The 67,317-nt window shown below is 43.8% G+C and overlaps 3 protein-coding genes across 4 annotated transcripts in view; 1 reads left to right on the plus strand and 2 right to left on the minus strand.

Moving 5' to 3' along the window:
* Positions 1-2,056: 2,056 nt before the first annotated feature.
* atxn1l (ataxin 1-like) lies at positions 2,057-6,832 on the minus strand (the record flags this gene model as incomplete). Its single annotated transcript, XM_083650961.1, has 2 exons — positions 2,057-3,644; positions 5,765-6,832. The coding sequence occupies 2 exons, from the start codon at positions 6,830-6,832 to the stop codon at positions 2,172-2,174; spliced, it is 2,541 nt and encodes an 846-aa protein (XP_083507087.1). The 3' UTR covers positions 2,057-2,171.
* Positions 6,833-9,606: 2,774 nt separating this feature from the next.
* On the minus strand, positions 9,607-37,156 carry mtmr10 (myotubularin related protein 10). Its single transcript, XM_083650964.1, has 16 exons — positions 36,660-37,156; positions 35,050-35,110; positions 29,908-30,044; positions 28,199-28,271; positions 25,459-25,601; positions 21,605-21,698; positions 21,296-21,440; positions 19,736-19,823; positions 19,454-19,542; positions 18,490-18,620; positions 18,297-18,366; positions 17,252-17,322; positions 16,589-16,761; positions 16,307-16,477; positions 15,135-15,317; positions 9,607-13,765 (listed from the first exon to the last, which is right to left on the minus strand). The coding sequence occupies exons 1-16, from the start codon at positions 36,714-36,716 to the stop codon at positions 13,145-13,147; spliced, it is 2,307 nt and encodes a 768-aa protein (XP_083507090.1). The 5' UTR covers positions 36,717-37,156; the 3' UTR covers positions 9,607-13,144.
* A 4,740-nt stretch (positions 37,157-41,896) lies between these two features.
* myo1ea (myosin IEa) overlaps positions 41,897-67,317 on the plus strand; it is a 78,092-nt gene continuing 52,671 nt past the window's right edge. For both annotated transcript variants that reach the window (XM_083650953.1, XM_083650954.1), the window contains exons 1-2: positions 41,897-42,086; positions 64,979-65,122. In XM_083650953.1, the coding sequence (XP_083507079.1) occupies positions 42,084-42,086; positions 64,979-65,122 (147 nt within the window). In that variant the 5' untranslated portion in view covers positions 41,897-42,083. The remainder of the gene's footprint in view (positions 42,087-64,978; positions 65,123-67,317) is intronic.

A 67,317-nucleotide genomic window follows, 5' to 3' on the forward strand; every position in this document is an offset into this window, starting at 1 on the left:
GTGGAATGCCATCTCATTATAAACATCTGAATGATTTAGCGTCCGGTCTAATTGCACTTATAAAATCTTTAAATTCACCCTTTTTTGGATTTTCTCAGTGACGATGCTAAAAATCTGTCAGGAGGAAACTGCAGCATTCATCTTGGCTAATTTGTAAACAGAGTTAAATATGCAAGTCAGTTTTTTCTCTCTCACCAAAAAACACCAAGAATACTTCAAACATATTCCCTTCATTTAAAAAAAAAAATCTACCATCTGTGATTCCCATTACAAGGTCAGTGTGAAATCGATGAGTGAAGTTTTCTATGTGCAACACAAGACAATCTTAAGATCCACTGGATACAGTTTATCCTAGTAACAAAATAAAGGGACCCTACAGTATACTTTACAACAAAAGACAAAACAGAAGTTAGAATCGATAATGTCCACAACTTAGAGTCAAGCCTCTCTTGGAGATGCACTTGAATAAATCCATATTAGGAAAATAAAATACCATCAGTGAAATGGAGAAGCAAACACAACAAAGGCAGTTCAATCTATAATGAAATACATGGTTTCTTGAGAGATTTGCCCTAAAGGCATGCTTTGAATGTGTTGAACTGTTGAAAGTAACGTCAAAAATTAATACCAAAATAGTGCGTCAACTTTTAAAAAGCTGAAGAGGTTTCAGGTCGGGGTTAAAAGAACGACAGATCTTATACCTCAGACGTATAGATAGAAAACAGCTCACAGAGAGATGCAGTCCAGCCTTGTGCTCTGAAAAGAACTATTGCTTAAACTTGGCAACTGAGCAGAGATTGACTCAAGTTGAGGTTGAGGAGAAACACCGTGTCGCTGAAAAGACACGGGTTCTGACCCAAAGATCTTTTCCAAGGCAACCGACCAGAAGGACTTTCCATTCTGGTGTCCGTGGGTTTTTAGGCTAATGTGGTCCGCAGCCAGCGAGGTGGGAGGGTTCGTCTCTCAGCTTCATTCCCACAGGTGACTTTGGTGATGACCAGCCAGTGCCCCCCTCCATTTAACTTAACTGAATTAAAAGTCACCAGTCTGGTCGGGAAAGCTTTGAGGTATAGTGAGGAGGAAGGCTGTTGCTCAGTAAGTTCAATGATTCTCTAAGGAAAAACTTTTACGTTAAACTCGAAGTGGTGGATATTCTCACTGATGATACTGGAATGCAAGATATCTCTCTTTAGAAAACAAAGTAAGTAGACATGAACCCAACCTGTGGCATTTACACACACACACAGACACACATGCACATGTTAGTGCCCTCAGGGGGGAGCCAGAGGGCACGATGCAGAACTTTTTTTGGAGTGGCAATTGATTGCTGAAGAAACAGGCAAATTGATTGATCATTATGTTGATTGTAAGACGAGTGGGATATCCCACACTTGGCCTGAGAGAGGATCCCGTTCTCTGCAGACTGGCCTCCCGGGAAGGAAGGAGGGAAGGAGGGAGGGAAGAGAGTAGCTCTGCTGACAGTAAAGGTTTTCGACTCCTGCCGGAGACGTATAACATAACATACATTGACAGTTAGCGTCCACGGCGTCACCATCGATACAGGAGCTACTGAGGTCAGCAACTCCACTCTTTTTTGGGTGAATTCTTTAGAAGGGAACAGGATGGTAGGAATGAGGGGAGGATCAGAGATCATTGGTTGTGTGATCTTGTCAACACAGCAGAACGTGCAGAAAGAGGAGCTTCACTGTGCTACAAACACATTCTTCTTAGTCCGTGATCTTCCAATGAGACGGTTTGGTCCAAAAGGAGGCGTGATGCGATGACCTCCGAGCGTGAGTATGACCTCTGATGACCTCTGAGCGTGAGTATGCAATGTGGCAGCGAAGGAGGGAGGGAGGCAGGCAGGAAGAGAAATGCACTGGACTTAATGGTAGGCCATTCATCAGCTACGCTCCCTCTCCCTGTCAGATCTCAGCTGGCCGGGAGAGCACAGGCGTCAGTGCCTTGGCTGAGTGACATCCAAACCAAACTAGAAGCACCCACCAGACAGCTCTTGACAAAAACAAAGATCTTGTATTCTCATAAGGTGTGCAAAATCTCAAACATTCTGAGGCTACATTCTCACTCTTTTTTTTTTCCTCTTTCTCTCCTTCTCACACTCATTCTGACTTTTGGCAGTCTCTCTTCTATAGTTGCTACCAAAGTTGATGCTACTTCCCTGCGTTAGAGCGCCCCTCGATGGACAGTTTGACCTCCTGGGGGATGAACGAGGGCCTCGAGGGGCCGGAGGTGCTTATTTGAGGACGTGGCCCTTCGTGTCCCTTCATGGCATATCTTTGGAGGCCGGGTGATGACCAGCGCCGCTGAGAGGCGCCCAGCACAGGCTGCACCACTCCCATGGCCGCCCCCGGACAAGCAGAGCCCTCTGTGTGCAAATGGTAACTGCTCTGGCTCCTCGCATGCTCTGCTGAGGTCCTATTTGGTCTGGTGGGCAACTCGGTGTGGCCGACAAACCCCGACTGTATCGCCTCCTCCTTGTCACCTGCCTCCTTCTCTCTTTCCCTCGGTCTTTCTCTGTGAACGCGTTCTATCCTGAAATGAGACTGAGGCCTCGGCTGCTGAGGCGCAGGCGGCCCCATAGGCTGGTGAGCCGGCCCGGATGTAGAGTTGCCTTTACCGGAAGTCCTGGACAGGTTCAGCTGCTGCTGCTGCTGCTGTTGCAGATGATGGTGCTGTGGTTGTTTCTGCGGTTGTGGCTGGAGCTGCTGCTGTAAGGTGATGGACACGCACACGTCGCCCACCTGCAGGTGATGGCAGCCCAGGCCGTAGAGCTGGGCCGTGCGCTCGGGGCTGCAGGACGACCAGCCCTGGCCGAACACAAAAAACGGATGCTCCGGGGGCACGTCGATGGTCACCTTGCTCTGCTGCTCGCCCACAGTGAACTGAAGTGCTACGAGGCCCGGTCGCTGCTGGCTGGCGCGGATGTCGACCACCATGCTGGAGTCGATCTTGAGGCCTCCGCTCACCTCGGCGCTCCGCACAAAGTCCTGAGTCTGCAGGTCCTCGACGCGCTTCAGCTCCCCTGTAGCCAGCTGGATGATGGCCCCCTTCATGAAGTGCGACGGGTTGCAGGAGGAGGGGGCAGGAGCCAGGCTGGGAGCCGAGGCCTGGGTCACATCTGCTGCAGCTGGGACAACAAGGTGCTGAGGCAGCTGCTGCTGCTGCTGCTGCTGGTGCTGGTGCTGCTGCGCTGTGCTCAGCTCCACCACAGCTCGATCAAGCAGGCACACTCTGGCTGGGGGGTCGCAGATTTTATAGTTGGAGATCGGGGAGGTCATGGTGGTGGAGGACGAGGCATCGTTGGCCTGGCACAGGTAGTGTTGCGGCGGGGGCTGGGGATGATGCTGCGGGTGATACTCCAGAGGAATAAGGACGGGTTGCCCATTGGCTAGCATGACGGCATGAGCGGGCTGCCCCATTTGCTGCTGGAGAGCGGCCACTCGGTGGTCACTGTAACCCACAGGCTGGGCCGCGTACGCAGTCCGGCCAGAAATGACCCCCGTTGTCTCCCCATGGACTTCTCTGGCTCTCAGGGAACCTTGAGAGAGGTTCAAGGGAGCAAAGGACACCTCTTTACGACCACCGTGGACAGAGGGGACCAACCGACCAACTACCTGCTGGACCTAGAGAAAGAAAGGGGGGGGGGGGGGGGTTGTTAATGGGAATTGTTTTTTATGGGCGCAGTGCAGGTTGAGGCAGAAAGTAACCCCAGAACACGTTAGCGAACACTTGCTTTGTAACAATGGCTGAAGAAAATCAGAGTTTCTCTGAATATGCAACGTTACGGTCACTCACTCTCCAGGAGCGCGACTGTTACTTCAAAGGGTTAACTAGATTGGCCGACTCCTACACACTTACCCGATGGATGGATGATATAACAGGATGACCTTATGTGGATGAGAGAATCCAAGCGTATAGTCAAGAGAAACTGAGGGCGTATATATAGATCTTAGATGCTTATTGCTTAACTATGTCCTGAAAGGTCATGTAGGCCACAAGACTTGAAAATACAAAGATTTAACAGATGAGTTTTGTGTCATGCAGTCCAAAGTTCTGCCTAGCCATCAGCAGACCACCACGGCATGCATCAGTGGATTCAGACTGGAAGACAATCAAGTGCGCACAGCGTGTGAGATTTCTAGTTTTAAATAAATAAATAAATCCGGGCTATGTGAGTGTTCTGGTCGCATTCACCACAGCCTTCACAGCCTGAAACATGTCTGCTGTGATATCCATCTTATCATGTTTTAATCATAGTTGATTTTGATTTTTTTTACCGGCAGTGGCAACTGGTATGCGATACAATTTCAAGTTGGAACTTGGAACCATTACTCCTTCCATTCTGACACCTAGTACCAACACAGCAAGATGACATTTTGGCTAACATATTAGCTCTGTGGCGTTTGGCCTCCAGCGAGCACCGTGATGTCATCATGATGTCGGCCATCAAGGGCTCTATAGCGTGGACCACAAAGTTCCATCAAGGGCTCTATAGCGTGGACCACAAAGTTCCATCAAGGGCTCTATAGCGTGGACCACAAAGTTCCATCAAGGGCTCTATAGCGTGGACCACAAAGTTCCATCAAGGGCTCTATAGCGTGGACCACAAAGTTCCATCAAGGGCTCTATAGCGTGGACCACAAAGTTCCATCAAGGGCTCTATAGCGTGGACCACAAAGTTCCAACAAGGGCAAGGCATCCCAATGCACTTCCACAGCAGCCTGCACCACTGTATGCAAGTGTGCTATGAAGTATGTGTCTGGCTCAGTGACTGCCTAGTGCCTACATTTCCACAGTCTGAGCTATCAGTAAGGCCCCCAAACTGATGTTTTAACATTAAGCATTACAATTCCTTCTGTCCCATTTTCCCCTGCAGATTTCTGAGGGGAGATTGCAGGATGATCAGAACAAAAAGCACACCGACCATAACGAGGAAAAGAGGCGGGATACAAACTGTTTTGGACTTGCTTGATAACTTGAGTTGTGGAAATTTTGAAAGCCATCCCATAAGCCAAATATAAACCAGACAGATATGCTCTGTCTGGTTTACATTTGGCTTATGTGATGGCAGTCACTGGTTTTGTAGTGGACAAGGTAATAATGCCCTTTTCCCCAAGTTTCCTTAATTCAAAACTCTTTCTTGTGTGCATCATTTTGCCATCAATTTACCTCTAACTCTGTCTTTACTAAACTGAACTGCCTCCAAATGTCAAGGTCATTCCAAATGAAAATTGTCCTAACAAGTGCACTGAAAACCAGCAGTAAAAGCAGGTGGTTTGAAATGACTTCAGCTGAACTGAAACTAACATCACATTGGAATCATCTACTTACCTCCCTGCCCACCACCGTCCCAAAACAAAACAGTGGGTTTTACTCAGCATATCTGCGCAACCACAAATCAAGCCGTTTCCAACACAAAGTATGGTTGTGACTGATTGCCCTATGATCTACATACCCACAGCACAACAATAAAGGAAGCAGACTGAAACATTTGAAATTTGCCAGTGAGTCATGGAAATAACTGCTGCGAAAGAAAATTAGTCAAATTAAGACCCACACAGAGATAAATGACATGTCTAGGCCAGGCCTAGGCTACTAAAAGGTCTACTAAAATGACTGAATATAAAAATACCACAGCAAAAGGTAAGGTCAAATCATTGTGAATACTATGATATAAGAACTGAAGGACTGGAAAAAGTCATAAGCAGGCCATGTCTCGAGCCAGCAGGGGAGGGGGTCTTACCTCCAGGTCACTGTCTGGGGTGCTGCGCTGGCCAGGTGAGCTCCTCTCCTCCAGCCTGCGGCTCTGCAGGCTTCTCTCCTGGCTGAGCTCCAGTGCTACACAACTGGATGCTGCCTGTAGCAGCCGTGCATTTCTGGCAACATAGAGCGAGTCTGATAGCATCTCCCTGGCCGCCTGCTCCTTATCCCCTCCGTTCATCTCCGCCTCGTTCTCCTGCAGGACACTGTGGTGGAGGTCCCGGTGGGGGGCCCTGGCGCCCTGGGCGTGGTAGAAGACTGGCATCCCTCGGGGGCTGAGCTCTGAGGCAGGCAGGACCCCCACGGTGCCGAGGTGCTGCTGGGCAGCCTGCTCGGAAGGCAGCATCAGCGGGACACCGCTGGATGCTGCGACTTTGGCAAAGGCATGAGCAGCCACCTGAGCCTGGGGAGGAGGGGAGACGACACCCTCCTGGATGACAGATGGGTAGGGAACAAGGTGGGAGACAGTGTGGGGCTGAGGGATGGTGCCTGAGGGAGAGATTAACGAGCTGGGGATGAAGCCAGGGGGTACAGCATAAGGTACTGCAGCATAAGAGAGCGGCATAAGAGAGGAATGAGGGATCTGGGCATACCCTAGAGGAGGATATGCAATGCCTGGATGCTGCAGGAGAGGGGAGTGTACAGTGTAGGCTTGAGAGATGTGGCTCAACACTGGGTGGAGACTGGTAGGTGAGTAGGACACAGACGGGAGAGCCACTTTATACAGCATGCTGTATTGGTCGACAGGCACAGCTGGTATGCCATCTGAACCCTCCACTCCATAATGAAGGCCGGGCTGAGCACGCAGCCACTCTGCAGATGGGGCCCCTCCCTGAGTGTCACTGTTGGCCCCGGAGCTCTGGGTGGAAGCCACTTCATCTCCTCCAATACCGCCACCGCCGCCGCCCCCACCCACGCCTCCACTGCCGCCACCTCCCCCTCCACCAAGCACGCCCACCACTGGCCCTCCAGCTCCACTACTGTTACTAACTGGTAGGTCCCTCTTCTTGGGAGGCAGACACTCCTGATTGCGCTCCTGGGCTTGCTTCATTGCAATCGTCTGCGAGCGACCGAGTAGCTTTACTGTACTACACAGGAAGTGAAACTTGCGAGCCAGTCAGCCGGCACAGGAACCAGTTCTGAAATCGCCTGGCTGACCTCATCCACCAATTCACCTGGAAAAACAAAGCGAGGATTTATGAGTGAAATTCAAAACCTTGGCACCGATGATCATCTCATCAGTGCCAAGATGACAGTGACATGGTCTAACTGGATGAAAAAATAAGCAAATAATACAGATCATCAGATTTAAATTAGATCTACACATGGGAGGCACACTAAAGCATCATTAGACTTGACCTGGTCTTACAGACTGAGACATTGTAGGTGATTTGCTCACCATGGATATACATTCTGCTGCCGATCCTCAGTAGCAGATTACACAGAACCAAAGGGAGAGGAAGTGACAGAAGAGGAGGGGGAAGGGGGGTACTAATTCAGTTGAAACTTTTAGCTGCCTGTTAGCCTAAAATGCTTTCAGATTATTGAGAACTGGCGATTCATTCTCCTTTCATTTCTCTTTTACAATAAAGGTGACATGGTGTTAGTCATTTTTTTGAGCATGCCTTAAATTTGTTCCCTTGAAATTCAGGAGGACTTTACGCTATTCCCTCTAATTTGACAGTAACTCGACCTTCATCTTCACACAGATCCAGAGAAACTTTGTATTACTACGATCATCATCACAGAGTCAAACGAGATCTGAACGTGAAACAAATCCTGCCCCTTCATAAAAAATAAAACAAATCGAAACAATGATGTGCAGTAACGTTAAAATAGAAAACTGTTCCCTAGAAAATTAAGTTGCAAGTTGGAATGCTTGCGATCGCCATTCAAACTGTTAACGTTACAATTCAAATCAGAAATCAAATAACGATGTGGTTACCATTAGCTAGGTAACTTGGCTAAAGTTAACGTTAGCTACTTGGTGTTGTTGACGTTACCCAAAACAGAGAAGTGACAGCATCCCATTAGAGTGCGCTAACACTACACGTAGCTAGTGGGTTCACAATGTTAATGTTATGTGAGCCCAGTTAGCGTTAGCTCTGTAATTTATCACTGGACACCATCCCAGCGGAGTCATGCTAGCTAGGCTACATTAGCTAACACAGCAACTACTAGCTAACGTTAGGTGAACTCTCCACTCCTACTCGACTAATATCAGCCATCTAAAATGGCAATGCATGGGAAGCTTAGACGTCTCCGCTTTTTCTCATTTTATAAACGTACCTCCAAATGTCATCTCGAATATGCTTTTCTTTATAAAAAAGTTGATATGCTGAGGAAAACTGGAGAAATCAAGGCTCAGGAGTCGAGCCCATTTCGGAGGCCAGCAGACGAATACGTATAGGCGCTCACGAATGACGTCACTTAGTTTTATCAATTTCCTGATCGTATTCTCTATTTTTTTTAATCCACGAACGTCTTGTACAACAGATGAATCGATATCCAGAATCCATTTGGTCTATTTGTTTTGGTTTACTTAGAAAATAATAATCGTACAAATACTAGGCTAGCATAGAGAAGACAATCACTCTTTTTGCCTGAAAGTTCAAAATGGACCTGTCAGGTTCTCTTGAGCAGGCAAGTAATACACGTAGAGTCGGGTCTACTTGTAGACAATTTATGTAGATTACGTAAAATGCGATGCCAAAAGGCGCAGCTTTTAAATGCTCCAAATGCAGATCGTGAAATTGTATAACACTAGGGGGAGCTGGTCCTATGATGAGTGGTTTCAAGAGCACCAGCATGAACGTTAAATCGCCCCTGCGTGGGCCACACCTGCTAGCCTGCACACCTGCAGCCTCCAATATACTACTATCAAGAGATGATTACTTTTAAAAGCTAAGAAAAACCTATGTTATTATGCGTTTTACTACTTAAATAATTAATGTATTATGCATAAAGTGATATCCACTTACCGTAAATCATGTGTATTGTGCATAAATTTATATGCATTATCTATATCTATCTATAAAAGGGAGCTGGTGCTCTGCCTCTACACACACTTCAGTTAGAGCAGCTACAGTAGACTCCTCTCACCATATTACCTCTTTACACACTTCAGTTAGAGCAGCTACAGTAGACTCCTCTCACCATATTACTTCTTTACACACTTCAGTTAGAGCAGTTACAGTAGACTCCTCTCACCATATTACCTCTACACACTTCAGTTAGAGCAGCTACAGTAGACTCCTCTCACCATATTACTTCTTTACACACTTGAGTTAGAGAGCAGTTACAGTAGACTCCTCTCACCATATTACCTCTTTACACACTTCAGTTAGAGCAGCTATGGTAGTCTACTGTAGCTGCTCTCTAACTGACCTGGCTGTGTATAGAGGTAATATGGTGATAGGAGTCTACTGTAGCTGCTCTGACGTGTGTAAAGAGGTAATATGGTGAGAGGAGTCTACTGTAACTGCTCTAAACTGACCTGTGTATAGAGGTAATATGGTGAGAGGAGTCTACTGTTGCTGCTCTGAAGTGTGTATAGAGGTAATATGAGGAGTCTACTGTAGCTGCTCTAACTGAAGTGTGTCTTGTGTTAAGACTCCTCTGTGCATCTTCATGGCAAATTAGTCTAATAACAGACCTGTTCTGCTTAACCTGGCACAATAGTACTACTATGATGACTTGCACACACATAGGATATAAAACAGATGCACGATTTCTAAATTGAGGGGGCATCTGCCAGAAAAGACCAGGAGCCAATGGACTTAAAGGAGACAGGGAAATGCAAACATCTTTTTAATTTTAGGCCAATGACTGAATACATTTGAAAGTGCATTAATCAGTATCAGTCTACATATGATAGTTGCATATCAATATTCAATTAGAATCAGCTCAGAATAATTATATTGCTGATAAGACATTGGCATGTCGAGCAGGAAAACAAGGGAACCCTCGTCTGTCCTGAGGGTGCCCAATGGCCCCCTCACCACACAGGACCACCAGGCCAATCAGCACCATCACCCCCTTCTTCTTTTTAACCTGTAAACATGGTCATTTGGCACCTCAATCAGTGATGTCAAAGCCAGCATTTCCCCTTTGGGAGCTTGAATTGCTTTGCAATCAGAACATTTGAACCGCCCCCCCGAGTAGAGATGGGTGCTATAACCCACTTTCTACTCATATTTCAAAATTGTGTACTAGGCAGACTGGCTGAAAACAGTGTTTACCGTACATCATCTTTGATGGCATCTATTGGGTGATAAAACAGGTCTATGACAATCCCAATCTCCCACACATGGTCCAAGCTCAGGATTGTAGCATAGGGACACTTTTGAAAGATTGTGAAGGTTTTGGTTGTTTTAGATCGTATACAAGGAGTGACAGGACAGGAGGGGGAGGATGATGTGAAATAAAGCTGTGCATTGTATTCTTGTCCAAGGCATTGCAAGGACATACCTCAAGCCCACTGAGCCTTCAGGCGCTTTTGTGCACACAAATGTTGACTAGAAGGCCTCCTCTAGCGAGATCATTGTCCCATTAATATTTCCAGACTTCTCTGAAAACACTATGCATGATGACAATTGACAAATTACCATATACAAATGTACCATTTTCCCCACCAGTTGTAATCCCAGTCAAAAATGAAGATCGGGTGTTCAGCAGGGGAAGTGGGGTGTGGACCAACAGCTGTGTCGTTTTCATCTGTCAGAGTAAGTTGATACTCATAACTTTTCATTGTATACAATTGTATACATTGTAACAATTTGCAAGAGAGGCTTCGTGGGAATTTTTCAAATCCTTTGTAAGGTCAGGAGATGGGCTTTTACTGTCCAAAATTATAGGAACACATATTAAAGTGGCAATGAAACCACATTTTGAGAGCAAAAAAAAGGAGGCAAAACAGTCATTTTTCATTTTTCAGTATGACTTTAAGGGTGGATTTGTTTTCAACAGCTGGTTTCCCAGTCAAAGCAAACCCAAACACAACTTCATTTGAAAGGAGAAATGTCATGAATGGTTATTTATATAGATTTGAGCCTTACTTCTGTTAGGACAAACTGCTTCAGTGCTGTAACTCTGAATAGAACTAGGATTACAGAATTTACCCCAGGGAGGCAGTTTATCACTCAGTTGATGCACTTTATCACTGTTAGAAACCATTTGCATACTTGAATAAATACATCCGCTGTTGATAATATCAAACTGTGCCATAGTGGAAGCACAGTCATCATACATTACAGCAGAATGCAACATTGTGAATTAGTGGTAAACACGGCATATAAATATATCTCCATAAAATAAAATAAAATAAAAAATAAAAGATACACGTTATTCAGTACCGTTATTAAAAAATAAGTATGTAAATTGAAGGAATTCAAGCATACATTTATATTTGCCAAAACTATGTTAGAGAACCACCTTGAGACAGATTAACCAATATTTTCTCAATTATGTTGAGTAAAATGTACAAAAATAACAGGTGGAGGAGCAGGGTCTGCACTCACATCACACACCTCTACTTGACACTGTGTAAAGAAAAACAAAGTTGTAGCCAACTAATCACCAGGTTTTCTGAATATTGGAAATTACTCAATCCATCAACCAAGGATCAATGGGTCTATGCATTTGATGTATTGATAAGACAGTTATCCAGCCTGTCCATTGATAATAAACGCTGAATGACTAAAACCTTCTTCAAGAAGTTGACACGAGTCAGTGCCAGTTCCCTGTCAAGTTAAAAGCAGTACTGGATGAGTAATGATCATTTCCTTCTCTCTATCCATTTTCTTTCAATTATTCACTCATTTATTATTCACTCATTTGGCTTCTGTTCATCTGAATAGATTCTCTCTGCAGTACCTTCCCAGAAGGCCTCTATAAAAGTTTAATGAAACTACTAAAAAAAGAGACAAGGAAATACCAACCACAGATTGAAGTCCTCACAGCTCCATTTCCACCTCAATTCTTCCAAAGTATCACCTGCATTACAATACTAAAAATATACTGTAGGTCCTTTCCCTCTACTTCAAAAATAGATTAAATCTATGAATAGAATCTAAGACCCTGAAATCAGACTATTTGCTAGCTACAGAGCGAAACCCTGGCACAACCCTGAACAGACGGGTAAATTGAGCAAATAGCATTAAGTTTGTGCAAAAAACCAAACACCACCATTACATTCAATCAAGCCAGGTTCAAACATTTTACATGGGATGTCTTTACCATGTACTAGAATACTTATCAGTGCCATTTTTGATTCCTCTTTCTGAAGTCAAACAGTGAAACAAGACATCATCTTCAATTTTCCTCATCAAAAAACAAAACGGACAAATGTAAGAGCATCATTGTTGTTGCAAAGAAAACTTGAATTCAAATGTCAATCATCATGAGTCAGATGAAATTTGAAATCCCATTACAATAGGGAAGTCCTGACCAATGGATATTCAAAGAAAGCAGAACAGACTGCCGGTCGACCATCCGTAGAGGCCCTGCTTTCGCGGGGCTAAAAAGAGCCACAATAGTAATTTTTATAGATCAAAAACCTCTTCGCTGCAATATATGAAGCGGTGCTTGTGGAATGAAGCAATTCTGAAAAGAGTTTGCAATAGTTGCATTAGCTATTCTTGTATTTTGGTGTGCATAGCACCTGCCGTGTTTGCTATGTTAATATATCTCTATGTTGTCTCATTGGATTCCCATATGATGACCAATCTCCTGACACTGTGGTGTTTCTGCTTATGGTACGATCAAAATGGGCTTTCTTGTAGGTCAGTGAAGATTTACTGGTCTCTGATCCATGTTGTCAGACAGACAATGAGGCACAGTATAACAAGCTCAGCCAAAAAACACCAACAAAATAACAATGAATTTAGCTAAATCTTGAGAAAGACTTTATGTGAAGTAGAAAAGAGAAACAGCTATTATGATGTAAGATGATATTGCACAGTAGGAGGCAGCTACTACTTCTCTAAATCCATTTTGAATTACAATCACTCATACTGTATCTCCCAACATGGATGGGAGACCAGCAGTGACGCAGGACGACAAACACACTGCCCAATAAGGAAGATGGCTGTGCTTCAATAAATCAGAACTTATCAACTGTAATGGACTATTATGATTCAACCTGACAACTGACACTTGAATTTTAGTTTGCCACGCAACATTAATGCCAATTCTAGCTTATAAATAATTAAAATGAGAAGAGCCAAAAAGAGAGAGATCAATTGGAACGTGACATTCAAATTCCAACATGCTATTTTAGAAAGAGGTGATAGAAAATAGGACTGTTAAGTGTTAGACAGACCTGTAGGGGGCTCAGAAAAGTCAGCCCTGTAACCACACATCCTCAGAGAGTGTCATTATCTAGAGTCTCGGTTGAGAGCCAGATCCTCGCTCCATTCAGAAATTTGCTAATGGGAGTGCCATGGACACTGCGGCGGCACAGGTTTCCCATGGGGGAGAAGGGAAAGGAGGAGCTAAGGCTCTCTGGAGTTGTGGGAGGTTCATGTGGGGAAGGGGCCTTAAAATACATTCTGGTCTGGTCTGAGGGGGGGCCCCGGGGGCTGGAGAGAGGGGTGCTGGCTGGAGTGGGCCCCTTATACTGCCGGAGCTGGCTCTGCAGCATCTCGATTTCATCCACCAGCTGGGAGAGCTTTTGGTAGGCTGTGACGGGGCCTCCTTTCGTGATGCAGGCTTCAGGGACCCAGCGCAAAAAGTAGAGCCTCCAGAGGGCCAGGTGTGAGGGCATGAGCAGGGGAATGAGGAGACCCTGCTGGTCTGCGGGTCGAGAGAACCAGTCCCTGAAGAAGCGCTCCGACGGGCTCTCCACCACCTCTTTGAACGGGCCGAAATCAGGCCTCAGCTGCGCCACCAGGGAGCTGCGGCGGGTCAAGGTATTATTATCATCCTTCAGTCCATTCCGCAGAGCCGAGGGCATTCCCCGCAGTGTCGAACTGTAGGTTTTATGCTGGAGGGAAGACGCGGAGAGTTAGGTGATTTGCAATTATACAACAGTTAGTTCCGGCTGAGCAATTTGATTGGACAAGAGGCATTCCTGCCATGCTGATATTTAGTGCAGTATAGATACAGTCGGTCTGTGTGGGAACGCCCACAAAATGTTACTACGGATGGCGCACGGGTGGGGTAAAACCCCCCATATATCTCAATGGGCTGACTCACCAAAGGACGGTGCTGCGGCTCTAGACTACAGGATTGGGGATTCTAGAGCAGCTACATAGATGTCTGTTCAGATGTGCGTTTACTGCGGGGGTTAAATCCCCGACAGTGTCTGCCTGGGCTGGGCTAGCAGCTAAATGCTAACTATGCTGAATTGGGAGAACGGGACGATTTACCCCACCCTGACCACGCCCCCAGCCAGCTACCCCAGCGTTTATGACGAGACATCGACTCAAACTATAACATCACAGCGCATCACTGTATACAGTACATATCACTCTGCTTCGCAGCTGTTCTAATGTAACCTTGATTAGGTTGTGTTCATACTAGCATTTTTCTGTGCGCAGTCGTGGCAGTGATATGGAGACATTGGACCCCTTGGCGGGCCGGTTCTGGCCACCGGGCCGCAGGTTTGACCCCCCTTCTCTTGAGCCATTCATTCAGCATGATGGAAAATACCTTGAAATTAAAGCCGATAGTCTACACTCTAATTTCAAAGTGATTGTGACATTTCCAAAGTAATAATGTCTTAGACTGTTTTCAATAATGAAGACTACTTCACTAGTCAATGATTGTTTATCCATCCCATTCACTAATCCATGGTTCCTTTCCATTCATCTCTCTCTCCCCTGCAGCAACGCCCTCAGGTTACATCAGCCATTCATAAATATGCACGCCCTCTTTATCCCTGTCCAATCAATGTCTCCCACGCTTTCCCTCTCTTCGGCTGTTGCCAATCACCTAAATGAAGTTCTATTTAAGACTCTTGCAAGTTGTAACTCACCCTGTTTGTTCACCCATATAGCTGCTGTTCCTGCGTAGCTGCTGCTTCGCCCCTCCTCCTCCCCTGAACACCACCAATGTCATGACTCCAGTAGAACTCCCTATGGGGGTTCTCTATCCTATAAATCACTGACGTCCTCCTCTTGTCTCAGAGGAGCGTCATCATTCCATGGAGTCATTCGCCAAATCAAAGTGTTGTTTTATCATTAAAGTTTATCGTACTTTCCTTCTAGTCTCTCATTATTGAAATAACAGTAGGGAGCAAAACATTTACATACTTGTGGAGATCAGTGCCTGGTAAATGCTGGCTACAATTAAAAAGCATTCTTTTTCATAGCGCAGTTATGTATCATATTATGTTATATATATATATTTACCTTTGTGCGTCTGAATGTTTTTACTGCTCCGTTCTGAACGCAGGTGGCTCCCTTGCCAATATACATGGGGTTGTTAAAGAGGGTTTGGTCTTTGATGGAGAACTGTTGTGACCAGTCCCAAACGGGGGGGAAACGCAAGGCCTTCACCTCTCCTACACGGATGCTCTTACTCTTGGCAAAGTCCTGTGAAGTTAAGACAAAGTTATTGATACTCCGTGAGCCTGTACACAGTACCAATATACACAACATATCCTACGCCCTTGACTTTTTCACTATTTTGTGAAGTTGCTGAAAAGAGTTTGAATAATTCCTGACTCAAAACTTTTCAGCTTTTCTTTATTTGTAAAACTCTGCAATTCAAAACATCTACTTTGGCATTTGGTGTGTAGATCAAGCCCAATCACCAGTTCTGAAAAATGAAGCCAACGCAGAAGTACCAAAAAACTGCAGTTCCTCGAATGGCCACTTGAGGCTGGCTCCAAAAGAGTGTCATTCAATGGGGTGGGGGGTTATATCACTCACCTGTTTTTAAAGTCTATGGCTGCAAAGAGAACTCAGATTGTATAGAGGTCAATGGGAAAATGACCCTACTTCTCACTTGATTACCTCAGTAAAAGTTTTCCTGATTATTAAATTATGGTCTCAATCGCTAGTTTCAAGTCTTCAGTCTTCTTCTATACAGCATGATGTTCATTTTGTAAATTATGGTCCAATTTAGAGTCAAATAAGATGGTAAAACAGACTTATGTTTTGGGGCCTGATTGACAGTTCACCTCTTCATTGATCACACTGCTCGCCGATCACTAATAACAGCAATAGCAGGCGGCATTCTGTCTGGCTCAAAAAGAAGAAGAAGAAAAAGACGGCGCCAAAGATGCCAAACTCAAGGCTTCAAAACACGAGTCCAGAAGACAATGGGTGAAGGTGGCTACGTCCATATTTTCTACTATGGTATAGATCAAAACTTGCAATTTTGTTTGTTTTTGCTCCATTTTATTCTCGTCTAATCTCTTTAGTTCTGTTTTAACTGTGATTAAATGTGTTTTGGTATGTATCATTTTGGTGCACAGGACTATAAAAAAAACTGAGCACTGTTCTTAACTGGATTCCCCCATATCAATTGTTGAATTGAACTGAATAAATATGCTCTAACAAGTATGTGTGACCCTCACCGTTAAGTGCTGAGCATGTTGTCGGGGACAATTGAAGAGGAAGGTACTAAAGACCGGGATCCACATGCTATCACTCAGCACGGTCAGATAGGTCTCCGTGAACTCAAAAGCTGCTGGGTACTGATTCAGCATCTGCCACACGCAGTCCAGGAACAGCATGAACAGTGGAGACTGAGAGACAAAGGACACAAACAATCATGAGTTGAGTGTCTTAGCAATCTCAAGAAAATAGAGCCATTCCTCAAGCACAGGGTTGTATTCAATCATGCTGCGCAGTCATACCTCCTCTTTGTCGTTCTTCTTTAAGTGGTTGCATCTGTCCAAGAAGCGATGGCCAGCCATCACCCACTCCTTCTGCACCAAGCTCTGAAAGCCAATGAGGCTGCGATAGTGAGGGTCCAACATTAGCTGCACCAGCGAGGACACCACACAGTTCAGGTCTCGGTCTTCCTCCTCTTTATAGGCGCAGAGTGAAAGACACCAGAAGGAGAGACACCAGACGTGGATTCAGCAAGTTGTTTACAAGTGAAGCAGTCAGTTCAGTGGTCAGTTTGATTGCAACTACACTTTTTTTCTTTTTTAAATATACAAGTTAGGTTCACCATGTGCCACATCCTCCCAGCATCCCTAGTTTTTTAAGATATTCAGCTTTAAAAAATGGTTTAGTGGTTTATATTCATGATGATCTCCGGACACACATGGTCACAATGAATTCCCAACCACTAGGATGAAAACATGCATATATTCTTCCATCATCATTTAACTTGCCAAATTCTGGATGTTTCCATTTTATCCATATTTTGAAATACAAACTAGAAGAAAACAATATGACTTAAGCTCACTGTCCCAATATTTACTGAGAACTCTTGACTGAGTGCTACAATGGTGCGTTTGCATGTTTATGTTGCTTTACATTGTAGAGTCGTAGATGACATGCGGGTTTACCTTGGAGTATAACTGAAGCATTCTTTCCATCGAGTAGATACACTATCTCAGCAGATTGCTTCAGGAAGGACCTGGAGTCAGAAACAGGACACGCATACTTGTCAAACCAACCTCGAATAACATCACTCATACTTTGTGTGAGGTGTACTGGTTCAGTCTTGTAAGACAGAATCATTGGTACATACTGTAAGTACTTATTTTACTCCTGGTGTCAAAGGTGGGCATATTTGATTCATGTTATAGTCGGTGTATACTATTGCATAGTATATTTTTTAGGGAACATTTTAAATCAAGGTTTCTGAGACATGGATGGCTGGGAAAGATTCTGTAGAACAACTGAGGGGAAATAATTGCACAATTCTATAATATGTACAATTCTAACCCAAAAAATAATACATAGTATGTGCTGAATACATAGTAAATACATAGCATGGACTATCACCCATCATATCCAGAGGTGCATGTGGAGGACAGATTACTTTACCCCGACCAAAGTCTAACTACTTAAAGAATGCCCTAATATATAGGGCTATAGGATCATGGAACTGTCTTCCAGGTGATGTTCGTTCCATCACTGGTAAAGCATGTTTTAAAAGTAAACTCAGATTTGATTTATGTTCACACTAACCACCCTGATTTGATCTTATCTCTTGTTGTATTTTGCGATGTCTGTTTTCCTGAGTGATAGTATCTTATGTTTGTATATTGATATTCTGCCCACTCGCTTACAGAGTGCTTGAGGACAATGCTACATTACTCTTTCCCATTCTAGATTTATTGTTAAATATTTTCTTCTTTCTTCTCTCTTCTTCCATCACTCCTATGTGACATGTTTTTCTTATTATTATTAGATTTCATTGTTTGTATGACATGTAATAAACTTGTTGTCCTGGACCCCAGGAAGACTAGCGGATGCCTACAGTAGGTATCAGCTAATGGGGATCCTTTTTGAATAAACAAATAAACAAATATTCACCATAGTCACTTAAACTTCATGCAAGGCAGAAGCACTGGCAGTTCAAACTTTACCAGAACATTTACATACCTGACATACTCCAGCCATTGCGAGTGCTCAATGGATGACAGCCACTTCTCCTCAGACTCCTCAAAAGGATCTGCACACAAAGTCAAAAGAGATAAAACGTGAAAAAAGTCTTGTGTAAAACTCACCAAGGCTTGTCCAGATATCCATTCAGTAGTAAGTCAGTGCCATCGATAACAAGTCAAATGAGGCTCACCTATGACACAGATCTGCCTGATTTTGACAAAGGCCGTTTGAATTTCCTGCATGTTGGGTAGGTTCTTGTCCAGATCTGACCTGAGGACTTCACTGCGCTGTGGGTGGCTTTTCGTGATGGCAGTGCAGATTCTACCACAACACAAAGGGGAAAGGTCATGGTGGGATTAGAGATCTACTCAAACACTCTCATCAGTACGGCATGTGTGTATTGAGAACATCACCATCAACAGTTCTTCTAACTAAGTACTAAAAAAAATACGGCTTTAACAAGAATTAGCCACTCCCAGTAATATGAGGTGCAAGGAAGGGTTGGGCATAGTACTTGGGTCTGACATGTGTTTCTACATATAATCAGTGGTTTACTGTGATAACCACCATTTTCTAATGCTCCTTTTAAAAGCTAGCAGAGTTACAGGCTTGCCAATTCACAGTTTTAGAGTATTCCCTGTCCAAGTAAAACTGGACAACTAAATGTCACTTGAAAGTGCACCCTATGTTTCCCATATAGTCATGGGATCTAAATAAGAAGTCTAATGCAAAATGTTCAATCAATATTTGCCAATGAATCAATTTAAGAGAACAGTAAAGCAAATGTTGTATACATTTGTCATGATGGATTTTTATTTTATTTTCATTTTACACCAACAAATACATTGACCAAACAATTGCACTGTAGCATAACAATATACAGCAATGAGCCACAGCATTAAGGGGATGGAGGAGGGGTTGGAAACTGGGGTAGAAGTGAGCTGGAGCCTGCGGAGACTTTATCCAGGAAAGCCAGTTTTTGAAAACATGTACCTCCGTCTGTCAGTGGTTTTGATGTTGTGACTCGTCAGTGTATACTCCAAGCTCAAGTGTTCACAAACTTTGGAGCGTGGCTGAGTAAGGCTAGAAACACAGAGACATCTAAGAAGTATTTTGAACATGTATAAAGTACTGTAGGGGGGGCTTTACACTACCTCTGGTCAACCTTCCTCTGCTGTATTGGATCACTGATACTGGCCATGCGGACAAGCGCACTCCCATTGGGGTGATTCCAGCACCACAACTAGAAGGAAGCAAGTGCATCAATCAGACAAGGATCAGTGAACACATTTCAACCCTCGAAAGCAAATAATAAACAGACTCTACTACAAAATCACTTAAGTCTAATCATTAATAACGGGAAAGGGGGGGAAACAAAACTGTTTTTCCTGAACAAAGCATGAAAAATAGCACAATAATAGAGCTCATGTACTCACAGGGATGCGCTTATCAGTGAAGAAATATGAGTACTGCTTTAGATCCTGATCTGCCAGAGAAACCGGGACCACAAAGTACTCTGGGAGGCTGAAGAGGTGAGGGGGAGGGAAGGGTGGGGGGGTAGATTAGAACTGAAAAAATATTTAACTCGCCGCCATATTGATTTACTCACACACCTCATCCATTTCTTACAGTCCCAACAACACACATTCTTTGTCTTATCAGCTTGAATGTTCCAACAGCTTTTCATTCCATACCTTGGCTGCAGTTGTAATACTGTGCAACAATTACACATAATCATAAACACTGAAACAAGAAGATCTTTTTTTATAGGATTGTATGTTGCTGCGTGTTGGTGAATGTAACAGTGTTGTGTTAATATTGAATAACTGACGGAAGACTTAGTCAAAGTTCAATAGCTCGTTGACATGGCATTAGTTTGCAGCATCTTTCTCAAACAGCCAAGGTGTACTGGTGAATATCTCGAGCAGTGAGTTTATTTGTTTGGGTCAGGGAAAACTGCAGACTAGACTCACAGTGCTCCTGCAGCCCCATGCGATGTTGTGTACTGTTTAGTGCAAGCTACTATTATGCAACTTTCTCAAATGTTATTTTTATGCCATTTTCTCAAATTCCAAGTAAAACAATGTGGAATACAAACTTTGGCACTTGGATAAATGAGATATATAGAGTACCGCAGGGATGATGTATTTTTGTAGGCTTTTCTCCAGAAATCGCCGCCATTTGGTTCTTCAGTGGAAAAGTCTATGGGGTTTTAGAATGGGGATTTCACTTAAATGCATAAAATAAGGTCTGTGGTTAACACAAGTTTATGGGAACGTGAATTTGGGTTCAGCAGGATACTCTTCACAAATGTGAATAACTTTTATGCCTTTTGAAGCGTTTTATAAAAATCGCGTTTAGAAACTGAGGGAGGACCACCGCTCAACCCGGCCACTTCTTGGTTAAGGTGCTGGAAAAACAAATACAGAAACCACAATGAAAGGGCTTTCCGCACACTTACATTTGCACTAAAATTCACATCACAATGAAAGAAGGGCTTTCCGCACACTTATGTGTGAATTTTAGTGCAAATTTAAGTGTGCGGAAAGCCCTTCTTTCATTATAAAAATCGCGTAAAAAAAACGCATTTACGTTCCAAAAGTCATAAAAGTTATTCATGTTTGTGAAGATTATTATGCGGAACCCAAATTCGCATTCCCATAAACCTTTGTTAACCACAGACCTTATTTTATGCATTTAAGCGAAACCCCCATGTTAAATCCCATAGACTTTTCCATTGAAGAACCTGGACGTATACTTCCGGACTCATTCCTGCAGCTCTCTATTGCCCCATACACTTGCATGTTACACCAAGAAATAATTTACCAGCTTCTTCTTAAGAAGTGATCATGAAGTGAGCAAAAGATCTTATGATATAAATAAGCTTTCCTGGCAAATACACCTAATAAGGATAAACTAAAAGAGTGAAATGTATAGGTACAACAGCCGCAGCAACTGCTTTTCTCACAAACGTATGATCAATAACGAGTTGATACCTTGGTGAGATGGCATAACCCTCATTTATGGAGCACACCCTCCACTCTGCAGCACCCGTTCTCTTGATCTCTCGGTCCCACTCGGACGGGCGGTCAAAAAGGGGGGTCTGCAATCCTCCAGGGACTGTGCGGTTGAGTCGCTCTCCTGGGTGGGCACGCAGATATACAAACAAACACACTTTCAAATATTTCATGGGCCATGTTTCATGCCAGAACAGGAAGCATGGACTGTGAAAGTGGAATTGGCACTTCTGACGTTTCGTTGACTACAAGGAGGAAGAGAGGATGCATGGCATGCTAAGTGTGTACCTGAGGATCCATTGTGTTGCCTCACCAGATACTCAAAGCCAAACAGCAGTTGAGGATCAGCGGGGTGGCAGTAGTGGGCAATAGCCAGGCAAACCTGGAGTAGAAAAGATGGAAAGTCTTTTCAGACAAGAGGAAACTGTAACATGCCAATGAGAAATAGCAAGGTGGAGGGTGGAAACCTTGAAACGTCAAAAAAAGGCTAATTATTCATCATCACAACTACAGTATTATGATTGTTGCCCAGTAAGTAAACCCTTTGACTGAGTTCTGGTTCACTCTCATGACAGCCTGAAATGCACTATGAGGCAATTCTTTCATTATACAAACACAAGAAAAAGTGAAACCCAGAAAAGCAAATGTTCAGAGGTAGGGCTCCATCTAATGATTATTTTCATTATCGATTAATCTGTCGATTATTTTCTCGATTAATCGATTAGTTGTTTGGTCTATAAAATGTCAGAAAATGGTGAAAAAATGTTGATCAGTGTTTCCCAAAGCCCAAGATGACATCCTCTAATGTCTTGTTTTGTCCACAACCCAAAGATATTTAGCTTACTGTCATAGAGGAGTAAAGAAACCAGAAAATATTCACATTTAAGAAGCTAGAATCAGAGAATTTTGACTTTTTTTCAACAAAGAAAATTACTCAAAACGATTAATCGATCATCAAAATAGCTGTCGATTATTTCTCCTTCGATCGATTAATCGTTGCAGCTCTAGTTCACAGTCAGGCCTTTGCTGTTGGGTTTCAGGGCTGAATTTGTCTGTGGCTGGACTACAGTCACACAATAGTCCATTCAGTGGCAAAGCTGTGAATAACACAAGGGGACGCAAAAAAGTGCTCATAACTCTGTGTGTGTGTGAGAGAGAGAGAGACTCTGTGTCTGTGTGTGTGTGTGTGTGTATGAGTGAGTGAGTGAGTGAGTGAGTGAGTGAGTGAGTGAGTGAGTGAGTGAGTGAGAGAGAGAGAGAGAGAGAGAGAGAGAGAGAGAGAGAGAGAGAGAGAGAGAGAGAGAGAGAGAGAGAGAGAGAGAGAGAGTGTGTTGGTGCATGTAAGACACTGCTGCTCCCAACTCTGTAATTTCCTAAGGCTAAATAAGCTATTATAGGCTGTCTGGATCCATTCCATATGTCACAAAGAAAAACAAGAAGTGAGCCCTGTTTTAGGTTCAAACACCATGTAATTACATACGTGGTGTCCCCATATAGACACACCAGGAGCGAGCCGTTTAACTATTTCTATACATAATCCAAACTTCATATGTTGCTGTATGCAGAGCGTCAAACTTAAGGTGTTGACCACTGCACTTTAGTTATAAATGACTCAAAGGAGACCGGTTACCAGCCCATGAAATCGGCAGTGCCACACTGCAATGTTGATGTTGGCTAAATATATACAGCAAAATACTACCGGTATGTGTTAAGGAGCTCCAGGACCTCTAAAACCTACACACAAATTGCTCCCAGATGAAATGGGGGGGAGAGAGGTGTGCGACTGTCTACACACTTTAGGGGCAAACCATAAAGGAGATACACAGCTGCTTAACGGACATACTGTGGTGGTCATGTAGTGGGACTGCAGGGGTTAAGAGCTCCTCGAGAACTTTCCGCACATCATTCACAAGATATAAATTTACCTCCAGCATGTGCAAACCTCCAGCCTCTACAGTGTTTGCAACAGAACCTGGCGTGCAATAGGATCTGTGCTTTCAGAGTGGAGCAGTCACGAGTGCCAGAGGGCTGAGTGTTTTGCTGTTCCTGCTAGCTGTGTTTTGCATCCAGCAGCAGTCATGTGTTCCCAGGAGTTGGCAGGTTCTTCTGTCCAAGGTGACAACTTGCTGCTTTGCCTTTTTTGTCTTTCTGCCAGCATACAGACCAGAACACTTTCCGCAAAGGCCTCAACAGGCCTGCAGGGCTTGGTGAGTCTACTCAAAGCTTAAAGGAGGACTTACCCCCTAGATATGTATTAGAACAGTGATTTGAAAATACCTATGGAAAAAACCAAGAAATGACATATACTCTTGTCTATACTAGACTCTTTGGCTGTGTTAAGTCAAGATTTTTTTTCGGAAATCGACGCCATTACAGTTTGCCTACTGCCTCAAAAATAATTTATTTGAGAGGGGCGATATCTTTATAAATATCAACAATTAGCCAACGCTGGTGGCCTGTATGGAAACAGAAAATCCTGAAATGGTTGATAGTTATATCAATTTGGCCATTCAGTGGCGAACTAGAAATTTAATTATTTTTGTCCCATTTTGTCCCATGTGTGTGTGCGTGGCTTGCATGTGGCTTGTCTAAACTTACGTTAAGAGCCTCGCTGCTCGCAGCACACAGCACACAGTGAGGACAAACCTCTCGCTCTGGGGTAACACAATGCGAGATTTCTCCACGTAATTCCCTCGTCTAACTAGAGATAAACCGCGCAATGAAATCCGTTTTTAATTTGCGTTTTGGGGGGGCGCAGGAGGCAGCGCAGAGCTCTTCTCCTCCTCACACTGTTCCCATGCGAATCCCCCCGAGCAGCACACACACACAGACAGAGCCAGTCGCTCTGCTCTGCTGACTTGATTTCCATAAAAGTTGGCGTTGCTTGTACACAGTGATGATATTATATTAGCCGATATGTTTAGAGAAGCTTTGTCACGTTGTCACGTCGTAGTATAGCGTTATATTTTACATGTGCGCTAAACTGCGACCATATTTGTTTGCGGAAATATCAGAGCACAGAGAGCCCAGCTGCTGCTGGCCTGCTGCGCGCGCCCGCGGAGCTTGGGGCTCGTCCATGTAACAGTACGACTCTCGCCTGCCTGGGCTGGAGTCAGTGCTTGCAACTCGGACTGATAATATAAACATCATCATTCGAGCTTATCCAGGTAAGATATCAATAAAGTAATGACACATTCAGCGGGAAACTAACTATAATTAAGACATGTGCCAACTTTGACGACGTTTGGTTCAGTATTTTAAGAGCAAACTTCAATAAGAATAGGCTTGGAGTTCTGAGGAGCTGAAAGGGTACAGGGGGGGTAAGGGAGTAATTATCTTGAAATCCCATAGTCTTTGGGAACACCGTGACGTAACGACGTGTCAAATATCCCATTCATTTGAGAAAAAAAAAAAAAGCAGTCTTTGACCCTAAGAGGGCGCTTATGCCAGATATGCTGCTGAAAAATGATACAAATGGTAAAATGGCAACAGTTTGGTGTCAAATGTGGAAATTCTGACCAGAATTCTTCACACATCACCCCCAAAGTCATATATATTGGTTAAAAGCTGAAAAAAAGTGTTTTGGAGGTAAGTTCTCCTTTAAAGGGACAGCTCACCCTAAAATCCAAAATACATATTTTCCCTCTCACCTGTAGTGCTATTTATCCATCTATATCGTTTTGGGATAGTTGCCTGAGTTTTGGAGATATTGGCTGTAGAAATGTCTGCCTTCTCTTGAATACAATGGAACTGGATGGCACTCGGCTTGTGGTGCTCGAAGCACCAAAAAATAGATTTGAAAAACTCAACAGCATTGTCTCTTTCCAGGAATCATGACCCGGTTACTCGATAATGCACAGACTTTGTTGTGAGCAGTTTCATGTAGGAACTATTTTCTTTTGCAGTCTCATGTAGGAACTAGCTAGCAGCTAGCGGGTGTAGTTTGGGCAAAAAAAACTATTTCCTCCATGAAACTGCTCATAACAAGGTCTGAGGGGAAAGGTCTTCTTCTTCTAATGGCTTTCTGGCAGACTTCTGCTGCCTCTCACAGACTATTACACAAATTCCAGACTCGGAGGTCCGCCCCATCCTCAATGTCCCCCCCTCCGGCCGCCTGGATAAAGTTCAGGAGGACAGCTCACCTTTTTGGCGCCTTCAGGCCCAGCTTCATCAAAGCAGAACCTGACTATGCGAAGGTCTTTGCAGTACAGGATCAGCTCAGTGGGGTTGAACTTCAGCTTCTGGTTTGAGCCCAGCACTTTCTTCTTCCCCTTTGTATCATTCACTGAGAGGAACAAACACACAACATGAGTGGGAAGCTACACATTATGTCAGCTATATGGACACAAACACATTTTGTACAAGAACAAAAATGTTAGATTAAAAATATGGTCAAACTAAGAACGCATCACTAGAGTATTTGTTTGAGAGCTAAAATTATTCATAACACTTTACTTGAAGCGAATTGTGTGTCACCTCAACTTCAACAGAACGAAAAAAGCAGAAGTTACATTGCAACATACAGTGTCTACGACAAGTGTGAACAGTTTCTGGTATTTAGATGACATAAAAACAATATTTTGTTCTGTATTGCGCTGCCTAAAGATTTAAAATAAAAAATAACTAAAAAAATAACTATTAGAACGTTATTGTGGCTTCAGTTCACTGCACATGCTTTCCCCATTTAAAGTTCAACTGTTGGTCTAGGAATGCAATGCACCGCCACCTTTGACAGTTTTCTTTCTCGTAAAATGCTTGTAAAAAATAGTTTGAACAAGTAAAACTATTTTTATAAGCATTTTACGAAACGTCCATGGGAAAATAAATGGCGGATGAAAATCTCTGGTGCAGTGCTGAAGCAGGAAGTGACGTTCACTTTGGCTCTCTAATAGCCAAGTTGTGAGAGGTCAAACATCCATTAATAAGGGGCTTTTCAAACCGGTGTCATTACAATGGAACACAGACCGGGGAAAACAAGGCTCACGCTCCATCAGTTGAACACAACAAGCCGTGGGTCTGAGCGGGTGCCCTTGCTGTGTCAGCAGAGGACACCAATGAGGTGTATAAACAAGACTAATCCCTGCCACCACCCACCGCCTGAGCTGTGACATCAGCTGGGCTTAACATTAACACATCGCTGACCAGGGGGGAGCAACCGACCAACTAACTGTGCAGAGTTAATGAGGTGTAGAGTCTGGGCCTCTCTACTTTTGATTATCACTGCAGATCAATCAGGTCAAAAGACTTGGCTGTGATGCTAGAAATGATGACTGATTATGTTCTTTAGATTTGTCAAGTCAGCCAGCGGGAAAACAAGAACAGCTAGGGCACAGACTGCATAACAACTTAGAATTCAATAACTCTAAATAGACCCTTCTCACGGGGGCCATTTTGTGTCAAAAAGGCAGGGTAAACTCAGGTGCAAGCAAAACACTGATGAGGGTTTCCAATTTCCATGGTCCCCCACGGCCACACACACACAAGTTACCGGAAGTAACGTGACCGACTGTATCTACATCGTGATCAGATTCTGAAGTCTGGAGCACCCGGGCCGGGTGGTGTAGTGGGTTTTTTCCCCTCACCGCACCACCATGAGGGCTGCAGGTTCGCGCCCCTCCGGCTTGGTCGGACGTTTCTACAGATGCAATTGGCCGTGTCTGCGAGTGGGAAGCCGGGCAAGTGTATGTGTCCTCCTGGTCGCTGCACTGAGACTCCCTCTGGTCGCTCGAGGTGCCTATTGAGTGGGGAAGGGAACTGGGGGGGAATAACGTGTTCCTTTGCACGTGCTACATCCTCCCGGTGAAACTCCTCACTGTCAGGTGAAAAGAAGTGGCTGGCGACTTCACATGTATCAGAGGAGGCATGTGAGAGTAAGCTCTTTGACTGTGTTCTTAACTCTGACACAGTTGTCGGAAATGTGAATGGTAGGTCAATTATTTTACACTGGCTAGAATGAAATGGATTCACATACTACAACTTCTTGAACAGTACGTGTCAATAAATGGACATGCTAGCTAGTGCTTTGAAGCTATAATAGCTGAATCTATTGCAGGTTGCTTTTGTAACTGCAAATAGACATGAAGCGAAACCCCACAATTAAAGAGTAATACAGTTTGTCTACTGGGAAATCTCAAGTTAGTGTGCATAATTTCCTCATGCCATGTTGTGCCACTTCCCCTTCGCCATCAATAATTCCGCTATTCCCCTTCCTCCTTCTGTTACTCGTTTCCCAAATGCGTTTGCTTTTCTCTCACGTTTCTCTTTCTTTCTCCCTCAACTCAGTTTAGCAGCTTGTCAAGAGCTGCTGCTGCACCATTCAAACCTTTTTCCACAAACCTTCTTTCAACAACAAATAGAACGGTGGATAAATCAAACTTTATACCCCCCCCCCCCCCCCCCGTCTTTATTTTTTTGTTTTTGCTCCAAGTGATATGTTTTATGGTCAATCACGATTCAGTAGGTCACAGGTTGGCTTGGTTCCAGCCTTAAAACTCGCTATATAAGGATTTTTCGAGATGTGAATGGGAAACTCACTTCCGGGACAAGAGATGTCACGTGACTGTTCAGCTCTATTGTGTTCTGTAATTTCATTGCTCTGTGTCCAGCTCTGCTGCTATGGATTTTGGTCATTGTAGTTCAATGTCACAATACAATACAGCCAACTAGTGTGAGGAGATGGCAATTGCATTATAAAAAAGTACTTCTTAACGCATGCTCTCCTCAGGTTTTACGAACTATTCCACAAAAAACTTGTTGGGAACCTGTAGTTCTGGAATAGAGGTGAGAAAGACATGCAGTATACTGTTACTTTCCATATTGGACCAGACTACTGTATGCATTTTCAATATGTTTTCCACTAAGAAGGTAAAGCACCAGATCTACCTGTCACTACTTGCTCCAAACAGGTCAGGGGGATGTCATGCTCTCCCAGCAGGAGGTTGGAAATCTGGAACCTCTGTGGAGATGGAAAACAAACGAAAAATCTAAATGTTTGACTTACTGTGTAAGTCATTCTATTCTACCCAATACCCACTAAAGTATGAACTATTGGTAGTGCACTGCATTGCCTCCGTCGGACTGAGGAACATTTAATATCATATTTACTGCATGATATATTTTCTCCCGTTGTCTTAACACATTCACTGCCAGCCGTTTTTCAAAACTGTAGTTAGCTTCTGCCAGAGGGTTTTTTTGAGGATTCTGGCTCATCTTTCAAGAGCCGAGGATTCGTTTCTGTTAGGATTTTGTGAACACACAATATCTCAAAAGAACTAATAGAATGTGTGCTTTCTCTGTCTAAAAGAGTTAGTTTGTAGAGTTAGTAGTTATGTAAGCATTAGCAGTTGAATACAGCATGGTTTCAGCGTCTGTAAATTTATTCTGAGATAAACGGCTTTTTGTGAAATTCGATAGAACAGTCACTTTAACCATTCATTTTTGGCATCAGTAAGACGTCAGACATCTAAACAATAGTTTGGACAGTAATTTCCTCCATAACAGCAGGAAACACCCCTCTCCTTCAAACTCCTCCCTCCGTGTGTGTTCTTCTTGGCTGCAGCGGGCGTGTCACAAGCTCGTTGCTGCTGCTGCTGTAACCTCGCGTCACCAGGCTCACTGCTTTGCTGCTGCTGTGCCTGTCTGCCTGTCTGCCTGGCGGCCGCTGGGCAAGTCTGGATGGATGGGCTCGCTCGTTTCTTGGGGTTCTGAGAGCTTTGATGAAGCTTTTGCGATTCTGGTCTTATTTATGCTGCGTGTTTCAAAGTGTGTTCCACCCGTAATCTATTATGCAAATTTGCAAAACCCCACCGCCAGCTCCCAAGCGCAAAAGCGTTTTCGCCAATCCATTTTCATGAGAATGGCTCCTCACACTGCTTTTTGCTTGCCTTCCTCTAGAATGGAGAGCACTGTCGCCACTTAGTGGGTCGGTGGAATGGGTTGTACACGTTCGGTCGCTCCAATATTTTTATAGGAGACGTGGGGGGCATTGATCCACGTAGCACCGTCAAAAATTTTTTTTTTTTTTTTTTGACGTCTCAACTCGTCATTGGCAGTGAACCGTTGGAATTTTTTTGACGAGTCAACTCGCCATTGGCAGTGAACGTGTTAATTTTTGAGAATAAATAAAATAAAATAAAATAAATGTAAAATCACTGACGTGATGCAGTAAAGTAGTGGAGTTTTCTTCCCTCCTTGCCACATGCACCACAGATATAGACATGGTAGTTAAAATATAAGCTTTATATTCAAACTCTTCAGCTGTACTGTAGTGGGAATTGATTAAGTCAAAAGTGAAAAATGTGAATCACAGGTGGCCATTCTAGGTGTTAAACCAGATCAAAATGTAACGCTGCCAAGATCAGGAGGAAGTTCAAAAATGTGGATTTGAAACTGTGATAAGGACATTCATAAGGACAGTTATGTCAGATACCCATTCACCTTTGGATTGACATTCATTTCAATTTTCAATTGAAATGAATTTCAATCAATGTCAATTTCAATTGACATTGAATGGCTAAAGAAAGACAGAAAACACTACTGTGCACACACCCGTACAATAGCTATAAAAATGTTGCTATAGCTTGCACACATACCTGTTTAGGTAGGGTATCATGAGAGATGAAGGAGACCTTGAAGTTGGTGCATATCAGCTTCCCATAAAGGTCATCTTGGCTGCTGTCAGCGCCGATGCATTTCCTCACAAAGTTCACCTCATTAACTACAATCTCCCCTGGTAGAAAGAAACAGGTAGGATTATCAAACAATCTAAAAACAATCCATCAGTACAGTTTCAAGGGAAGGATATAGAAAGTCAAAGATTAGAAAAATAAAGTAAAGAAAATGAAGTCCAGCTGGCCACAGGTTAATTGATTTTTTTAATGTACTCGACATCCTCCATTGAGTTTGAAGGCATCGTGTCACCGTGCTAGAAAATTAAAGTGTGCATTCCTCTTTTCAACACCACAGACTTGTTTAAGATGTGCACCAAAGCTTCAGTCATGTGTTTGCACTTTTTTAGACTGATTATCAGACCCAAACACAGGTTCAAAACTCTGGTGCCACCGCAGGACACTAGACAGAAAAGACCATCCACACTCGGTACCATGGTCTTCAATTAGCTAGTCTTCAATACCGCACAGAAGAAGGAAAGGAAAACACATTCTGGTGCGATATCTCGTTGTGTTGCATGGGACTCAAACAAACTTCAACCCTGAAAAAAAACTGCCACTGAAAAGTCAAATGATGCTGTAACAATTGTACTTAGTGTGCACTAAAGCCAGAGTGATTACCATACAATTCATTCCAATAAGGAAAATCCCATTAGCACCAAATGATCGACAATGTTTAGATATAATGTTCAGTTAGCTTATGTTGCCCAGGGCACTTCCAGACAGTAAGCACCTTTGTCGCCAACAGATCTATGCAACGCTTTCAAATAAAGCTTAAATCCAGGATTTGTCTACTGATGAACGTTAGATGAGATGAAAGTGCTGTTCTGGGTGAACTTTAACTGTGATTTTAAACTCACAAGTTTTACACAGACGTGAAAACCCCTTATTATTAAAGACAGGCGTCATGCGCAAATAGTCCTACATAGGGCTGGGTTCAAAAAATCGATTTTTATTTTAATCCTCGATTATCGATTCATATGTCCAGAGATCGATTTTTTTTTTTTTTTTTTTTTAATAAACAGGCTGTGTGTGGTAGTTGAAACATAGTTTCAAGTTGACGTTTATTTATGTTTGTAGTTGAAACAAAAACAAATACTGTAGGCTACATGAATGGAAATGTTTGATCATTAATATCTACTTTTTGAAATTATATAGGCTGGAATCAAATCACTGTGCATAATTGTGAAAGTGTCTTTATTGACAGATGAAAAGGCTGTTATTTACCCTTTGTCACCACCTGGTGAGTAAATATATGTGTAACTAAAACCATTAAAATTGACAACAGGTCTGCAACTTTTTTCCCCCATGTATCTACTTGGCTGGTTGGGAACCCCTGTGTTACATAACTGGACATGTAATTCAGGGTACAGATCAAAAAACATTTTGAAACATATTGAAATCAATCGAATCGGAATCGGAATCGAATCGAAATTAATCGATTTGCAACCTTGTGAATCGGAATCGAATCGATTCTTGAAATTTGAACCAATACCCAGCTCTAGTCCTACAGTGTTTTAACTTTCTGGTATGAACCTTGATTGAGTTTTTTTTTATGTTCCCATTTCGTTTCGGAGGACAGGGAAGTACCGTAGGTGAGAGTAACATGATGTTAATTGGTAAACATTAATATGATTCAGCATAATCCAATAAAAATCTTCCTAATCAAATTTGAGCCAACTCTCCTAATGCAAAACAAATGATTTGAAGCTTATGGTTGATTCATTTCAATGACCAATTTTATACCCTGCTGCCATCATTCTTTTCCGCCCTTACAAAAGCTGTAAAAGATAATCATCTTCATCTGTCAACACCAGGCATGCAAGTCAACAGCAGGCGAAAGTGACTAAATTGAGTTTGAATGCTATACTGTAATGGTAGTATAGTATAGTATAGTATAGTATGGTTGTGAGAAGTGCTGTTGGTGTTGTTGGGAGAGCCACAAGCTGACCAATTAAAAGCAGCTGCTGCTCCTTTGCTAAAGGTTACTGTGGGGCAAAAAGAAATGCCAACAGGATCCTCACATGTCAAACGTTTCTGTGATGGTTAATTGGTTAGCTTAGCTAAGTCACACTATAGTGTTCCATATACTTCACCTTTTAGCAGACACTATAGCTTTTCATACACTGTCGTTTTTATGGGTAACACGACCCTTGGTCCGTGGATCACAAAACTATAAATGCGTGGACAAGAATGTTGCTGTAAAATATATTGCCCAAGAGCGTTTTTAAAGATGGGAACCGGGGCAGCCAGGGTGGAGTCCAACAAAAAGTCACATCAAAGCACTGCTTCAGCGCAGAGAAGTGGAGAGCGTAAACACAGGTGCAAGCAAAACATTAATGAGGGTTTCCAACTTCCAATCATGGAACAGAGACAGCAGTGTATTGTGTCATTCGATTATATAAAGATGGACTTAATTGGCATCAATGGGTAGCTGCTCTAGCTAGCATAGCTGATGGCTCTACACATCGGATCAGATGTGGATTCTAGCAAGACTTGACCTCCCCAGGTAAACCAACAGCAAAAATATGTAAAACATGCAGACCTGGGCCTAAAGAAATATTCCATTACTTCCCTAAATTAAGCTGCAAAGTGCAAACAAAGGTATCTTTTGAGAGCGAGTCCAGACAAACCTGATCAGCCCCGTCACCTGACAGACCACAACCAAACTCCACTTCCACATTTTCCCTACTTTCAAAAGAGGACACCTGTGTTTATTTATTCCAAATAGCACAGAGGCACACATCATCACACTATGGAAACGGGTGTGCACACAGCCACACCCAGGAGGCTTCCAACCAAGTCACACAACTGTTCAGACTTTGCTTTAGACCAAAAACAGACAAGGAAACCAAAGGAAAGCGGTCCCATTTCCAATACTGTACCATTGGTGCACCTAAACTAGTAATAACTAATAATTCCATATTTCCATTCTTTGTCTGATTAATGGGGCTTCAACGCAGTGAGAGGAAGAGAGGAAGTGTGCTGGAGAGAGAGAGCTTAGCCCTAAGCTTTTCCTCATGCAAATATCTCTGCCATGTTTCCAGATCCTCGTGAGAGGGTCCACTCGCACTGTGAGGAAACAGCAGCAGAAAGAGCGCACATCACATCACATCACATCCTAACTAAGCCACAGTTCAAATATGAGCAACAGAGCTGACTGCGCTGGGGTCAATAAGTAGATACTTTGATTGGACAAGTTAATGTTGTCTCCAGGTGTCCAACTGAACAAGTGAAATAAATAGGTTTGAATATTATAACCGCCGTATTTATTGGAATATGACTACCATCTTTATGAATGAGTGTGAATGTCATTGTGAACGTCATTATGTAGGGTTAATTTCTTTTTTTATTACATCATATTCAACCAGTTTCTCAACTGAGGTTATCTCATTGTAAACAGTCACGCAGAATCAAACCCAGATTGACATTACCAAATGATTCTTGGGTTATCACTCTCTTTCTGCCCTAAAAACAAAAACTAATTCCAATTGTTCTAGAATTGTGATATTTTTGCATTCCAAGTGCTATTGGGGTGCAAGGCTTGTTGAGCTATAAAGACAGATTTCACTTCATAGCAGTTATGTCATAAGAGGTATGTCAAAACTTTTATGCTCAATATCTCAGAACTGCACTCTACTCAGATAGAACCACATCCATACAAGATCACAAATTGTAGCAGTAGGGCATCACCCGGCACACTCTACTCTACATGACTCGACCTAAACTGATAATTACATATTATGGTCGGATAATTATAGCCTGAATTAAGAGGGGGGGGGGGGGGGTAGTTTTAGTGTAGGTGTAGTGTAGTGCTCAGATTATCAGAAATGATGAAAGGCTGAGTCAGAAAAAAGAGACTGAATAGCGCTGATTGAGGCTACAGCTACACACACACACAGTCAGTAAGGAAGAGAGCAATACAGATTTTCAGAAATTAAAAGTGGAAGTAGGGACAGATAAGAGGGCACAGATACTGGGGCAAAATTAGTAAAAAGGAACCTCCCCAAAAATGTTAGGGTGTTATAGAAGAAATGATTAGGGACTCTGAGCAGACTAGAGAAGTGGAACTGGGAAATAAGAGCAGATGTGGGCCAGACAAATGATGCGCCACAATCATTTGTCATCACCAGCCTAAGAACTGGGGCAACTTGCAAGTTTGAGACTGACTGACAAAAGTTTTCTTCTGAAATGCTCGAGTTAGACCAGTCTGATGTGAAATTGTCAGTTGCATAAAAATGTTGATTATTTGAGTCAGAAGAATAAGGCATCACCATCCTTTCCCATGCTAAACCTATAGACTTTGAGATGCATTTTAGTGAAGAGTGTTGTTATTATCTAGGTAACAGTTGAGTCAAACAGGAAATGTAGCAGAAGTGTTGCAAGCATAACACTGGGTGTAAGAAGCAGCATCCGCTTTTAGGTTATGAGCTTCATGCTGCAGTGTTTCAGCCTGATATGATCATTGTGTTTATCAGATTCTCTCCAGAACCCTCCCACATATATTAAAAAAAATTATATGTGATTTGGGACCAATTTCTTTTAAGAAAACTTCACTCGCTGTCTTTTTTAACCAAAGTAGACATCTGCTTATTCAATAGGCTGTCATGAAAACCATCCCAGCCACCCACCATGATCTGAAAATTACCATGGAAACCAATTAGCTTGCTAAAGTCTACTGGGACAGACAGCATTCATGTCTGGTGAGATGTTTTTATTTAAAAGGAGAGAATTGAGCAATGAGCATGACACATTTGGATGGGAATTCAGAAGAACTTAAACTAGGCTGGTTCTCCATAACTCAGTGATGGGTGTTAGCTGTGTCAGCATTTTTGGAATTCATTTTTGTAAGAAATACTTAGAGACACATACGTACATTATGTTTCTTGGGGCCTGGATGGATACAATTAACATTTGTGATTGATTTAGTTTGCAACATCTAATTTTCTCATGCAAACTAGCCAGGCCCTAAAGCAAGAATTTGTATCTGACCAAACCACATGAGCTGAGGTACTACTGGCCTATCCCTGACCCTATTCTTTGGAGTAATGCAGGAAATAAACTCACCTGGAAGTAACTTGGCCTCCAACTTTTTAATAGGTGGCTGGATATTCTTCTTCACATCAGTCTAGCCAGAGAAAATGCAAACAACAATGGGGTTTAGTTCAAACTAGCTCATCAGAAAGTTAATCAATAATGCTATGGTAAATCAGGTAAGAGGGTGGTACTCATTTTGTAAACCCGGATTAGGATTAGGAACCAAGAAGGAATTCCAAATTAATTCCAAACTGATTCTGCTCATCAATTCCAAAGATTAAGAGTGCTTGTCGTACAGCGGCGTTGAACACCAGATTCGCTGATGTCACGCAAGCAAGGCAAGCAGGAAAGCAACCGGAACAGGGGGTAACCCCGTGAGTCAAAACAATGAGCGTGGATGTGAATTCTGTAAATAAACAAGTATATCAATGACACGGACGTGGTCTGAGCTTTGGTTTTTAATCCGAATATTACAAAAGACCCCACTGATTCACAACAGGTCTAAAGTCATGTTATACTGTAGCAGTCGGGCGCACTTGGTGACAAGCAAGACAACAGTAAAACTGACAGGTTTTTGTATTGAGTTTGGCACCGTCAGTGTGAGTAACCCATAGGAAGGTAACCTCAAGAATAAGAGCCGTCTTGTTTGTTGCATAAACAGTTACATCACAATAATTTTGCCTAGTGCAGTGGTTCCAAAACTGGGGTACATGTACTATGGGGGTACTTGAGAGAAAGGGGAAAATGTAAAAATAAATGATACATTAAAATAAATATGCTCAGGAGAGGCACTAATTGCAATGAACATGTACATGCCTTTGTATGCTTTTGCTTGCAGGTAAATAAATGATAAGCAAACATGAATATATTCAATCTGGGCATGTTTTTCTTAGATAGCTGGATCTTCCCAGGGTCCCAGCCCACATCCCCTCTTCAAGTACACTCCAGCTGGAGGAATGTCACCGAGCAGTGACAGGGTTTGGCACATAACTTGTCCACAGTGTTCAGTTAAAGGGACAATCCACTGAAAAACAATGCTAATTTATTTTGCACATAATACAAACCGTTTTGCAGACTTTCATTATGTTTGACAGGTATTGAGAGTTGATTTGAGTAAAGTTGGGGACCAGTGATGTCATTCATGCACAAATGACATCACTGGTCCACAACTTTACTCAAATCAACTCTCAATAACTGTCAAACTAAATGAATGCCTGCAAAACGGTTTACATTTTTCGAATGTGTGAGATTATGTGCAAAATAACTCCGCATTGAAAATCGGCGGAGTGTTCCTTTAAGTGCATTAGGTTATCCCATACTTATGTGTGAGACCAGTGCATATTGTGGATTTAATAATAGCTTCATCTAATTGTATTGGGCAATACACTTCTGATTACTGAGACGATAGTAGGCCTACATTATGCTGATGCTATGCAGCGGTACATTTTTAGAAACATTAGCGATTGCACATTTATGTTGAAAATAATCAGAATGGTTCAACACAAAACAAACCCAACCCTAATCTTTACCATTTTCTTCTCGCAGCACCACAGTCGCAGCTAACGTTAGTAAATGAACCCAGTTTAATGAATTAATTGAAGAGATATACTTGTACTTATTAGCAGGTTGCAGATACATACCTGTACAGGTGGAAGATAAGACTTGAAGGTTGGTTTCATGGGTTTCACAGAAAACATCGTAAAGGTTCGTCCTGTGATAGATATTCCAAAACAGACGCCTGGCAAGCGCTGGTTGCTGCCAGTGGAAAAAACGACGTAAAAGAAGACTCCAACAAAGTTTCTGTTACCACTTAGGTTAAAGCAGGGTAAAACAAATGCGTCCGTGTGTCAAATATTCATCAGGGCAGGGTGGACGGGCGATGGGACTCCTGCATCTCGATCAGCACACAAGTAGCAGCTTAGCGTCCGCTAACGTTAGCTGGCAGGAAAAAGTTGTCTGAAGTTAAGACGTCGGTGGCAAATGTGGTGGCTAGCTAGCTAGCATACAGTCATTAGTTCAACTTTATAAACGCCACGGTCACGCTGATATAACCCGATATCCAAATAGCTTGTTTATCGATACGCCTCTTCTCGTAGGCCTACATTTCCACCTGTTACTGCAACAGCTGACGACAGTGCGTGAGTGACTTCCTCAGATTAATTCAGCCAAAACAGTACCTGTGCTGCTGAGGAATTAACGGCCATGTTTATATCGCAGGGAGGGGAAAGGTCTATAGATTATATAAGGTTAAGGCAACGACGTCATCAGCATGTTATGCTTCCTCAACCAACGGGCGAGACAGCACGCGCACCCAAATCTCGGCATTAGCAGTCGAAATGCATTTATTTAAATACTAACGCTTTAAAAACACACGGTGCGACATGTGCGGACCACATTTACGCTTTATTATCGCATACTCGTCAGCCAACTGTGTTGTTTATATCCGCAAAACTCTATACCTCACCTTGTAATGCTCAACATAGGGAAGTCGAGACACCCCGAGGAGGAGGAGCATGAGGAGGAGGAGGGGCTCGGGCTCAAACAGCTCAGTGCTCATAAGCGCTCAAAGCTAACCTCGCGTCACCAGGCTCTTCTCGGCGAGAAAGAGCCTGGCTCCCGCCCACAATTGATTTTGTCACCCTACTGGTTCCGGCCTAGAGCCCGCCCTAGACCGGATGGCAGCGTTTCTAGCTCGTCAACTTTCACGCTAACTTGACAATTTGACCCAAGTATCAGAACGGCAAACAACAAAACAAAAGATGGACGTACCGAAGTTCTTTTAGAAATATTGCGGATTCACAATCTCACATCTTTTAAGCCAATACAGAAGCTTTGCATCAGACAATTAATCGAGGGAAGAGACATCAAGCTAACAGCAACACAGATGTTTTTTGGCGCACTGCCTTCCGGTGTTCATTCTGGTTCCGTGGTTTACGGCCCATGACAAAAAGCGGGGTGGAAGGTGCCCAGACTACTCAAAGCCAAAGCAAAAGGATCGAAGCGAGAGAGCCAAAGTCACGCCCTCTTCCGGATTTCATCCGGTTTGCGTTGCTCTCAAAGTAGCCTACTCACATAGCCTACAGAAAAAAAATTAGCCTATGTAAAAAATATATAGTAAAAAGTAAAAAAAAAAAAAAAAAAAGACCATGCACGGGTACATTTAAGAATTTGAAAAAATGTATACTAGGCTGTTGTAAATGCATTATGTAGCCTAAGTATTTGATTGATTGCACTTTTGGGTAGGCTACTTCAATTTCTGAACAATAAAATCTTGTAAAACCTTCAATTAGCCTATCTACCGTCTAATCATGTAATTTTGCCAGGAATCATAATCTGAACATGCATGGTTGTAAACCACTTCATGTAATTTTCTTATGGAATTTGCAAAAATATTCTCGTAGGAATAAATGGGAAAATGTCCTACATTTCTGGTGATCAAAATGTCAGTCTTCCACTCTTCCTCCTTGGCAGCCATGAACTCCAGTGTCACAGCGTTGCATGATCACCAAATAAATAAAAGACACGGACAAAACAATTATGCTGCAAATTGTCTGTGATTCAAGTGACAATTTGTATTTAAAGAAAAAGTCAGAAATTGTATAAGTTATTAAAGGTCATATCTTGCACATGGCTCTCTGCACTTTACAAAATCATGGTTGCACTTTACACAATAATGGACATTGCACTTGCACATGGACTCGTTTATTTTAAAATTGTATTGCTTTGATCTGTTTTTATTTACCATGTCTGTTCTGCTGTTGCTGTTTTAGACACCTGAATTCCCCCTCATGGATAAATAAAGGTTTCAATCAATCAATCAATCAATCAATGGGCATTTATACTTCCTGATAGAACCCGATGCCCCAAAATTAAATGTTTCACAGACACCAAGTTTTGGACATCTCAAAACTGTAGCCTATACAAAAATAGGACATCTGAAATATCCTAGCTGCAGAAATCTTGTTCTTGAGGATCTTGGTAGTCTATCATCTAACATGAAGCCAGTCAGAAACCAACAAGTGATTTCTGACAGTGACTTGACATTTGAATAACAGATAACTGCAACTTCTTCTGTTGTCAGATGTGTTTAAGAACAAGAAGAATTGTGATGACCCTCCAGGCTCTGTCTTGCAGGAGCCTGGTGGATAGGGTCGTCAAAGCTGACTGAGTGCATCTGGACCCGCTGTGTGCTTCATGTTGACCTAGCATGACACTGGTGTCATTTATTTCCTTGTCTCTAACATGTATCAGCATGTCATGTGCACTCAGCTAGCTAAGACTACTAAGACTTACTAGCAAGTCGACAATGCTGCATCTGGTCACTCTCAAGTCACTGAACGTTCTCAGCCAGAACGTGCCAATTGTCTGTCCCCTGTCTCCCATAATAATCATTTGCTGGTCATAATGACTGTGTATGACTGTGTGACTCGGCCCAACCCTGTAGTTGTGATTTATGTCCACTAGATGTCACCACAGCATTGTTAATGTTATTGGTTACACCATGGTTACATCTGTTTGCCCTGCTCTACCACCTCAAGATGTATTCACCTGAAAAGTGACCTGAAGTCACCTGGGCAAATCCATCTCATGCTGTTGAGTGACATCACAAGATGCAGTCTCACAAGATCTGGCGAATGATGTCACTCAACTGGAAGTGATGTCACGCAATTGCTGTCAGTCGTGATGTCATCAGTGATGTCAGTCGGGCAGTTGTGTGTGTGTGTGGTGTATGTGTGGGACAGGGTGTGTGTGTGTGTGTGTGTGTGTGTGTGTGTGTGCGCGCGCGCGTGCGTTTTGAATGCATTTGCATTTGCCCAACTGTGATGTCGCCCAAAATGGATCGAGGCAACAAGGAAGAAGTGAGTGTGTGTGAAGTAATGTCACTCAACTGGAAAGATGTCACGTAATTGCTCGAATGTGATGTAATCAGGCAGTTGTGATGTAATGTAGTCACCTAAGATGTAATCACCTAAGATGTATAGTCACCGAAGAAGTCACCTGGAAGTGATGTCACTCGGGCAGTTAAGGTTAGGTGTGTGTGTGTGTGTGTGTGTGCGCGCGCGCGTGTGTGTGTGTGTGTGTGTGTGTGTGTGTGTGTGTGTGTGTGTGTGAGAGAGAGTGTGTTGAATGCATTTGCAATTGCTCAGATGTCACTCGAGCAACTGTGATCTCATCTTAGTCACAATTTGTGACGGAAGTGATGTCAGGTATTTGCATGCAATTTTTGCATTTCAATTTTTTGCATTTAGAAGGCTCAATTGTGGATTACAGCAGAGTCCAGCAGAGGGAGCCATTCTCCAAAATATGAACACACACACGCACGCACGCACGCGCGCACGCACACACACGCACACACACACACACACACACACACACACACACACACACACACACTATGTAGATTATGCATACAGTGGGCAGCCTGTTAGACAGGTTACACCCAGAGTCTCCCCACCGCCTCAGCCTCTCCCAGACTGGAGACTGGTTGTCAGTATGGAGACCAGTGCCACCCATGCACTTCAAAAGACATTACCCCGCTATAAAGACATTCTGTGTTGCATTTTTTATTTGTCTGAGTGGGGCTCGACAGTGATTGAACAATAAGCAAATAGCCTATGTGAGAACACAAAATAAAGTATGAGATTTCTTATCCAATTTGGACTTTGCGAAACAGCTCACTAAGTGGTCTACTTTTGTGCAATCAAAAATATTGTTACGAGCATGTTTATTTGTTTTTATATGTCTCTTTTTCAAAGTGTTGGGGAGGCTACACTGGGCAGATGTGACAGACCTCTTCTCTTCCTCCAGAGTTTATAAGGCGTGCAGTCATGAACACCTCTCAGAATAGTCCATGGAGCTGATGGGAAGTTTCATGGCAGAGGTGGTCACAGTCAAGTATAGCTCCAAACACATGGCTGAAACAAGAGAAAATGAAAACATAAGCAGATTGTGCAACTTCTGAATCACTGGTGGTTACTTCAGAATAGATTTGATTTCCCTTTTGAACATGTCTTATTAACTATCAAGCTTGTGGGGAGAGTGACACACAAGACAGACACTGACCTGCATCATATGTCATGATGAACTAGATTTAAACATTATGTAGCTATTTTAGCCAGTGAGCCATGGATTTATCTTTTATCTACCACAGACACATGACAGCTGCAGTTGATCCTGTTTGTACTTTATGACACAAAACTGACCATATGGCCATTGGTCACTGCTGAAATGATGCCTACAAATTCACCCACACTAACCATTCACACACACAAAAACAACAACAGTTATTTAAACAGACCGAAAAGGTTACGTTGGACACTGTAACACACACTTTAATTTAAATACAATAATAACAATGGCTCTTCAGAAATAGGAGTTCAGAAAATTCAGATCAGTTCAGAAATAAGAGGGGGGAAAGTAGGCTAGGTTAAAAAATAATAACAAAAATGAAAACCGTTCTGGCTGGGGTTAAAAACGTTACTGTACTTTGGCATAAAGTGTTGTGGGTGAATAAGTGAAGAAAAATGTATAATAAACTACAGGAGGGAGCTCAGATGTCAGTATATATATATATATTTAAAGATGTGCAGCAGGTGCGCATGCCCAGTTGTCTCACTCCAAGGAAAGGTCATAATGAATATTTATAAGCGCTTAGCGCCGCTGATTGGTCCATCCAGGTTAGGTTTCCTGTCTGACGTTTTACTAGGGCCGATTTTTGAGGCTGCTAGCCTGCTCGGTCCCATGGCTCCGTCAAACAACTTCAGCGTTTGAACAACGCTGCTCGCCTCCTGTCTGTCCTCCTGCCTGCCTGCCTGCCTGTCTGTCAGTCACCGCTGCGGTATATAGACCTACTGCCAGTCTGCAGAATGGATGGAGGACGCTGCTGAGGAGGAGCATCCATGCTTTGCGGAGACGATCAGGAGTATCTTCTGTAGATTTGGATTGGCTTCAGGTTAAACACCTAGACTTTCTCATAGAGTGGGAACCGACTGAGCCTCGCACAGTTTATTGGATCGCACGGAATACGAATACGGGATACTGCAACTGTTCAGTAAAGGCAGAGGATGGTGAGTGATATTTTGGCTACTTTGTATCAGCTATGATCGAATGATTATGCCACTTTTGACTTTGGTCACTAAATATCACCTGCCAGTCCAGTCTTTATAGGCTAACACATTGCCTCTAGTATTTGCCTCTACATCACAGTGACTATAAAATAATTATTAATAGGCTAGGTCATATTGGGTATAAAAAGGCAGTCTAAAGATTCTTATTTATGAGCCCTAAACATGAAAACAAAGACATTATGTCCGTCCTCTTTTGAGTTTTGGCTCCTCAAAACAACAACCCCCCCCCCCCCCCTTCAAGTTTCTGTGAGTCTGCTAATACATCGCTTTATGTCTTGCTATGGATTACTTACTGGAGATGACAATTTTTCTAATAGTAATCCCACAATTACTAAGCATAACCTCTCTCTCCCTCTTGAGTCTCTCCCTCACTTATCCTCTCTCTCTCTCTCTCTCTCTCTCTCTCTCTCTCTCTCTCTCTCTCTCTCTCTCTCTCTCTCTACTCTTGACAGTCCTATTCATGGACTTTTTATAGGCTGGAGTGAAAGTAATTAGAAAACATTTGACCCTGAGCTGAATGTTAAATCCTATACAGAGATAATGATCATTCCAGAATAGATATTTTGTCACTAACATTAGTCAGATGAATAAGGATAAGGTCCAGCCCTTTTTAGGGAAAACCGGTTAGTCACCGGTTAGAAGAAGAGGCAGGGTGTGTGTGTGTGTGTGTGTGTGTGTGTGTGTGTGTGTGTGTGTGTGTGTGTGTGTGTGTGTGTGTGTGTGTGTGTGTGTGTGTGTGTGTCTGTGTGTGTCTGTGTCTGTCTGTCTGTCTGTGTGTGTGTTCTTCACATGTGCTTGTACATTGCATGGATACAGGTTTTTCCTGGTTACTGAATGCCTTCCCTGCAGCACCTATGAGACACACCTAAGAGCAGGTTACGGATCAGGAGCTGGTCTGGCCTCCTTTGTGTTTTGCCAACATCTCCTGAAGTCGCTGTGCTTTGTGGCAGGATTCCCTCTGTGACTTTGGACTGAGCTCGCTCCTCATTCCTCTCATCTTTGATATCGTGGCTCGTTCTGTGTTATTGGAGACATCATATTTGGATAAAAGTGTTTCTCCTCAAGAACACCCCTAGTGCAAAATCCAAATGTTTTTGCAATTGATAAAGATAACAGAAAAGATATGAGGCCCCTGAATGAGTCCACGCCTGTTCCCTTCCCTGTATGATTTTGACATCTTCTAACCCATTATTTCTCAGAAACACAAACGCTCACTGTCTATTGAAACAGTTGGAACTTGCTATGCAGTCTCACCTCTGAGACCTCACACTGTAGAGACTATTGAACCTGTAGATCTTGTTGGCCACAGGAGGAGATCCCTACAAATAAAGTTTGACAAAACGCTTGACTTTCCAGCGCTGTTAAGCTGTTGCTTTGTCACATCGCTTAACAGCTCATTCTTCTTATTCTTCACCTACTTCAAACCGTCAGACTAACTTGCTCTTTGGGCTTGTATTGGTGTAGCCCAATTAATTGCGATCTCTCTCTGGCACAGTGTAGAGTCCTGGAACTCCAGATCTGTTGAAGTTGGACATCTCATTATTTTGACTGCAGCTTCCCTTGGTCTTTCCGCTGCCATGCTTGCCCTAATGTTAGAGTGAGTGGCTGCCGGGAGCGGTTTTCTTCTTGTGAGGTCACTTCAGTGACAACAGAAACTAGTCTCTCCAGCGATGATCTACTGAATATGATAGTGTTCACGGGGAAATGAAACGTCTCGACTCTAAAGAAAGCGAAATAATGTTCAAGAGTGTCTTCTCAGAACCTCGGCTTGCCGTCTGTCTGTCTCTCACCTCTTTTGGGATGAAATTAAGTCGGGGGGGGGGGGGGGGGAAGAGAAATGGCAGCGTTAGAGTAGCAGGACATGTTGATGGTTCGTCCTTCTCAAAAACCTTCTAGGCCCGAGGAGAGAGCTCCATTAATAAGCTAGAGAGAGAAATAGACATTGTCATTCTAACTGTCTGGAATAGCAGACAGCAGCATCGCTCATTGGTTCCTTCTCGGCCAGATGCTGTATAGTAAGTCAGTATGACAGCAGATGGTTTGCATTAGTTTCTCCTACAGGGAGGTGCATACTCAGTAACCCCCCCCCCCCCTCCCCTTATTTCAAAGCTGGTGCTCCATTTTCAGACCCATCACTGCTGTGGAGATTTGCTGAGGAATTCAAGCCCCGCTCTCTCCAAACAGGATGAACACATTCTGTGGACCTGGGGAACTCGTTAAGCTTGTCACCGCGGTTCAGTAACCTCACACACACACTTCTCTGTATCACTTCCAATACACACTATTGTTCCAAAGCTGCAACAACAGAGTTTCTCCGCATCACCGTTTGTTGTTGATGATGAACTTGTTGTTTCAGCGTTGACTTTTTTCTGCTGCTGCACTTTATTGTAAATCGTTGTGGATAAGAGCATCATATAAATTGCACATTGTAAATCTGAGGTGTTTTATAAACTATCGTGGACTTTGTGAGCTCTGATCTGTATAAATCCGAACATATGTGGCAACTGGCAAATCCAACTCTGGATTTAACGTTTGTTAGTTTGCACAAATCGCAGCTGAAAATAATGAATGAAAAGTCAAATTGCGAGTATTGCTTCTTTTTTTTACTGGAAATGTAACATTTCCAATAGTTTTATTATTAAGTCTGAATTTATTGCAAACAGATGTGCTGCCATCTTCTCCCCATTTTCAACGAGCAGATCCAGTGTTCATTACACCACGAAACTAGTGTTCTAGCTTTGTGCAGCTTTCTCTACATCTGTGAGGAGGTGAGCACCACATTCTACATCGTTTACTTCATCATCAACATCTTCATGGCCAAAACATTTTGCTTTGAACAGAACAGTGGAAAAAAAGATCTAGAAAGAGTGAGGCATCTATCTTCTACTGTGGACATTTGAACACAGTAGTTGCTTCACATAATCCTTCTGCACCTAATCATGATGGCTACGCATTTTTTCCCCACCTCAACCAAATACAAGGCTCCTTGGGCATTGCCACTTGGAGCAGAAAGCATGATTTCATTGTCATCTTTCAGTGAGCTGTCCTGTGATCAGTTCAAGGCCTCTGATATTCTTCAGACTCTGAAACATGATATTGGAGTCTGGATAACGGAAGTGGTGAGGTGAGGAGCTGCCAGCTGTTTCTCTCTCTCTCTCTCTCTCTGTGACTGACTTGAATTGATCTGGGTTGGTTTGCTGTGTCTGCAAGTTCACTGTCGGTATGAAGCAGTGAGTCCTGCTCCTCGGGCCAAAGTTCCAGCTCCACATTTTGGTTCCGACGGTTTGTGTACCTCAGCCTTTCTCCTTCACCACCATCAAGGAGACTATATCAACCAGGGAAGCTTTATTTCTGTAGTCTCAACAACTGTTTCCAATTGTCACAGTGGACGATGGGAGCGTGCAGCCAGCTCAGTCGGTCACCACAGGTCATCCACGAGGCAGCTGGAGCGGCTTTGAGAGCGTTGTGTGGTGTGCTTTCTCTCCTACATGGATATGTTCCTGCCTCAATACTGACACAGCTGTGATGCTTTATGGAGGTGTCGTAGCCTTATGTGTGTCGAGCAAAGTTAATCGCACGCCTCCTCCAGAAATATCAGCTTGAGATGTTATGACGGGTTTGATTACAATGGCTGAAGAGCATTTGTGGCGTCTTTTAAAGGGATAGCCCAGATTTTTTTTTGATGTGGGGTTGTATGAGGTACTTGCCGACAGTCAGTGTCCTACATGCAGTAGAATGCAGCCAGCATCAGGCAAGTAGAGCTGTCTGCTGAGTGTGAACAGGGTCACGAGCAAAAACGCGTAGGAAAAAAAAGCCTACATACGTACTGCTCACCTGGCGTAATAGAAGTCTCCACAGGCCATGAGATGCCAAGTCCACTTGAAAAAACGTCATTTGCACCCTATTTTTGGCGGAAATCTGCAGTGTAGCCGCTGAACTGTCCCCACCCACTTCTCCACCCCCCTGCTTCAAACTGAACTCCCCCCCTGTCCTTGTACCTAATGACTCTTTGCACTCTTGACTTTTTGTACTACTGCCAATCTGCCATTCTGCTAGAACATTTGCACATATTTACCATACCTCAAATAGCAGTACATAAGCTACCTCATCTAAGCTTGTAATAGGTTCTTGTTGTTGACACAATATTGTGTCTCCTCTGTTAGTACTGTGTCACAGCCCTTCCGCTCCTTTTGTTATCATGTGCTTGCACATTGTTAATGACAATAAACTTGAATAGAATAGTATAGTATATATATCTATAAAAGGGAGCTAGGGCTCTGTTTGTCTGTCTGTCTGTCTGTCCCACTGATGACATCATCAGTGATGTCATAAATTCACTCACTCACACAAACAATGATGTCATCAGTGATGTCATTTGTGACAGAGTGATGTCAAATTGTGACATTTTCAGTGATGTCAGAGGCATTGTGACATCACACACACACACACACACACACACACACACGAGACAGAAACACGCACATGCGCGCACACACACACACACACACACACACAAAGTCCCAGTGATGATGTCATCAGTGATGTCATAAATTGTGACATCATCAGTGATGTCAGAGGCATTGTGACATCACACACACACACACACACACACACACACACGAGACAGAAACACGCACGCGCGCACACACACACAAAGTCCCAGTGATGATGTCATCAGTGATGTCATAAATTGTGACATCATCAGTGATGTCAGAGGCATTGTGACATCATCAGTGATGTCATATGAGGTTGTGATGTCATCAGTGATGTCATAAAAGCAGTTGTGACATAAGAGTCACACTGATGATGTCATCAGCGCACCACTTCTTGGAGTACCTGTGAAGATTTCAGCTAAAACAGGGTGTAAATGACGTCTTTTCAAGTCAACTTGGCATCTCAGGGCTTGTGGAGACCTGGATTACAGCAGGTGAGCAGTATGGAAGCTGCATGTTGTTGTTTTTTGGTACGTTTTTGCTCGTGACCTTGTTCACACTCAGCAAACTGCTCTGCTTGCCTGACTGGGACCGCGCCAGCTACATTCTACTGCATGTAGTATACTGACTGTCTGCAAGTACCTCATACAACCTCACATGAACAGATCTGAACTAAATGAGAAATAGCAGTCTCATTCAACACAACTGTATGTGTGTTTGTGGCTGTTCATCACCCCGGGCGAGGAACTGTACTGGGCTTTCAGGCTTTCTGTTTGCTCACCATTACGTAAGCTAACATGCCATGAATACTGTTAGCCGTGAAGACGGCATTCCAGCACATGCTATTCTCTGATATGAATAGTTGAATTATTGTTGGCATGTGATTGTCTGTGTGGAATGTTATTGCCTCTACTAGCTTCAGAGTTAGCTTTGAAGCAGTTGTCTTTAGCTACTGCTCTCTCACCTCCATCAGGTAAAGGTAAAACATAAAGTACTTTATTATATTTGCTATCATCTGTGTCAACATAATAGGATTATCCTACACTCATAATGTAATGATTTTGCTTTGCCTTTTCTTGGATCGTCTGACACAAACAATGTCCTGTCCAAACCACTTATTTGCATATATGGCTTCCCCCAGTCAGACTGCCGCCATTGGCTGGATTTACCAATGGGTACAGCAGCATTGGGCTACAGCAGTAGAAGGCCCCACAGAAGACAAGAATAGACCCAATGTAAACCTGCGTCTGGGTCGCGTGGAGGTAAAAGCACTCGAACTACCACCAGACGCGGGTTCAATTCCCGGGCAGCGGTACTTCTGGCTTAGTCAGATGTTCCGGCTTAGTCAGAATTGGCCGTGTCTGCGGGTGGGAATCCAGTGCGGTATGAGTCCTAGTCGCTGCACTATAGTGCCTCCTCTTGTGGGTCGGGGCGACTACTCGGGGCGGTGGGGAACTGAGCGGAATAGCGTGATCCTCTGACGCGATACGTCCTGCCGGTGAAACTCCTCACTGTCAGGTGAAAAGAAGCGGCTGGTGAGTGCACATGTATCGGAGGAAGCATGTGCTAGTCTACGGCTCTCCCCAGATCGGCAGAGGGGGTGGAGCAACGACTGGGACAGCAGGGGGAGTTGATACAATTGAGAAGAAAATGGGAGGGGGGGGATTGATTAAAAAACAAACAAAATAAACAAATGTAAACCTATCTTTAATCAATTTTATTTTTGTTGCAATAAATGCCTTCAATCGGGAGTCATGGTCACCATCATGGTCACTCAGTCAAGCTATAGTGGGCTATTGCACTTCTGGTGACATTTTGCCAGTTGACTTGACTTTGACCTTGTCACTGCATTGAGAGAGAAGTTAAAAAATATATAAGCAAAGCTTCCCAAGTTTACATATAGAAAGGATGGATTAATAATCCAAACAAGTTCATTTCGTCTATCTATTATTAACTATTAAGTTTGCTTATTGAAAGACTGTGTGTTTTTGTCATACCTGACAGTTTCGACTGCTGCTTCCGGCAGTCTTCCTCATAGGATGGATTAATAAGCGAGTGTTGGAGAATTCAGGGGGGCCCCATGCTTGGCTTTGCCGAGGCCCCCCAAATAGTCCGGGCCTGCCTGCTGCAGCTGTGTTCTGCTTATCTGCCCGGCTGGTTTCCCGTCGTCAAGAGTCAGAGGCCGGCCGCTCGCTCTGTCCAGTGGAAACCTGATGTGGCCTGCGTTATCTCATGAGTCACGCCAGCTGTGCCCCAGGTTACTATTGTTTTCACCCTGCTTCCTGTCTCAAGAGCTCTACTGGCACAGAGAGTTAAAATGTCTCTGATCTGATGATAAATCAGTGTGGTGGTACGACAGTATTAGTGGAGCTCCCAAGAAGTGTGATTATTATCTTATTGAGTTTTTGTTCTTTGTTAACACTGATGAACTGTGCCAAATTTAAGATTTGGGAAAATAACTTACAAGGGTTTTTGAAGAGTTAAAACAAATTGAGACCGGTGTAAAAATCATAATAATAATCATAATAATATAAATAAAATTGAAACAGCTCAGTTGGGTTAATTTTTATTATTTGAGGGAGGTAGTAATTGAGGAACTACTAACTGTGACTTGAGGACTTTAGAGATAATTTTACTTGGATTTTGGAAATGTGTCCAAAAGATTGGTCTTGAAAGTGAACATCTCTTGTGATTCATGAATGTTGAGGCTGTATTTTTATACTGTAGTTCTGTGTTTTGGGCTCAGTGTTTGACAGTGTGGTGGGAGAACTTTAGGCAGGGGACAAGCACTGGGTGGATGCTTTTTTGAAAGGCCTTGTCAGCTGCTCTTTCCCTCTAGACAGACATGGACTGGATGACTGGTGGAAACCAAGACAGAATTAGGTGTTTTAAATGAGTTGTCATTTTGGGAACATAGCCACAGAGCAATAATATCCAGACAAATCAGATGATTAGCTCTGTCACTGACTGCTCGAACAGACGGGTCCCACGGCCACATTCGGGTGAGTCGACGCTTTCTCATCGCAGAGTCACGCAGTGACTGTCGTGTCAGAATAGCATCTGCTGGAATTTGAGGCACTTTTTTGTCCCCCGGGCTTTGGGACATGCTCATCATGCTCACTGAACCAGATACTCTGAGAAGAACACTCACCAGCCTCCAAGAAGTGCTCAGCGTGACCTTTTTGGTCTCATCTGTTTTCTATTGTAAACAGCACACTGGACACTGTCTCTGTGCATGACATTTAAAATGTGCTCCTGCCTGTTCTCAAACAGCCAACACTCGGGCCCAAACATGAGCTATAGGACGAATCAGCGTGACGTCGCTTGACACCCAGAAATGCGGAAGCCCGCGGCAGTTAATAGTACGAGTTGTGCCAAACAAACGTTAATATCTCAAAAACTATACACCACATCGCTTATATTTTGACATTCTGAGTGAGAGCAGGAGTAGCTCAAGAGTTTGATGTATAATATATGCATGTCGTGTTAAAGTTGTGTCAACTGTCGCAGTTTTTAAAATGTAAACCGAGTTAACTGGCTAGAGTCTAGTCTCGGCTCCCAGACGTTTGGTGAGCTGCGCCACAGGAGTGAAACGGATTAAGACTGAGGGCTGAGTCTAGCTAGAGTCAGACATTCAAGCCTCGCGCCACTTGGGCTCCATAGGGTTCCATTGCCGTTGCCACCCAGTGAAGCGGTTTGTTTACCAAAATGCTGCTCGGCTGATCCCTCGTATACTCCATAACTGTAGACCTATTTCTGAGCTTCTTTCTATTTCAAGTATTATAGACTGTTGTTTATAGACACTATAAACACTGGGGCAGTCAGATGTACTTTAACCTTTTGACATGTCGGTTTATAACATTATGGCAATCCCTGAAAAGCCTTTCTGGTCATGCTGTTTTGAAAAGCCTCCCGAGCAAGTCAGAAGAAGTCAGTTTGTTACTTGATGTTATTATGTAATCCACTCTCATAGTTACTAAACTGTTGGCTGCTCTATGTGGGTCACTCTCTCTATGAAGTAGCAGTAACTTCCCAAAACAAATATTGACTCTGTATCTGTAATCAGCTTTGGGTTTGGTTGCCTGAGCCTCTGTTCGATATTATTGATAGAGGTTGATACGTACGTGTGTCACAATAAAATGAAAAATGCCTTGGCCTTTTGGCATGTCCACTTTGGACTATTGGAATGCTCCACCTCGGTAACATGCATGCCCCATGTCCTTTACAGGACATGAAAAAACCATATTTACAGAGGGTCTGATTGGAAGGGCTGACTGCATCACTGTCAAGGAATCTGCAAACTGGCTTTTCCAAAGAGACCAAGGCATAAATCACAGCAATCAATGACAGCAGGATGGATTTATGGCAGTTTTGCAAAACATGTTTGACACTGCAGGCTGCAGTAAACACATTTAGATTTAGGTCAACATTGAAAGTGGATGTCCCGACCAACGTTACTGTACGTTATTTGATTCTGTTTTATCTGTGTACAACCTTCTGCATGAAGGGCCGCCTTGAAGAGCATGGTGCAGGTTGGAGACCACTTTGCATTCATATGTGGGACTGGTGTGTAGCAATAGAATTCTCTTTAGTTTTATACAGGTAGTTGCATCTAGACTGGTTTTTGTAAAGCAGCTGGCACATGCTCAGTAAAAAGTAATCTGGACAGATAACACCAGTGACATCACTCAGCCAGCCTGGCTGCTGTACAGCGAAAAAACAAACAAACAAACAAAAAACAAAAAACATTAGGGGGCCTGCTGTACAGTAGCTTGGCTGGGTGAGTGATGTCACGGGTGTTATCTTCCGCCCAGATTACTTTTTATTGAGCATGTGCAATAAAATGCCAAATTGTTCTCTGCCCCAGGGGCAGCATTTGTTGTCATTTCTTTTTGTTTGTTTGGGGGGTATTTTCATAGGAATCTTGAGCCCAAAATGTAAATTCATTCTTTTTTTAAACATGCAACACGCTCTTTAAAGACTCTCGATACGTTCTGCAATGCAGTTTATTTTTCCTCTCTAGTCTAATTGTTTCCACCCAGCTTTAGCAACGGAAGCTGGGAGATTGTCCTCAGTCTCTAGTTGAGAGAAGTGGATAGAGAGAGACTGAGTGAGAACTGGTGAGTATTTGCAGGGTTCTCATTTCAATTGAGAATAAGAAGTACTCCCACTTACTGTGGGGTGGCCTTTTGCTGTGCTTTTCCTCCCAGCATGGAGTCAGGCGTAAGGATGAACTCTCTGGATTGGAATCCAGCCTTTCCAAACCCGGCCTCAGAGTGTGGTTCATAAGTGAGAGAGGAATTACTGATATGAAGCCAGGGAAGCAAAACCAGCCAAAGGCAAAGCTTAGAGACCCACCCTTGTATTTGAAGGCACCACCTATAATTTCTTACATGTCCTATGTCAAAGTGACCTCTTTTGCCTTCTTTTTTCCCACGGCGCTGTGCCAGCGGCTCCGCCAGGGTCAGAGGATGGAAAAGTCAGCACACTCACAGTCAGTCAGTCAGTCACTCACTCACTCACTCATGGACGTTTAAGCCACTTTCAGACATGAACTCTGGACTATGTCCGTTGAATCTGGTCCGGACATTTGGTGAAGTTACCCTTTCATACATGTTGTCATTTGTTTTCCCACAAATCTTACCTGTGTAATTAGTGCATGAAGTTCAGGGTTGCCACGGGTCTGTAAAGTACTTGAAGGTACTTGGATTTAAGAAAAAACGATCAAGGACTGTTTGGATTTAGCCGATCGGAATCTCTGAGTTTGAGCCTGGTGCACTCTGCCATCTCAATTCACCTATGATATCATTGTTATATGTCATTAGGTAGATCCACTTTCTTCTTATCTACAGTATGACTGTGTAGGCTACAAGTATACAGCGATTTGCTGATCGCTGAGCTGTCATTGGCTGGAGTGCTCTCTCGTGGGCGTTCTTAGCTCAAATATGCGGCTGGTCGCCTAGGTAACCTGCAGTTCAAATATACATACTTCAGCATGCGCTGGGACGCGTCATCAGTGATGTTGACTGGGGTCGCAAGGTGTTTCGGGTCATTCCAACATCATACACCCTCGCCCAGTAGACCCGGCCGAGGCCGATTAAGACCCCGACCCGCGTCCCGGAAGCAGCCGCTACGGATCAGCCTTCCTACTCTGTCTGCAACGTTGCCCGCGGAAGGGTTGATCACTCCCAATCCGCTGCAATAGAGCCAGTGCTATGTCACAGCATTGAAAGACCCTTCGGTGCATGGAGGCTAAGGCATTGTGGGTTGTCTCCCAGCCGCTCTCCTCCTTCGTCTTACCGGGCCCTCTCCCAACAACACAGGCAGCTAGTCTGTACCTGGTTGTCAGGCATCCAATGGAAAAATAGATGCCTCAAGAAGGCCTGTGCGCTGCACGTCATCCGGCTGCGCCGAGCACCTCGCTCTAGCCTGGAGGACCCCAGGCCGCGCCGATGTATACACAGATTTTCGGGAGACTAATCCGTAGCGTTTGTGGATTTCTCCCTCACGAGAGAGCCAGTCTGGGTTGCTAACCCATCCCGTACCGTGCAGTGGATACATTTTTGTTTTCATCTCTTTTTTTCCCAGGCTTTATTATTTGAAAACTGCTTGAAAAGTCCTTGAAAAGTATTATTACAAAACAGTGGCGACCCTGAAGTTGCTCAAGTGTAATGTGTGTCTGTGTGAACAATAGTGCTGTTTGTGTGTGAGTGTTCTTCATAACCTTCTTCTGGCAAACAGCTTGCAGGTGCTAAGTGTGTGTGTGTGTGTGTGTGTGTTAGAGATGGAAATGGAAATTTAATTAATTGAATGTAAATAAAAATGATCCAAATCTTGGGGGAATTCCCCCCCCCCCCCCTTGATCACGGTTTTTAGGGCCATTCTGAGACTTCTTGGAGGCATTTTTGCCCAGTTCCTACACTGGGGACACACCACTGTGCCGTGGGCTTAAAGGTTTGTGCTTGTTTCGGTGCTTCGGAGGAACGTCTCAATAAGAGACGGGGTCTGTGCGTTTGTGTGTACTGTAACACTTTTGGCAATGCACACTGTTTAGGGGGGGTTACAAATAATATGCACATTTTGGGCGATGCGTAAATTGCGTATGTGAGTGAGCCCCTGTAGCGGGCGAGGCCGGGCGATGCGTCCGTGACCGAGACCTCGAGGGGACACCAACGACGGACGGCAGAAATGAGCAATGAGGAGGAGGAGGGGAAGGAGGAAGAGGACGAGGCACGCTAGACTAGAAAGCAGTGCGTGCAGTGCGCTTTGTTTCTAGTTTCTATAATCATTCAGTCATTTCCTATAGGATAAATGCTGTGTGTGCGTTTCTCCCTCAGATCATGGCGCTGCTGGAGGCATGTAAACACTGTAAACCCAAAGACATGTGTTGCGACGCTACACCATGGGTCCTCATGCTCAGCCCCCCATAGCGCCAAAAATATGGTCTTGAAGGGACGTAAACATTCCGGGCTCTGGAGAAGCAGTATTGTTTACAAATACTATACCACCACTTTTTTTTTTACAGTGTAGAAAATATGCATCCTGCCCTTGGCTTAAAGCATAGGTCTGCACGTCTGACCTGCAGTGATCTTTCCCACAATAACCTGAAGCATTCCTGACCCGTGTTGCCCTTACTTACAACACTGTGCTCAAGACCCGTACTGTTTTGGTACACAGTCAAACAATTCCTATAGCCTTGGACTGGTGTGTTGTTTCTCAGAACCATCCCTCACTGTATTCCTTTCAGCAGTTGTTCGGACCCACTGCGACTGGGAGGTCCGTTTTTCATCTATCTCTTTTTAACGGGGCAATTAGAGCAGAGTCAGACCATAAGCCTGACTGCTGCTGGGCTCAAACCTCTCTGCTTCAGCTTGACTCCTGCTGGTCTAAAACCTCTCTGCTTCAGCTTGACTCCTGCTGAGCTAAAACCTCTCTGCTTCAGCTTGACTGCTGCTGGGCTAAAACCTCTCTGCTTCAGCTTGACTGCTGCTGGGCTAAAACCTCTCTGCTTCAGCTTGACTGCTGCTGGTCTAAAACCTCTCTGCTTCAGCTTGACTCCTGCTGGTCTAAAACCTCTCTGCTTCAGCTTGACTCCTGCTGGTCTAAAACCTCTCTGCTTCAGCTTGACTCCTGCTGAGCTAAAACCTCTCTGCTTCAGCTTGACTCCTGCTGGGCTAAAACCTCTCTGCTTCAGCTTGACTGCTGCTGGTCTAAAACCTCTCTGCTTCAGCTTGACTCCTGCTGGTCTAAAACCTCTCTGCTTCAGCTTGACTCCTGCTGGGCTAAAACCTCTCTGCTTCAGCTTGACTCCTGCTGGTCTAAAACCTCTCTGCTTCAGCTTGACTCCTGCTGGGCTAAAACCTCTCTGCTTCGGCTTGACTCCTGCTGAGCTAAAACCTCTCTGCTTCAGCTTGACTCCTGCTGGGCTAAAACCTCTCTGCTTCGGCTTGACTCCTGCTGGGCTAAAACCTCTCTGCTTCAGCTTGACTGTTGCTGGTCTCAAACCTCTCTGCTTCAGCTTGACTCCTGCTGGGCTAAAACCTCTCTGCTTCGGCTTGACTCCTGCTGGGCTAAAACCTCTCTGCTTCAGCTTGACTGTTGCTGGTCTCAAACCTCTCTGCTTCAGCTTGACTCCTGCTGGTCTCAAACCTCTCTGCTTCAGCTTGACTCCTGCTGGGCTAAAACCTCTCTGCTTCGGCTTGACTCCTGCTGGGCTCAAACCTCTCTGCTTCAGCTTGAAGTTGTCTTGGAGGACGAAGCTTTTGACTTTTGCAATTTACTCCTCTCCTGGCAGTTGCCTCGTGAAAACAGCAGCTACTGTAGCCTCTTTACAACCAGGGACGTCTCAGTCCCTGATATGAAATGCTGAAGGCGTTGTCATGTCAAACGAGCTAACAGTACTGCTTTACTGTAGTCTGCGGATATTCTTCTCATTTTACTTCAGAGTATCTTGCAAGCCTGTTCAAGTAGAGTTGCTACAGTAACATCAGCTCTACTTGTGCAAATATCAGCTCTACTTGCTGGCTATTATACTCTTCTCGCATCTTCATAATGGACTATCTCCTTATTGAATCCAAATTATTCTTTTGTTAGGCTGCAGTTAGTTTTGTGTTTTGCCGATGAATCGCTCTCATAACTCAAAGGGTTTAGCATTTCAACCCAAAAATGAACGGGTGGTTGACAGATTTTTTTTTACGAGCAGCATCAATAGCTCTTTCTTCACTGACTGACTTGTGCACCACAATATGACATGTCTTTTCTTTTATTTGCCAAAATCTCAGTGGTGAAGCCAGAGAGGCGTTTGATTCGGCTTTTTACCTTCCAAGAACAAATGGATGCAATTATGATTCAATCGTGACTTTGCTGAGTAGCAGGAAAGGCAGTTTGCCCTAATGGGCTGGTGCCATTTTACAAAACAAACGCTCGCCTTTTTACTGCACAGGATGATCACGCACTCGGTTAACATTCTTCCTCCCTCTTTCTACAAGGCCAATATTTGTGCTGCGCTAAATGAAAAGTCAAGGGTGAAACGGAACCTTCAATTTTTAGAGTGGTTGAAGAAACTTTCATTTGTTTCTTTATACGAACAGAGTATCTGCGTGCTCGCTGGTTAGGATCTCATTGAGCTCTGTTGTGGTACAGGGAAGCATGGCTGTGAACGGAACAGCCACCGAAACGGTTTGTTTACGTTCAGCCACTACTGAGGCTGTCTTTTAACATGAAAATACTACACGACATGTTCCGTGTTCCTGGCTTTTCACGAGAGTTCCGCCCTAACAACCACATCGTCTTTTGATATGTCATTTTTATAAGCAGCCGTCTTTTTGTTCTCCTCCGTTTTAGAGATTGATTAAATTGAAGACGTTTTAAAAGCGCCAGCTCTCCAGTTTCCACAGTGATGCTATATATGGGAAAAGGAAAAGCAGACATTTCATCCGGTTCCGTGTGAGATGTGTTAAAAGTCCCATCTCGGTTTACACACGTGGTCATTATGTCGTTCCTCTCTCAGCCCTGCCCTGCCCTGCCCTGCAGTCTCAACACGACCTCACTGTAAACCACAGTGCAGCAAATCAGTCAATGCTTACGTTACTAAATCATAGAGTTAACACCTCTCTTTGTTTTCCGAGGATTCTTACAACCCTTGTATGTCAACACAACGGGTCCGTAACAACGTTAGACATGTAGACAGGTAACACAGGGGTAAGGAGGCCTGTTGGTCTGCATTATTTATGCCGGTGTCCGAATTACACGCAAGTGTCCATTGAAGTTATGAAGTGAGACAGACACAGTCTGCTCAGTTTCCATTCCACACTGTCCTCCATGTGTGCAGGTGTGTATGGTTCTGAGGGAGAAGGTGCGAGACTATGGTCAGTGTAACTTGTGTTTCCATCATGTCTAGGATTGAGTGGGAACAAGCACTGTTTCCACTGGCTCCGGCTCTCTGCCTTTGCATCAGTGGAGAGTTATTGTTGCTTGGATTGGAAACCCAGACAGGTCAGAGCAGTTAACCTTTGACTGACAAGATAATCATTTGTTCAAGTCTGGTCATTGTCTTGGGCTTGACAGGCATCCCCAGCACTGCAGTGAGTGGTGCTAGCTCTCTTGCTGCCCTGCTGTGTGTGACAGCCACCAGGAGCTCAGCAGGTCATGGTTTAGGGTTAAAAGGGGAATGCCACCCATTTTAGGAATTCACATTATGTTATTGCTGTGCTACAGGATGCTTCAGTCAATGTTTGTGAACTTGCACCACTTTTTCCGAAAGCTAGAACCCTTGAAGTTGTCATGCTACTGTAGCCTGCTAAACCTTCCCGATTACGTGAACTCACATTGCGTTTTGTTCTGCAGCTCCATCTGGACTCCAGCCCGTCCACAGGGATTTTCAGAAATGACAAAGTACATGCGGGCTCGTCGGGGGCCTGCCTCGTACGTTTTAAAACGTACGAGGCGTTTTAAAACGTACGTTTTAAAAGTTTCAACCAACTAAAGTTGCGTGAAAGTTTCACCGTGTAAAGCCAGCCTTTTAGGGGAAGAGTTGTGCGTGCGTGCGTGCGTGTGTGCGTGCGTGCGTGCGTGCGTGCGTGCGTGCGCGCACGGCTCAGTGTGACCTTAATGGATATCCCATCCCTCAGAAGTTCTGACCTCAGACACAGGAGCGGTCATTTTTGCCCCCTCTGACACCACAGGCCCACTCTGCTTCGCTGGGACACTACTATCTCTCTCTCACTGTTTGTTCTCTCTCTCATCATTGTTTGTTGTCCTCTTGTCTCGCACCTGTCTCAGTTTTCCCCTCAATCCTCGTTCATCAAATTAGATGACTTTGAGTTTTGTCCCTTGGCTCTTGGCATCATTCATAGTCAGTGGTCAGCACTAGATTTGAAAATGCCCACCAGCTGTATCAATCCCCTGGGCCAGATATTCAGTGCTCTAGCTCAGTGGTTCCCAAAGTGGGGGTGGCAGGACACCACGATATGATTTCCAGAAGATGTGAAATTGGCCTAAAGAATATGTTAACTACAAAATGTGTGAAATACAATTTAAAAACGATTAAAAATTGCAGATTTTAACCATAATTGTTTGTTTTGTTTACGAAATACGCACCAATGTTTGCATGCTTCAACCACCTCCAGGGATAGTGGGGGTCACGAGCCTCTGGCCCCGTTATTTTGGGGGTCAGGGGCTGAAAAGTTTGGGAACCCTTGCTCTAGCTCTTCATGCACCATGCACCTTCACAGCGAAATGAGCATTATCATATGTTTTACCATCAGTTGCTCATCAACTTTTCCAAATGGATTTCAAGACCTTGATTGAAACCGAGGTGTTCTCTAATTTGGCAGAAGCAATATACAGTATATATGTATATAGAGTGAGATTATAATTCTGAACATACTATGAAGCAACATGACGTCTTCAGGATCAAAAGTCCTGGTAGTTCTGAGGAGACAGTAAAGTAAGTAATGGACGACCTGTGTGTGGGGTAAGACTTTACCTAAGTTTGTGGAGAAGGGAGAGTTCTTTCCACCAATCAACACAACTGTGACAATTCTTATTAAGTGAATGTGTATCTTCTCAATGCTTTCTACAATCTTTGAAAATCACCTTTATTCTGGGAGGAAAGTTGTTTTTAAAGCAGATTAAGGGCTGAGTTTGGAAATCAGGTCAAGTGAACTGCTATGGCGGCACATCTAGTCTAACATCTAAGCATTTATCAAACACAGGAATGGGGGTGGATATAGCATGAGAAGATATTTTCTGCTGCAGTCTGATCCAGGCCAAATCCCAAGTCATATCCACTGACATGCCAGAGTAGCTTTGCCTGGGGTGTTTCCATGTACAGTACTCCTGTGCAGCACTAGATTTCCCCCCAAAGAGGGACGTCTCAGTCTCTGCTTCATCATCAGAACCAAAGAGCGACGTCTCTGCTTCATCATCAGAACCAAAGAGGGACGTCTCAGTCTCTGCTTCATCATCAGAACCAAAGAGGGTCGTCTCTGCTTCATCATCAGAACCAAAGAGGGTCGTCTCTGCTTCATCATCAGAACCAAAGAGGGACGTCTCTGCTTCATCATCAGAACCAAAGAGGGTCGTCTCATTCTCTGCTTCATCATCAGAACCAAAGAGGGACGTCTCAGTCTCTGCTTCATCATCAGAACCAAAGAGGGTCGTCTCTGCTTCATCATCAGAACCAAAGAGGGTCGTCTCTGCTTCATCATCAGAACCAAAGAGGGACGTCTCTGCTTCATCATCAGAACCAAAGAGGGACGTCTCATTCTCTGCTTCATCATCAGAACCAAAGAGGGACATCTCTGCTTCATCATCAGAACCAAAGAGGGACGTCTCATTCTCTGCTTCATCATCAGAACCAAAGAAGCTTGGACTAACATATCCTGCATTTTGGACATTCACATTATAAATTACTTTCATAATCTGATGATGACAACCAGCAGGAGGCTTTGCTCGGAAGTTGGTCCTATGTAGAAGCACCACATCCAGGTTAGCTTGTGGCACAAACAGGGGAGTGGGGGAGAAGAGTGGTGCGCCGCATAGTGGTGCGCCCTCAGTTCCACTATTGTTTTAATGTCAGGTCACTGTTCCGTTTATGATTGCCACACGTACTCATTTCTAAACGTGTTTTTCCGTATTCTAACTGGTTATATGGATTGCGAATAGCTTTTGAGTTCATAAGACCTTCGGTACTAAGTTATCGATGACTTTGGCTGCTTCTCATTTTTGGAGGGAGAGGATTTGACTCCAGCGTTGCCACAGAGGAGCGAGCAGCAAGGCAGCGGTGGCTAACACATGGTGGGGCTGTGTGGAAAAAAGGAGAACGGCGTAGAAAAAGAGAAATGAGGGGAAAAGTGCCGCTTATGATGCTGAATCAAAGCCAGCCATTTCCTGTGTCCTGAGCCAGCTCTGCTCAGCACTCTCCATATATGGTCATGGTATTTGCATGAAAGGAAAGTCCTGGGCTTATGGATCACGGGCTGGCGTTGAAATTCCTTTGTATGAACTTGTGGGAAAGGGTCTGCTGCTCCTGTAGTCTGCTGAAGTCGTGCTGAACAGAGGGAAATCTCATCAAAACAAAGCAGCGTGGGCCTAACGCTCTCTTCTTTAGATGATCTTTACATCCGTACGAGTTCCCAGTAGTCACGAGTGTAGTTTCACACTTGTCAAAATGTGATGTTTATTTAGGTCAAACTGCTTCTTAACACAATGCATTAGTCACGTCACATGCTCCGTTAGTAAGGTCTGTGTTGCTAAGCTGTGCTCAGACTGGGAAGTCTGCTGCCTCCATGGTGATGGTGTTGTTATAGCCACTATAGACTCTAGCCCTCACAGCTGTCCCCAGGTGTGTGTGTGTGTGTGTGTGTGTGTGTGTGTGTGTGTGTGTGTGTGTGTGTGTGTGTGTGTGTGTGTGTGTGTGTGTGTGTGTGTGTGTGTGTGTGTGTGTGTGTGTGTGTGTGTGTGTGTGTGTGTGTGTGTGTGTGTACACTTTGAGACCTTCTTCTGCTTAGATCTAACTCACACTTTGTTTCATCAGAGCCTCAGCCACTTATCATGAAGCATAAAAAAATCTGGCTCAATATTAGACAATACATCATTTATGTATAGGATATATCTGTTAAAGACAAAATAGTATGGATGAATGCATATGTCAATATGAATTATTGAATAAGATCAGTCAGTGACATAGTATACGCTGTGTTAGAATTACAATTTTTAGACAAAGCTTTCAAAATGAAATGACATTAGTATGGATGTTTTGGGCAGCCAGTAACCAGTATTGATGGTTAAACATGTTTAACTCATAGAAGAGTTTTAGTGGCGTTCATCATCAGCCCAGGAATATGAATTTATGTCAACATAATTTCATTAAGATGCCACAAACAGCTACTGTTAGTAGTACAAATCATGACTGTAGATACTGTTAGCTTTTCAGAGTAAAAGAGTAAAAGCTCCTCCCTCCCTCCACCACTACATATCAGAATACCCTTGAGTACAACAACACTCATACTCCTCCATAGCAGAGGAGGCGTGTGCATGCAGTGCACGTGCGTGCGTGTGTGTGTGTGTGTAACCCTCCCTCCGTGTGCAGCTACTCCCTCAGTCCGCTGTCGCTGTACGTTGTATCTTGTCTCATTAAACAAAGCTTAAATCAAAACGGATGAAACACCTCCCAGAGTATTTGACATTGCCCTCCTCCACGTCTAGCTTATTACCTGTCTCTCCCCACTTGAATCCGTAGTGTACACTCTGTAGTGTACACTGTCATTCCGAACATAGCAGGGAGAGGCTAAATATAGCAACGCTCAATTGTTTTCACTTGGTGGCTGGCCCAGCACTTAGTTTCACGTCTGTTTTTAGAGTTAAGGTTCTCATCCATCACCGTGCTACTTTTAATAAGTAGGTGCCACGGGGGAAAGGATATACTGGTAATTGGCTAAATAAAGAACACATCTGTGTTTATGAGCAATATAAAGAATAGTGAAAACAGAGCTCTAGTTGTTTCTGTAAGGATATATGGGGGAGTGGGCTCTTCCACCATGAGAACATCATTCCATTATGATTAGAGGAGCATGAAAACAATATAACCTGTATGACGCACACATATTATTATTATGTAACATCATGTAAAATCATTACTTCATCAGGGTCCAGGTGAACTTTGGAGTGCAGCCTCAGATGTTCTCAACAGTGATGCTGGAAAAAGTACTCAAATCCTCTCTACTTTAAGGGGCTCTTCACCGAAAAACAATGCTCTTACAATGCTGAGGGTATTACTGGTGGTTATTAAGAGTTAGTTATGAAATTACGCCTAGCCTAAGGCGTAGTCAACAAGGTTAGCTCCCTGTACTGTTAGCTCTCTCAGCCCCCTTGTAACATTAGCATCTCTTTCGCTAGTGTATCAACGCTAGTGTGGCTTACTCACTTATGTGTTGGCAAGTTATCTCTAAGTAATAAGTAATAAGTAACTTTATGATCTTCAAGGTCTTTTGTCTCCCGCTAGCTGTCCTGGCATGGGTGCTGGACGCTCCTGTTTTGCACTTCCACGACGTCGGTCGGTCTGAGCTTGGACCAGTACCAGCTGGTCTGTCTGTACTTTATCTAAAAACGAGAGTCTGCACACTAGCTCGCATTTTCTGCTTTGTGGGCACCACAAAGTAGGAGCACACTGCCCTTCTTCAGTGTGCTCGACGCAGCTACCTGCCTCCAATGGTTCCAGGATGTGCCTGACTGATCTATGTTGTCTATATCGGTACTTTAGTCTATTATGAGGGCATGGTGGCCCAGTGGTTATAGCACTGTTGCCTCACAGCAACAAAGTCCGGGTTCGAACCCCGGTCCGTACCAGGTCCTTTCTGTGTGGAGTTTGCATGTTCTCCCCGTGCTCATGTGGGGTTCTTCCAGGTGCTCCGGTTTCCTCCCACCATCAAAGACATGTATGTGAGGGTTAATACTCCTGTCAGTGCCCCTGACCAAGGTACTGGCAAAAGAACTGGGGTTGGTCCCCGGGCGCTGCACTGCAGCTGCCCACTGCTCCTAGTTCTAGGAAGGTTGCTAGTAGAGGATGGGTCAAATGCAGAGGATGAATTTCCCCATGTGGATAAATAAAGGATAACTTAACTTAACCTATCACCCCTTTGTTCTTCGTTTGTGCATTCTGTCAATGAAGCTGTGTGTGTTTGTGTATGAGATTGCCTGCATGTTTGTTGCACTGCAGCCTGTTGACGTTGCCAAGGGACGAAGAAAGCATCTCTTTCACACCTACAAAGCTGTAAAACATGAGAATGGGTGCGATCTGGAGAATTAATCAAGCAATAATTTGCTGCTTCCCTCCTGAGGGGAAAAAACACACAGAATTAGTCTGAAAGGCTATTAACATTCCTTAGCATCTCCCATGCTATGGCCGAGTCTATAAAGTGGTTCTAACTTTGCTGGTGCAAAAAATATAGTCACCGTTGAGATTATTAAGAGTTCATTGGCCGACCTCCTTCACTTGGTAATTCAACGTGAATTACCAATTAAATGTTACCATGACTTTCCGCTGGTTAATCTTGGGCTATGGTTTCACTTTACACTGCTGAGGCGTCACCATGTTTTTGTCCTTTGCTGCTTTGGCTACATTTACAGTACGTACTTGTGCATAACGGCAGCTGTATTTCTTTCTGCTGTTTGTAGAGTGATTGTTATGTGATTGCACTATTCAAGGTTATGCTAGTCAGTGGGATTTGACTATCCCGCGACGACAGATGACATCACGGCTGCACGCATTGTGATTGACTGTACGTTGGGCACGTGGGAAATAGATGGATTCTCAAATAACTGTTATACGAGGGATCAGCCGAGCAGCATTTTGGCAAACAAACCGCTTCACTGGGTGGCAACGGCAATGGAACCCTATGGAGCCCAAGTGGCGCGAGGCGTGAGTGGCTGACTCTGGCCAGTTAACTCTATTTACATTGTAAAAACTGCGACAGTTCACACAACTTTAACACGACATGCATATATTATACATCAAACTCTTGAGCTACTTCTGCTCTCACTCAGAATGTCAAAATATAAGCGATGTGGTGTATAGTGTTTGAGATATTAACGTTTGTTTGGCACAACTCATACTATTAACTGCCGTGGGGTTCCGCATTTCTGGGTGGCAAGTGACGTCACGCTAATTCATCCTATTATTTGAGAATCAACAATTGTTGTAAATTGTTTCAAGGGGATATCAGTTCCTTCAAATGAATATTGATTTGATATCGATATATGTATGTACAGTGTATATATATATATACTGTATGTATGTGTATGTTGATATAGATATATATAGATATAGACATGTGTGTAGATATATACGTGTGTATATATACAGTATATATATATATATACTGTATATATATATATATATATATCTGTGTATATATATATATATCTGTGTATATATATATACATGTCCTTTAATGGTGCTGTTTGCGTTGCCTTTCCTGATCCCAAACATCCTCCCAAAAGTCGGGAAGTGAAGAGTTAAATTGTGTGTTGACTAATGTTCTGGATCCTCTCTGTGGCTTTGATGGGTTCTCCATCCAGGAGAAAGAGACTCACTCCTCACAGCACATTGTGACCCACAGTAGCCAGACGACATTGACTCATAGCACATGATGGATGACCTCAGCTTTCTGGAGACTCACGCTGCTAAAACAAAACAGGAATGTAGGGGGAAACCAAGATGGTCGGATGTGGATAAAAGTCACGTCAAAGCATCTTTTGACACTTAGGCGGCGCACATAAAGCACTTCTGGGAATCTAACCTCGAGGAAGGTAAACAGCTCATCCTGCTGCTGCCATCGCAAAATGTGCCAACATGAACTTGTGGCTGTGTGAAAATAACATTTTCTCCTTGCCTTTCATTCTGTCCGATTATTATCTCGACTAAGGATGGGCAATATATCAACACGATGATATGTGATTAGATATCGTCTTAGATTTAGGATATCCTAATATCGTGATATGACATGTCTTGTCTTTTCCTGGTTTTAAAGGCTGCATTACAGTAAAGTGATGTATTCTTATGAACTTACCAGACTGTTCTAGCTGTTCTATTAGTATTTGCCTTTACCCACTTCATTACACATTATTTATCAAAAATCTCAGTGTGGAAATATTTTGTGAAAGCAGCAATAGTCATCCCAACAATATTGTCACAATATCAATATTGAGGTATTTGGTCAAAAATATTGATGTTTGATTCTGTCCATATTTCCCAGCCCTAATCTCAGCGTGCTTAAAAATGCTACAATTCATCCTCTGCATCATGTAACATTGTAACTGCTCGAGTCTCGATTGGTCAGCTATTGTGTCTTTTTCTAAGCGAACTAACAGTTGCGTGTCGTTGTGTTTCTGTTGCAGGGGAGCCGGGGCCACTACCGGTACCACTGGCAGAGCCACAATGTCAAGCACAGTGGCGTCGACGACATGGTGCTGCTCACCAAGATCAACGAGGACGCCATCGTGGACAACCTCAAGAAGAGATACATGGACGACTACATCTTCGTATCCTTTTTTGATTATTATTGGTGAAATAGTATCACAAAACAAGGTGACACAAAAGACGAACAAGACATCATTGACAGACATACAGACAATAACATAACACAGTTACAAATGAGAATGTACATCTTTGTATCCTCCCTTCAAAGTCGCAGCTCACACCCTGGCGAGGAATTGCGGAGTCCCGTCACACCCATGCTATTCCCAGAATAGCTGAATGGTCATTCACAGTGTCGTCGTAGCTGTGAGTAATAGGCCAGTGTTTTGAAGGTAGCCCCCCTCCCTCCCTCCCTCCCGGCCGTGTACAGGGGGGCAGAGGGCCTCTGGGTGGCCCGGGCGGGCTGCACCCCAGGCTCCTGTTGCCCTCCCTGCTCCCTCATGCATGGGATGAATGCTAATCACATTACGTCTGGTTTGATCTCTTTATGGTGCGCACTATGCCAAAGAGAGGGTGTAAGGAACAGCAGACACCGTCATGGAGAAATCTAGGATACAGTTAGAGCCTGTTGTTTGATTTGGAACATTGTCGTCGTTTTGATTTGAGGTGTGGATTTAGAATGTGCTGAGAGTTATCATTCCCATTCCTCTCGCAAATGGCAGGTTTAGATGTTCAAATGTGCAGTTGTGGCTCCACCATAGGGCTCTAAAAAAAGAAAGGAGAAAAAGATGGACTTAGTGAGTGTGACATCACCCGTTGGTTTTGGATTCCCGTTTGGAAGCCTCTAGTTTGGCATTTTGGCCGTTGCCATCTTGGTTCTGACGCAGCCGGCGCGAGACCAGGGCTTTCCCACAGAGCCACAGCGCCACCTGCTATTGGTCCTGATGATTGGCGAGCTGCGTGATCAATGGACAGGCGAACTGTCAATCACTTCAGGCCCCAAAACACGCCCTGCTTTACCATATATTTTACTCTAAATAGGACCATAATTTACAAAATGAACATCGTGCTGTATTGAAGAAGACTTGAAACTAGCGATTGAGACATAAACTCATTGGGACTGTTACTCTTTACTGAGGTAAATCATCAAGTGAGAAGTCGGGTCATTTTCCCATTGACTTCTATACAATCAAGCAACTTTTTGCAGCCATAAACTGTATGAACGGGTGAGTTATAAAAAATCACCCGCTCCCCCTCCCACCCGTCATGAATGGGGAAATTAGCTATAGAGGCCAAGATTGTAAACCTCTGCTGTAAAGTCAGGCATTTGAACATGGGGGTCTATGGGGAGCATGGGGGTCCTTTTGGAGCCAGCCTCAAGTTTCCATTCGAGGAACTGCAGTTGTTGGAACTTCGGCATTGGCTTCATTTTTCACAACCGAAACTCCCCCCCCCCATCAGGCCACACACGCGCACACACACACACACACACACACACACACACACACACACACACACACACACACACACACACACACACACACACACACACACACACACACACACACACACGATGGATGTTCATGGTGTGAAATGACTGCATCTCTGAATGAGCCCTTTGAAAAGGAATGGTGAGCGTTCTCAAAGGAGCTCATTACATGAACCTCCTCTGTGTTCTGGCAGCATTCAGGATCATGTAGTTCAAATTCAGCTGGCAGGTTTAGACCCGAGAACTCTACTCGACTAAGTCCTTTTGATTGGGGTCAATAATATATCAATAATAACCCTGAAGTCTCCCAGCCAGAAGCTCACTGGGCTGTGGGGTCACTGTAGGCCACCCACAATACCAGCTTTCTTTGCCCTGGGCTGGGCGGCTTCCTGGCTTGCAGGGCATAAAACCTCACAGTGTTACACGGCTGAATGATATTCTGTGTGTAAACACTGGACACAGGCCTGATCACCACACACTGCTGCTGCACACTGCCTGGGCGAGAACGCTGGCTCAGTGGTTAGCAGCACTGTTGCCTCACAGCAAGAAGGTCCTCCTGGGCTCGAACCCCGATCCGTCCCCAGGCCTTTCTGTGTGGAGTTTACATGTTCTGCCCGTGTGTGCTCCAGTTTCCATCTGACCATCAAAGACATGTAGGCTAGGTTAGGGTTAATACTCCTGTCAGTGCCCCTGACCCAAGGCACTGACAACAGAACTGGAGCTGGTCCCCGGGCGCTGCACTGTGGCTGGCTGCCCACTGCTCCTACTGTCGGTTCTAGGTAGGTACCTAGTATCGGATGGGTGAGGATAGATTTCCCCACGGGGAAAATA

The sequence above is a fragment of the Poromitra crassiceps genome (genome assembly GCF_964638095.1).
Source record: "Poromitra crassiceps genome assembly, chromosome: 14".
Classification (NCBI taxonomy): Eukaryota; Metazoa; Chordata; class Actinopteri; order Beryciformes; family Melamphaidae; genus Poromitra; species Poromitra crassiceps.

Excerpts from the sequence above, each read along its gene's own strand:
- mtmr10 (XM_083650964.1), bottom strand. The coding sequence starts at position 36,716 with ATGTTTTCTGTGAAACCCATGAAACCAACCTTCAAGTCTTATCTTCCA. Across the intron at positions 30,045-35,049 it reads GGAGGCCAAGTTACTTCCAG|GGGAGATTGTAGTTAATGAG; the intron begins GTGAGTTTATTT and ends TCTTTCTACCAG. Across the intron at positions 19,543-19,735 it reads TCACTGATAAGCGCATCCCT|TTGTGGTGCTGGAATCACCC; the intron begins GTGAGTACATGA and ends GCTTCCTTCTAG.